This window comes from Phodopus roborovskii, unplaced genomic scaffold (genome assembly GCF_943737965.1).
Source record: "Phodopus roborovskii unplaced genomic scaffold, PHOROB, whole genome shotgun sequence".
Lineage (NCBI taxonomy): Eukaryota > Metazoa > Chordata > Mammalia > Rodentia > Cricetidae > Phodopus > Phodopus roborovskii.
This window is the reverse complement of record NW_026126461.1, coordinates 402,165-473,100: the sequence shown is the minus strand read 5'-3', so window position 1 is coordinate 473,100 and position 70,936 is coordinate 402,165. Positions and strand designations below refer to the sequence as shown.

Sequence of the window (70,936 nt, the reverse complement as noted above, 5' to 3'; positions counted from 1 at the left end):
GACAGGGTTTCTCTGTGTAGCTCTGGCTGTCCTGGAACTCACTCTGTAGACCAGGCTGGCCTTGAACTCAGGGATCTGCCTGCTTCTGTCTCTGGAGAGCTGGGATTAAAGGTATGCACCACCACCCGGCTTTCTTGTTTTGAAACGTTGTCTCACAGTGTAGACAGGGCTGGATGGACCTCAGTATAGATCAGGCTGGCCTCATGTTTTTGTTAATCCTCTATCTTCAGCCTCTCACATCCTGGGATTGTATGAGTCACTGAGCTGCAACAGTCGGTTATTGTGTGTTAAACAGAATACGCAATCCTCAGTTCACATGACTACATGTACTTACTGATAAGGGAAAGTTTTTCCTTATAGTCATTAGGCTTTGGACGGGGCAAATGGTTCAAGAGGACACTGAGATGGCGTGTGGGGGATAAGAAGTTTATTGGAAGACTTAACACATGGATGTGCAGACAGAGAGGCAACAGCAGGGACAGGATCTCCAGGAGTGTCCCCACCAGAGACAGACAGCATGACTGGGTGTCTAAAGAGAAACAGAGCCTGCTCGGTGAGAGTGAGGAAGTTCAGGGCAGCGTGCAGCAGCCAGGCTCGCTGCAACTCACAAATAATGTCTCACGGGTACCCGTCAGTGTCCGTGAGGAGGGCCTAAGCAGGGGCTGGCTTCTAACATCACATTCCCACAATTGTCAATGTCAGTTTAACAAGTAAGGGGATGGGGGATTGGAACCACCATTTACCAACATCCTAACAATAGTTAACTCGCCAAGATAATAGCATGCCTGGAATCGCAGCCCCCAGGAGGCTGAGGCAGGAGAGTTGTGAGTTAAAGGGCAGCCTGGGCTACACCGTGAGACCTTGTCCAAAACCAAATGATGAATGGGGAGGTTGCTGGGTGGCCCTGGCACGATCATATCTTGCATTTTGAGCCTCCTCCCCTCACCCACAGCAACTGGGGTAGAACAACACAGGAGGAAAGAAGGAAAGGGTCAGGGGCTGGAGGGATGGCCCAGTGGTTAAGAGCAGAGGACCCAGGGTCAGTTCCCAGCACTATTCCAGGCAGCTCACAGTTGCCTACAACTCCAAGGGATCCAATGCCATCTTCAGGCCTCTTCCGGTATCTGCACACACGTGCACATACCCTCCTACACACACACACACACACACACACACACACACACACACACACACACACGGAAATATTTTTTAATAGAAAATTCCAGAGTGACAAAAGGTGAGGGGCAGACTGAAGGCTCACTTCAGATAGGCTCAGATGGCAAACTGGAGAGGGCCTGTGGCTATGTGGTTCCTCAGTGCGGTCCTGATACTGATGGCTATGTCAGCTCCAGGGAGGAAGTACCCTGTTTACAGACAACATACACTCAAGAACACAGTAGCTTGGGCTTCAGGCTAGCCGCTCACCCTCAGGTGGTTTGGGACAAAAGGCTATTTGTATTTGTACTTGTAAAGTGTTTTTGAAATGTGTTTTTCATTAAAGGGACCGTGTGTTCCCAGGTGTCTGCGGGCATGAACAAAGAGGGCCATCCCTGCTTTACGAGTGAGAGGAATGGGGCCCTGGGAGGAATCTTGTGGCTCACACAGGCCAAAGGGGCAGAGAGGGGACTCGGATGTTTGAATGCTAGAATGTGTTCTACTTCTCTATCCTTCCAGGTCATTCAGTTAGGACTCTGGCCAGGACGAAATAGGAGCCAGTTCTCAACCTGGGCTAATGCTGTGTCCCTTGGCCAAATGCCAGCCTTGGGGTAGTCACCTTGGAGCAAGGAGCCAGGCAGAAAGGGGAACAGTGAGGAACTCATATGGGGTCCCTTGCTCCTCACCCTGGGCCTAGGGACCTCAAGTCACAGTAGGCGTGACCTCTGTGAAGGTTGTGGCAAGATAAGTGATCTGTGTGCCTCAGTTTATCAGGCTTGAACTTGTCTAGTGGTGGGATCCAGAAAGGCCTTGGCCTGGGACAGGCGAGCAGCAGAGAACAGGAATCAGCCCTGGTATGGTAGTTGTCCCCACAGAAACATAATTCCCTGTCTGGAGAGGTGGCTCAGCTGTTAAGAGCACTTACCATACTTCCAGAAGACCTGAGTTCGGTTCCCTGCACTTGGGGCTGGCAGTTCACAGCTGTTTATAATTCCAGTTCCAGGGGCTCCTGAAGGAGGAAATAAAAGCAATAAACCAATGTTACAAAGGATTTACTAGTAAACTTGCTTAGAAAATATAAATAAAACTGAGCTAAAGGAGCATGCCTTTGCCGCGGGCAGTTTAGACAAGACCAGCATGATTGACAGCCATTGATTAAGCCATGCCACTTACCAGGAAAACCATAATTCTGCCAGGTGGGCAGGATGACCTTGGTGACAGCTGCCCAGGAAAAGACCCCTGTCTGTCTTGGGATGGATGTCCCAAATGTGGTAATAGCTTCACAAAGTTTTCATGGACTAGAACAAAGAATCATAAATCAAGACGTTTTCTACATACAGTGTTTGAAATATCAAGTGGCTGAGTCAGAGAAAGGCCAGGAAATCTTAGCCAGGCCTCTCAGGCTGTCTGATGGCACTCTTGGCCTTTTGGTTGGGCTGTTTGTACATTCCAAAGGATTCACCTAATGGTCACAAAAATGTTAGGTCACACACAGGGGAAGGCAGTAAGTGGCTATTAAGAGGTAGCCTGAGATAATTGGGCTCCACACTTACAGCAGCCCATCCTTTTAGTGGTTTCTCTGCTCTGCAGAAGGCTCGGGAGAAGGTAGAGTGGTTTTTTGTTGTTGTTGTTGTTGTTGTTGTTGTTGCTGTTTATTTGTTGTTCCCCCTGAAATCCTCTCAGTGCTGGGGAGGCTGAGAGAGGAGGGTCATGGGTTCCAGGCCAGTGAGCTACACTTGAGGCTGCTCCCAAATACATACATATCTACATATGTATTGCAGGAGTATTGCGGTTAAATAAGGATCAGGATAAACAAATAGGCCAAATATTGGCTCTTGATATCGTGTGTGTGTGTGTGTGTGTGTGTGTGTGTGTGTGTGTGTGTGTGCGCGCGCCTGCGTGTGCATGTGCATGCTTGGGAGTGAACATGTCCCAGCACATGTATAAAGTTTGTTATGATGTTAAAACAAGAGCAGCAGTGGTTGAAAGCTGACACACAATCAACACTGCCCTTCAGAATTAGGTTTGATAGAAGGAAAGGGTTTCATGGCCATGATTCAGCCTTGAAGTGGGAGGGAGGTCATTAGACAGAAACAATACAACATTTGGAGAATCTAAACATAGTAGGGTCTTGAAGGGAAGGAGAGCCTTTGCTTTAAAGAGTTGAACATGGTGTGCATGCCTTTAATCCCAGCCCAAGGGAGGCAGGAGGATTTCGATTTGGTTAACCTAATTTATATAGTGAGTTCCAGGCCAGCTAAGGCTACATAGTGAGACCCTGTCTCAAAACAAACAAACAAACAAACAAACAAAAAAAAAAAAACAATAAGCCAGGCGGTGGTGGCACACGCCTTTAATCCCAGCACTCGGGAGGCAGAGGCAGGCGGATCTCTGTGAGTTTAAGGCCAGTCTGGTCTACAGAGTGAGTTCCAGGACAGCCAGGGCTACACAGAGAAACCCTGTCTGGAAAAACTAAAAACATATAAAAACAATAATAATAATTAAAAAAAAAAACCTGGACAAGCACATCATTAAGTGACACTGGGGGAGAGTTAAGAGCGCTGCCTGATCTTCCAGAGTGTTGTTCTTTCGTTACAGTTACGGGAATAAAAGCTGGGGAAGGGGTGGGGGAGTGGTCTCGAGCGAGCATAGCAGGTTCCATAGCAGGTTCCATAGCAGGTGAGGGCGACCGAGGCGGAGGGGATAACACGCCAGGCGGATAGAGCTTAAATGGGGAGTTTATTTAGAGAGGGGAGCGAGGGAGAAGGGAAGAGACATAGAGGCACCGGGAACAGAAGGGGGGGGGGAGAAGAGGGCGGTAGCTGGTGGCCAACTGAAAGCAGGAGAGAGCAAAAGAGAGCATAGGTGGGCAGGGGTCTAACTTTTAAAGGGTCCTTTACACCTGCCTGCAGACTAGTACTCATGGAACCCTGGGCTGCCTGCGTGCATTGTGCCAGGTGACAGGGGCAGGCCAGCGTAATGCCTGAATCCTTACACCGAGGACCCATATGACAGATCACAACTGTCTGTAACACCGGTTCCAGGGGTTCCGACTCCCTCTTCTGGACTCCTCAGGCACCACACATGTGATGTACATGCAGGCAAAACACCTATACACATAAAATATAAATAAATCTTTAAAATGAACTAATCCAAAACAAACAAACAACAACAACAACAAAAAAAAAACATGGAGCGGGAATAAAGGGTTGGAAAGATAACTCAGTGGGTTAAGGTGGTGTCCTAGACCATGAAAGCCTAAGCTGGGATCCTTAGAACCCACACGTATGTCTGGAGGGAGAGACAGAGAGAGGGATCATTGGTGGTGGAGGCTGTAGGAGCCTTAGAAAATCCTTCCTGAGGGGTGTCCGGACCAAACCCCCAAGCAGAGGAGAGAGCAGATATTTTACTACCTTTTAGAGGTGGTGAGAAGTCTCCCATGAGACCGTATGTCAAAGAACACGGGGGAAGTCTGGGGCTGAAGGCGCTGTTGTTAGGCCAGGGCACAGGCAGCCTCTAACTTTCTACCCCAGAGAGAGCTGGGGGTGGGGTAGAGAGCACAGGACATGGCCTGATTCCCTCCCTCCCTCTCCCTCCCTCTCTCTCTCTCTCTCTCTCTTTCTCTCTCTCTCTCTCTCTCTCTCTCGCTCTCACTTTTCAAGACAGGGTTTTCCTGTGCAGCTTTAGAGCCTGTCCTGGAACTCGCTCTGTAGACCAGGCTGGCCTCAAACTCACAGAGATCCGCCTGCCTCTGCCTCCCGAGTGCTGGGACTAAAGGTGTGCGTCACCAATGCCTGCCCTGACATTTTTTTTAAACTGAAAAAAAGAAAACAAATAAACACACACTAAACAACCAGCCTCGTCTCCTAGCAGAGCGCAGCCCTGTTTGCGTCAGATCATGAATCCTTCAGAGAAGCAGTAGGCTGCAAAACTGAGCCAGGTCTGGCCTGTGGGTGCACATTGACAGGCCAAGCCAACCCATCCTCCTCCCACCCGCCCTGCAAGGGGGCCTGAAGTCTAAGAGGGCACAGGACTCCACATGGTCCAGCCACATGCCAGTCCTTGCGGATCTGCTCTCTCTGACTGCACAGCCTGGCTGGAGAAGAACCTCCTCCCGCTCAAAGGGTGGCATCTGGGACAGGGTGGAACCTGGAGTCCTCCTGGGGTCTTGGGCCCTGGGAAGTGGGGATTCTTCATTACCAGGCTGGGAGGGAGGAGTATGAGCCTGACTGAGGATCCTTCTGAACTAACAAAGGCCAGTTAAAGCAGCCCATGGGTCTTTGGTTATGGCGCCTCCAAATAAACACTCTTGAGAACTTCCTATGAAGACACGGCTGAGAGGGTCAAGGGCAGCCTTTGGCCTCCGTGTAGATGGTGACTTGGCTCCTGTCCTTCATAGTCTCTTCCCACACCACTCTTCTCTGGGAATGAAGAGGGAAACCTCCGGGCTCTTTTCTTGCCTTGGAGAAAAATATTAAAACTCACTTCCTGCCAGGCATGGTGGTGGGTGAGTACCTTTAATCCCAGCACTAGGGAGGGAGGAAGAGACAGGCAGATCTCTGTGAATTCGAGGCCAGCCTGGTCTACAGAGTGAGTTCCAGGACAGGCTGCAAAGCTACAGAGAAACCCTGTCTCGAAAAATAACAAAAACAAAACAAAACAAAAAAAAAAAACAAACACAAACAAACAAAAAAGACCTCACTTCCTGCCAGTTGTTGTGGCATATGTCTTTAATATCAGCACTGGGAGGCAGATTTCAGGCCAACCTGGTCTACATAGCAAGCTTCAGGCCAGCCAAGGCTACATGGTGAGACCTTGTCTAGAAAAAACAAAACAGAGCAAGCCCCACCCAAACAAACACTTCCTTTGTGATCAGGAAATGTATGAAGACTTTGAGATACATGGTCACATTCATCTAAAACCCAGTTAGGAAATGACTGGGTCCACTTTCAGTTAACCCTCCTCTCAAAGCTAGAGATAGAGCCTGTTGTCACCCAAGTTTTTATACGAGTCCAAGCCGCCTGTGAAATGAAAGAAGCTAAAACTTACCTCATGGCCTCTGAGGGCCTCTGCTTTTTGAAGCCCACTGGAAGACACTAAGCTCCAGCTTTGGGAACTCAAGAGCCTGGGTTCAGTTCCCAACATCCATATGGTGGCTCACAGCTATTCTAACTCCAGTTCCAGAGGATCTGACACCCTCTTCTGGACGGCTTGGGCACTTCCCACACATGGAACACACATGCAAGCAAAACACCCATACACATGAAAAAAAAAAAAAAGTTCCTAAGCAAGCCTGGATCAAGACTATCAGCCTGGATCATATAGCAAGTCCCTGCTGGCTGGTGGTGTCACACACCTTTAATCCCAGCATATGGGAGGCAGAGGCAGGCGGATCTCTGTGAGTCTGAACAGTCTGGTCTACAGAGCGAGTTCCAGGACACCTAGAGCTGTTACACAGAGAAACCCTGTCTCAAACAAGCAAACAAACAAACAAATAAAAAAAGTAATGTTCCTAAGAAAATTAACTTCCTACCCCAGCTCCTGGTAGTACCATGGTAGAAGAGCTAGAAACAACACTCGACAGGGCAGGTCTAGGGAAAAATAGGCAAAGATACACACAGAATTCTCTCTTCTCATCTCACTCCCCTTTCTGTCTCTCTCCCTCCCTCCCCGTCCACCTCTCTCCCCCCACTTCTCTCTTCCTTCATTCTTTCCATGTTGCCACCATAGTTATCCACCACTCTCCAACAGTGGTGTCTTTGATGATACCTTGAGTCCCCAGGCAACCAGGACAGCTGAAGCTTTTCGTGGCTGTTTGGTCTGACATCTGGAGGTAGGATCCCATCAGGTAAGGCAACTGCTTTTCTCCACTCCAGAAGGCCAGGGGCCTTCTGTTGTTTATAATCTAGTAAAGCCACTGAAGATCAGAGAGGCAAAGCAGCCAACCCACCAGAGAGCACTTATCTATACCAAGGCTGGGGAGATCCTGACCTCAACGTGGCTGGAGACTGATTGCCCTGAGATCGAATCCTACATGAGACCCTGAGCTTCTTATATACCTCTCTAGTGCTGGGGTTAAAGGTGTGAGCTCTGTTTCTCTTTTAGACTGAGTCACTCTGTAGTCCTGGGGGCCTTGAACTCACAGAGATTCATCTGCCTCTGTCTCCTGAGCCCTGGGATTAAAGGTGTGTGCCACCACTGCCCAGCTTCTATGGCTATGGCTAGCCTTGCATTCTGATCCTGCAGGCAAGCTTTATTAAATCATAAATAATGTATCGCCACACCCCAGCCCCATGTACCATACCTGACAAGAGTATGGAGACAGGATGTGATTTTTATCTTGGCATAATATAAAAAATTAAGAGAGGAAAAAAAAAAAACGCTAAGCAAATCCCCGTGGACAAGCATGATCCTCAGGCCTGGTTAGGGGCTGGGGTAGGGAATTAGGGGGGTGGGATTTTTATCCCAAAGTCTCACCTGGATTGTAACTGTGAGCACTCATGTATGGCAAGATCCCAAAAGGGGCTTCCAGGACATGCATGCATGAGGTCTGCTGCTGGAAAGATGAGGTGTACTCTTACTGCCCTGGATGAGCAGGTACCAGGAGAGCCTTGTGGGTACCCAGTCAGAGTTCGCCATGTGCCCATGCAGTCCCAGGAATACAAAGATCCTGGTTTTTCTTCTTGCCCCAGGGTGATGTCCCAAATGTCCTCCCACTTCAAGTGGGGTTGAACCTAGTGTACATACTGAGCCCAAGAGAGGTAAGAGGCTCACTCCCTGTCCCTCCAGCTCTGGAGGGGTACAGTTTTTGTTTTTGTGGTGGATTGGCCAGGGCCAAGCTGTCCCAGGGTCTCCATCTTCAGGAGGGGCAGAGGTCTCCTTGGAGGTCTCCTCAGCCAGAGGTCTCCTCAGCCAGAGGTCTCCTCAGCCAGCACTCTCTAACATGTAGTTGTAGAGTCCTTCACTTTTGGGCTTTCCTTTCTGCCCCTGTCTGGGGACTTTGCCCTTTTAGATCCTACTCGATACAGCTCCCAATGGCTTCTGGAACCTTCTGTGAATATTGAGTAGTCCACTGTTTCTCAAGTGTTCAACCTTAAAAGTGGTTTTAAAAAAAACTTGTATGATTTAGGAGCTGGCTGGGCGTTGGTGATGCACAACTTTAGTGCCAGCACTCCGGAGGCAGAGTCAGGTGGATCTACAGCCTGGTCTACAGAGAGAGTTCCAGAACAGTCTCTTCAAAGCAATACAGAGAAACCCTGTCTCAACCCCCCCCAAAAAAATTTGGGGCTGGAGAGATGACTCAGCAGTTAAGAGCACTGACTGCTCTGCCAGAAGACCGGAGTTCAATTCCCAGCACCCATGGCTCGAAGCTGTCTGTAACTCTAGTTCCAGAGGACCCTCACCCAGACATACATTCAGGCAAAACACCAATGTATCTAGAAAACTTTAAGATTTATTAATTTATTTATGTATTTTATGTCTATGAGTGTTTTTCCTTCTTGTACGTGTGTGTACCACGGTGTGTGGGCAGAAGAGGGTGTCTGATGTCTGATACTGTGGAACTGGAATTACAGGTGGTTGTAAGCCACTATGTGGGTGGTGGAAATCAAATTCTGGTCCTCTACAAGACCAACAAGTCCTCTTAACCACTGAGCTACTTCTCCAGCTTCCCTTGCAAGTTCTTTAGGCCGTGGTCCTGCTTATTTCTCACCATGTTACTGAGAGACATGCTAGTTTTGCTGTTTTGCCCACTAGGAAGTTGGGCCTGGAGTGGAAGGGATTTAACTAAGGCAATGTAGCCAGGGTGGTGTGGGAATGAGGACTCCCTCCAGGTCCCCTGCACATCCAGGCCTGCAATCACCATGATGTGGCCCTTCTTTGTCGTCCCTCTTCGGGGGATTGGCTGGGCTTTTGTGAGTGCAGCCAGACCTGGGGGGGTTCAAGCACTGTGGATATCTATGGGCCAGGCATGCACCTTCCTCAAGAGTCCCCAACCCTGAGTTGGCTTAGACCCTCCTGCTCTTACTCTTCACTCTAAGCTGGTGCAGGCCTGGCTTGGTGGAGGAGACAGGCAGAGAAGGATGAGCCATGGGAGGTGCCATGCTTAGGGGCTAACCTGTCACTGCAGCTCCCTGCCCTGCATTTGCTCCACGACAACGAAGCTTCTGAGCTGTCCCAATAACCAGACTGCAGAGCAGACATTCCCTCCTGTCTCATGCCTCAGTTTCCCTGAGCTCACTGTCTTTGTTTTATCTTCATAAGCGTAAGCAGTTAGGTACAGGGCAGGAGTATTAACTTGCTGGTCAGCCAGAGGCTGAGGAGGTGGGTTCTACTTTGACCCTGAGCTGAGGAAGCTGGCCCTGAAGGTCTCGGGAGGGAACGGAGGGGTATAACGGAGGGGTATGAGCTATGCACACACTTTAGCTCCAGGAGCTCTGCCCGTCTTGCCCATGCATCGGCAGTTGGCATTAGTGCTGTCCTTTAGATCTGGGCTTGGTCTAGCTGGATGCCAACCAAGCTCAGGAAATGGATACACACAGCCACAAAATCTGGACAAGCTGTATTCTGGACAGAGCAGTCAGGAGCAGGTGCCACTGGTTCCGATGGATCATCCTGCTCTACATTCTCAAGTTCAGACCCAGGCCAGGCCCTCTGGATGGAGCATGAATGGGGCTACAATCATGGAAACAATTGTCCCTCCCTTTCAGGGCTGCCCTTGTAGCATGTGGCTGCAGGTGTGAGGAAAAGACACGTCCAGTAACAGGAATCTTAATTGGTATGAACCATCATCTCTCTTCTGTAAGGCAGGACCATGACAATCCCCATCCTTTCCGGGTTCTGAACATTTTCGAAAGGTCCACAGGAGGAGACGTGTGTGTGTGTGTGTGTGTGTGTGTGTGTGTGTGTGTGTGTGTGTGTTCTAGAGATGGGAGCAGAGTCAGAAGTGAGCCACGGTGACCTGTTTCTAAGCAGTGTTGAGCCTTGCCCCTTACCTGTCACAGCAGCAGCCTTCCTCTCGCAGTCCTTAGTCCTGGTTGGTCCATCTGCAGCAGAGTGGATAGCTTTCAAAATTCTTTCTCCTAGGACTCTGAGGAACAAGGGCCCGGAGTTTCCCACAATCTTTCTATGCCAGGACTGTTTACAAGTGGAGTTCTTAAGAAGCCAGGCATTGAAGGGGTGGAGTAGAGGGGACCCTGGCAGGGATGAGGAGGCACTAGGAGTCTGAGGGAGCATTGGAGACAGATGTGCAGATGGTAAGTGAGGGGTCTGACACCAGACTAGAGTCTTGTGTGTTCTTTTGGATAAAGAAGCGGGTTCCAGCGAGGCTCAGGAAAAGGACGAGTGTAGGAGGAGGTGCTGGTAGAAGAGAGGGAGATTTCCTTAGAGACCAGTGTCTGGGCACTGGGACTGGAGGCCCCGAATGAGACTCTGTGTACTGGGGACTTGAGGGTGAGAATGTCACGGGAATTAGATTCTTTGGACTACTGACTTTCAGGGCCTGGGAGGGGGCAGAAAGAATTGGGGGACACGAAACAAAGTTACATCAAAGCCAGCACATTTTAGGTTGGTAGGGACAGCATGTCAGACCCAGGTCCCAAGGACTTCGTCTCTCAGGTTCATTTTTCTCATCTGTGAAATGGGATTGTTGTGAATGGCCCGGGAAAAGAAGATGCTCTTGGCTTCGGCTGAGTGGAACAGCTATTAAGGTTTACATGCAGGTAGAGTCCTGGAGAGTGTTCCTAAATTCTGCGAGCTGCGGTGTCAGCATTGCCCCCTGGTGACGATCTTGAGAACAACAGGCAGAGCAGAGCCACCGGGCTGGCAGGGAGAGCGGCCGCTGTCAAGTGGCCTGCAGCTCAGCATCTGTCGGTTGGTAGGAGCCAGGGCGCAGCAGGACCTCTGGAGCAGAAGGCATGGTAGGTGAATGGGATGCAGGCTCTGGCCAGGGTGCTGTGGTCCGACAGGCGCGGCTCCCAGGGTGTGATGGGTTGGAGCACTGTGGGGCACTTGGGGGTCGTGGGGGAGACCTCTCAGCCAACCGGGTTATTTCTGTCATTTTCCTGATTACGGTTGTCTCAGCGCTGTTGGTGGCCACTGCTGACCTCTAGACATGGGGCATCTTTCTTGAACCTGGGCTGTCACCTGCCCATTCCTAGCTCCTCTCTTGGTGAGAGTTCCAAGTAGCAAGAACTCCAGGTTTCTGTGAGTCTGTAGTAGGTACCAAGAATGTCAGATATTTAGACTGGAAACGATTCAGATGACAGAAAACAGAGCCAATTTGGGGTCAAAGCATAGTTTTTAGCCTTTTTACTCCTTCACTTGACCCCTACGGTGGCTTTCTCTCCACATCAAGGTCACCACAGCTCTCTGTATGCTAGGTCTGCCCAATGTTTCTTGTGGATTAAGCATCTGGACCTTCCCCCTGGAGTTGGGAAGTCAGGTCTGCCTTGGGATTTGCTTCAGAGCTCTGGCTCTTCAAGCAATACTGTAGTTGTGCCCACTCTTCTGATAGCCACACTGAGTGGCTCTCCTGAAGTCATTGAAAGCTAGATACCCAAAGGAGATGGCCAAGCCTGTTGTTGGAAGAACCTGTCACTTATTCAAAGGGTTCAGTAGATCATGACTTTCCAAGTAAAAGGACAACCATCATTTAAAAATGATTGCACTTATTTATGTGTGTGTGCATATGTGTGTGAGAGAGAGACAGAGAGACACAGAGAGAGAGCACATGCGTACTTGTGTCCTGGCATGTGTGTAGAGTAGAGGTTAGTGGAAAACGTGTGGGAATCGGTTCTTTACTTCTCCCATGTAGCTCCCGGGGATGAACTCAGCTCATTTACCTGCTAAGCCATCTCACTGGCCCCAATTTTATTTATTTACTTATTTATTTTTTATTTTGTTTTCTTTTTGGGGACAGGGTTTCTCTGTGTAGGTCTGGTTGTTCTGGAACGTGTTCTGTAGATCAGGCTGGCCTCAGACTCACAGAAATCGGCCGCCTCTGCCTCCCGAGTGCTGGGATTAAAGGTGTGCGCCACCAACGCCCCACCTATTTTATCGATTTTAGGGATCACACTTTTAGTACTCTGCGGTTGTAATGCACTCTACAGTAGGCAGCAGGTGTCTGTCCTTCTGTCTCAGAGGCTTGTGAAAATCAGCCTATCCTCTTTGGTGTAATGATTTAGGACAGAGCTGGGATTACTTCGGTGACTTACGGGCATCTTTTCCCTCTATCTCACAGACTCCTCCCTGCTTCAATTGTTCTATCTCTCCTGGAGAGTCCCCAAATGGCTCAAGGAGCCCCATGTTCTGCAATGGCAGTGGGGTCAAGGGAAGCTTTGACCCTGAGGACTTGAACCTGACTGATGAGGCCCTGAGGCTGAAGTACTTGGGGCCACAGCAGATAGAGCTGTTTGTGCCCATCTGTGTCACATACCTGTTGATCTTTGTGGTGGGCACTGTGGGCAACGGGCTGACCTGCACCGTCATCCTTCACTACAAGGCCATGAACACGCCCACCAACTTCTACCTTCTCAGCCTCGCTGTGTCCGATTTGTTGGTGCTCCTGGTGGGCCTGCCCCTGGAGCTTTACGAGATGCAACACAATTACCCGTTCCAGCTGGGCGCAAGTGGCTGCTACTTCCGAACACTGCTCTTTGAGACCGTCTGCCTAGCTTCAGTGCTCAATGTCACAGCCCTGAGTGTGGAGCGCTATGTGGCCGTGGTGCACCCACTCCAAGCCAAGTCTGTGATGACACGGGCCCACGTGCGCCGCATGCTGGGGGCCATCTGGGTCCTTGCTGTGCTCTTCTCTCTGCCTAACACCAGCCTACATGGCCTCCAGCATCTGTATGTGCCCTGCCGGGGTGTGGTGCCTGACTCAGCTGTGTGTACGTTGGTGCGTCCCCGTGTCTTCTACAACTTGGTGGTACAGACCACCACACTGCTCTTCTTCTGCCTGCCCATGGTCACCATCAGTGTGCTGTACCTGCTCATTGGGCTGCGGTTGCGGAGGGAGAGGATGCTGCTCCAAGAGGAGATCGACGGCAGGAAAGCTACAGCCGCCCGGAAGACCTGCAGCAGAAGGCTTCTGCTTCGAGATAGGGGACGGAGACAGGTGACCAAGATGCTATGTAAGTGTCGTTGTTGAGGAAGGAGCTGAACTTCCTTGGGTCTGGGGAGGGAGGTGAGCTTCTGGCTTTTTGTCTTCCTTCCTTCCTTTCTTTTCTTTTTCTTTTTCTTTTTTTTTTTTTCCTTTTTGTCTTTTTCTTTTTCTTTTCTTTTTTCATTTTGGTTTTTCGAGACAGGGTTTCTCTGTGTAGCTTTGGAGACTGTCATGGAACTCGCTCTGTAGACGAGCCTGACCTCGAACTCACAGAGATCTATCCACCTGCCTCTGCCTCCGGAGTGCTGGGGTTAAAGGCTTGCGCCACCAGCATCCGGCTTAGACAGGGTTTCTCTGTGTAGCCCTGGCTGTCCTCGAACTTGCTATGTGACCAGGCTGTCCTGGAGTTTAGAGATTCACCTGCCTCTGCCTCCTGAGTGCTGGGATTAAAGGCGTGCGCCACCATTGCTGGGTTCTCCTGTCCATTTTTTTTTTTTTTTCCCTGTTCACTTTTCAAGCATGGGTGGATAGTGAGCCAGAGAGGCAAACACTAAGCGCGAAGCGGATCAAGGCAGGCCTGTCTTCTCTGTTCTTGCAGTTGCACTGGTTGTGGTGTTTGGCATCTGCTGGGCTCCATTCCATGCTGACCGCCTCATGTGGAGCTTGGTGTCCCACTGGACCGAGGGCCTGGTCCTGGCCTTCCAATTTGTGCACGTTGTATCTGGTGTCTTCTTCTACCTTGGCTCAGCCGCCAACCCAGTGCTCTACAGCCTCATGTCCAGTCGCTTCCGTGAGACCTTCAGGCAAGCCCTGGGCCTGGGAACCCAATGCGGTCGCCGCCACCAACACTGTCATGGCTCCCATAACCTCAGCAGATTGACCACAGGCAGCACCCTGTGTGACTTGGGTTCCCGGAACAGCAGGGCTGGACCCCTGGCTGAGAATAGGGATCCAGGGTTTCAGCGGGAGACAGACCCCTCCTGAGTAAAATCTCAAAGGAGGCTCACCCCGGGCCAGAGGGCCCCAGACAGCCTGGGGAGCTACTGGGACCCATACCGCAGTGACTCCCACCCTGCCCACGTATTTGAGTGTTGAGGGAAACAGCAAGAAGAGGATTGAACCTCGATTGATAAAGACTAGAACCAAGGGCCTGGAAAGCTGACTCAGCAGTTAATGCTTGCTGCTTCCAGAGGACCGGAGTTCAGGTCCCAGCACCCACACGGCAGCTCACAACTGCCTGTAATAGCAGCTCTAGCTCATCTGACACTCTCTTTTGAAAGCTTCAGAAGGCACCCGCATGTACATAACACACACTCATTAAAAACAAACAAACAAACAAAACTTTAAAAAAAAAAAAAAAGCCAGGCACATGCTTGAACACCCCTCCAGATCCCTGAGCCCCAGCTAAATTCTCCCCCACAGAGCCATCACAGCCACCTAGGCCTCAGCAATTATCCCTCTGCGATCTCTTCTTCCTCTCAACTGCATATATGTTTCCACGGGTTTAGCCGTCACTCTGGTGACTTCTGAACATCCGTAGGCTCTGCCATATCTTTTCCCCAGGTCTTCTACTAAATCCACTTGGGACCATCACCTTCCTGGCTTCTTAGTCTACACTGAACTGAAGTCTGAGCCTGTTAGAGCTGCCAGGTGACAGAGGTTCCCAGGAACCCTGGGGACCTGGATCTAACCTCAACCTTTGTCACCAGCTTACTGCCTTGTGGCGAATTGCCCCTCCTTTCCTCGGGTCCCTTGTTTGCCCCTCCAATGAAGGTGCGTTGACATATCAGCCTCACTCGGTGCTACCTTCATCTGTGTGCAAAACCAACCGATCGATGACTTCACATCTGTACCACTCCAAAACCCCGCTTTCCCTCGGACCTTCCCGTGCCCCCGCTCCAAGCTGCCTAGGGCAGGCCCTTCGCTTGCCTTGGAGTGGATAGGGCCGACCTGGGACCAGTACACTCCCCTTGCCTGTTGCCTCTCTCACCTGCGCACAGACTTGACCTGGCCGTCCCAGATGAACAAAGTACTAGGTGCTGTTAGCTGGGGGATCTCTGGAGGAAGAAACACAGACTAACCAAGGACCAGAGTGGCCATGCACAGACAGTGTGTTGGTTGGTCTTTATCACCTTGACACAAACTAGAGTCACCTGGGAAGAGGGAACATGAGTTGAGGAAGTGCATCCATCAGACTGGCCCATGGACATGTATGTGTGACATTTTCACCACTAATGATTGATGTAGCGGGGCCCAGCCCATTGTGGGTGGTACCCCTCCTGGGCGGGTGGTCCTAGGTTGTCTAAGAAAACAAGCTGAGCAAGCTGTCAGGGAGCAAGCCAGTAAGCCCAATGCCCCATGGCCTCTGCTCCAGTTCCTGCCTCCAGGTTCCTGCCTTGGTTCCCGGTGGTGATGGATAGTACACTGAAATAAACCCTTTCCGCTGGGAGGTGGTGGTGCATACCTTTAGTCCCAGCACTCGGGAGGCAGAGGCAGACGGAGTTCGAGACCAGCCTGGCCTACAAGAGCTAGTTCCAGGACAGCCTCCAAGGCCGCAGAGAAACCCTGTCTCAAAAACACCTAAATAAATAAATAAATAAATAATAAACCCTTTCCTCCCCAAGTTGGCTCTGTTCAGTGTTTTATCACAGAAACAAAATGCAAATGAGGACATGCAGTTCTGTTACAGGGTCTAGGTGGTCAGGGACAATACTTGAAGTTTCATGCCATTCTGAATTCCCAGGGACAACCTGTTGCTCAGGAGGGACCCCATTAGTGGATGAAATGTGTTCCCCTACAAGTTACTGGGTCTTGTCCTGAGAGACCTGGTGTCCACAGTTAGGGGCTGGGCTGTACAGTGACTCTGTAGACAACCTGCCAACTGGTGCCCTAGGTCCCCAGCCTGTCCAGTGAAGGAGATGGTATAGGGTTGTTTCAGGAGTCAGTTTTATATTGCTGGGACAAATACCTGACAGAGACACCTGAAAGATGGAAGGGAGTTGGGCATGGTGACAGATAACACCTCGAAAGTGATGATAGGAAGATCGTGAGTTTGAAGCTAGCCTAGGCTACACAATGAGACTACCTACCAAAAAAACAAATAAACAAATAAGATTTCTGTAAGGAGTAAGGTTTGGCCAGGGTTTCAGTCTGTGATCAGCTGGCTGTATTATTTCTACCTGTGGTGAGAGACAAGGGCATGGTGAGGCTAAGTTTCTTACCTTATGGTGCCAGGAAGAAGTAAAACACTTCAGGAAAAAAAAAAAAAAACCCAAAACATTATTTTGTTTTTTCTCCCAGGGCATACCCCCAGCGACCTACTTTCTGTAACTTAGCCTTACCTCTAAAAGTTTCCATCACTCTTCAGTAATACCATTTATGACCCAATCACTTCCTCAGAACTCAACTTCCAAACATAGATGCACTGGGAACCAAGCCTTCCTTCAACACATGAGCCTTGGGGGGGGGGGTTGTAATATTCAAATCATAACAGTTGCAGATCTGTTGTTTACTCAATTATACAAATAATAAATACTCGATGGGCAGTGGTGGTGCATGCCTTTAATCTCAGTACTTGGGATGCAGAGTTAGGTGAATCTCTGGGAGTTCAAGGCCTGCCTGATCTACAAAGCGAATTACATGGCAGCCAGGGCTACACAGAGAAACCCTGTCTTGAAAAACAAAACAAATAATAAACACTGATTGTAGAAAATATGGAAATGCAAATAAGCAAATGTAGAAGAAAAACAGGAAGGGGTGCTTGCCTTGTGAGCGTGGGGATCTGATTTAATCCTCAGGACCTATGATACAATGCCTGGTGTCACAGTTATCTGTGATAGGTGGCATTACTGAGGATAGCATTTGAGGCTGTCCTGCTTTTACAAACACACTCACACACATGCACACACACACACACACACACACACACACACACACATTCCACACACAGACATACACACATATGCATGAACTTACAAAGCACACACACACACCAGCATCCTTTTTTCATTTTGTTTCTTTTTTTTTGAATTTTTGAGATCTGCCTTCCTCTGCTCCTGAGTACTGGGATTAAAGCTGTATGTCACCATGCACTTTCGTCATCAGGGACTGTAGGGAAGGAGGAATAGGAACTTGCTTATTGAGTACAGAATTCCTGCTTTGTGAGATGGAAAGCTCTGGAGGTTGGCTGCACAATTATTATCCTCAATAGTACTTATATTAGTTACTTCTCCCTATTTCTGTGACCTACTGGTTGTTAGAAGTAATATAAGAAAGGAGGCTCATGGTTTCAGTGGCTCTGGCCCATCGTGGTGGGTGTGGCAGAGTTCACGGTGGTAGGAGTGTGCAGCCACAGCTCCTCACACCTGGACAGACCAGGAAGCAGAAGGATGGAAAGGCTGAGGTTCAGTTGGCTTTTCCTCTTTTCCATCTTTATTCAGTCCAGGACCCCCGCCCATGGGACAGCGCTGCCCACAATCAGAATGGGTCATCTCGCTGATATAGTCTAGAACACCCCTGGGCAGAGATGTCCAGAAGTGTGTCTCCTAGGTGATTCCAAATCCAGTCAAATTGACATGAAAATAAACTGCCACGATACTGAGCCATCCATTTAAATGGTTAAGATGGTAAACTTCTTGTGTATATTTTATCACAATTTTTTCCATGACTTTGCTCTACTGTATATATTTTGTCATATTTCCTTCTAAGAGTGTTTTATCTGGCTGTTCTCAAAAACTATAAACAAGTCTGCCCTGCTTTTTCCATAGAAGATGACAGACTATCCAAAGTCGAGGTTGCAACTCATTTGACCCATAGGCTCCACTGTGTCGGGCCTTGGCCAGCCTGAGAAAGCCCCCTGAGTCTCATATAAGCTACAGTGTGGAGAAGTTTCCAGATGCTGGCCCAAGAAGGCCCCACTCCCTCCTGTCCTCTGTGTTTGGAAGAGCTGACCAAACACAGGAAAGAAAAGCCACCCTCCCTGTTGGAGCTGCCACTGCACAGGTTCCGGCTAACCAAAGACAGGATGCACGGGCCCAGGGACAGACAGCAGAGGTTGGGGTGGACATGGAGCAGGTACTCTGAAAGCAGTGGAAGAAAAAGAAACCTCAAGGAGGCGACATACGGGCCATGGAACTGAGAGGAGAGCTGGCTGTAGAAAGGGAGTCTCCTCAGTGCGTGATCCTGGATGTGTGGTGACAGGGTACACACAGCCTGAGCTCCTGTGCACACGTGAGTGGTGTGAGGGCCAGGTCAGTGACTGGAGAGACAAAGGAGCCTGTGATAAGATGACTTTTAGAGCCGAGTGCAAAAGGCTCACCTCTGTCACACGCACTAGGGAGCTTGTGAGTAGACATTAAAACTGTTCCTAGAAATCCAGGCAGTGGTGGCTCACACCTTTAACCCCAGCACTCGGGAGGCAAAGGCAGTTTTAGGTGGTCTCTGTGAGTTCAAGGCCAGCCTGCTCTACAGAGTGAGTTCCACGACAGCTAGGGCTGTTACACAGAGAAATCCTGTCTCAAAAAAACAACCAACCAACCAAAAAAAAAAAAAACCGTTCCCAGAGACCAGCTCTGAATTCCCAGATATCTCTGTTCAGTGACAGAAGGGACAGTGTTTCTGAGGAGTGGAGTCTGTGTGTGTGTGTGTGTGTGTGTGTGTGTGTGTGTGTGTGTGTGTGTGTATAGGGCTGGTCCATGCAGAGAAGCACAGGGCAGGTAAGATGAGGAATAACTTACTCCTGGCTGTGAACTTTCCATGTTGATTGAGAGTGTCCACAGACCGTCAGTGGCCAGGTTCTATATGTCATAGGCCACTGGTGGTCCTAGGTCCTAGAAAATGAAACATCAGCCAGGCTCAGTCCTTGAGAATAAGGCCTAGGATGCAGAAGACAGCAGCAGTGCCTACTTAGGACACTCACAGGGGACAGTCAGAGGCATTGGCCCTGTATTCCTTCTAGAAGGTTCCTCTGCTGCTCCTGTGCATTGTCGGGATAGGAGCTCTGAGTCCCATGGACCCCAGTACCACTCTTAGGTTAGAAGCCAACTTTTCTTTAAGAAAATGACTTATTTGGTATGAGTGCTGTCATAACATCCCTTTCTCATAGAATTTGGTCCATCTGCACACCACTCCTACATTACCATAAATGACAACAAAGGCCATGCAGATGACCTCACTGCCTCCAAGCGCTTCTGCTCTAGAGATTGCTCCTTGGGCCTGTGGCCACCCTGTTATTGTCTTGTAAGTTAGGTAAGTGTTTAGTGGGTACTGAATCTAAAATGTAGACAGGCTCTGTAATTACAGTGCTTGCTGTCCGGAGTTCCGGAGTTCAAATCCATGGAAATGTCACGTGTGTGTGTGTGTGTGTGTGTGTGTGTGTGTGTGTGTGTGTGTGTGTGGTGGCAAGGCTGGAATTCCAGCTTCAGAAGGTGATGGGAGATGTCATCTGCATATGTTTTTCATACTGGTTAATGAATAAAGCACTGTTGGCCAATAGGAAAGGAAGATAGGAGGGACTAGGAGACAAGGAGGAAAGAGGAAGTAGTAAGGAGGAGCCAAAATGGAGAGTCTGGAGAAAGCAGAACCACCAGCCGCCTCTCGCTGGTAAGATCACGTGGAAATACATAGAAATGGGTTAATAATTAACACAGAGCTAGCCGATATGAAACTAGTAACTGGCCAACAGAATTATATCATATACAGAGTCTCTGTGTGTTATTTGGAGCTGGCGCGGCGGCGGGACAAGACTCGGCGGCGGGCGAAAAAAACCTTACTCCTTACAAGAAGGGGCAGATAAGGGACCCCAGAGCAAGCTGGCTAGCATCATTAGGCATATCTTCTAGCTCTGGTGATGGGGGATGTCCTTCTATGTGCTGTGAATATGTTTCTCTTACTGGTTGATGAATAAAGCTGTTTCAGCCAATGGACAGGCAGGATTTAGCCAGGTGGGAAATCCAAACAGGGATAGAGAAAGGCAGTGGGTGGAGTCAGGGAGATGCCAGGTAGCCATCAAGGAAGCAAGAGGCCCAGGCATCAATGGTAAGCCACGACCACGTACAGATACACAGATTAATAGAAATGGGTCAATAATTAAGAGAGAAGTAGCCAATAGGAAGCCAGAGCCATAGGCCAAAGAGTTTATAATTAATATTAGCCTCTGTTTGTTTATGTGGGACTAAAGGGCTGCAGAACCAGGCGGGACGGAAACCTCTGTCTACACTCTGGGTTTGATTGAGACCCTGCCTCAATAAAGAGGATGGAAGGAATGATGGAAGATGCATCCAGGATAATCCTGATATCAGCCTTGAGTGTCTACATGCTCACATGGACGCCACATTGGTGAACAGATGTACACACACCCATGCACATTACATTCACTTGAAAAAGCGGCAGTCCAGGCCACCTTACCTAGGTACAGTTTTCCTCACCCCTAACACACACACACACACCTTAAGGTGAAATGTGAGGCTATGTCTAGGTGTTTTTGCTTTTGAGGTACCTCAGGCTGGCCTCAAACTCTCATTGAAGCCAAGGATGACGATGAGCTCCAGATCTGGTTTCCACTTCTTCAGGACCACAACCTCTGGCTGATTTCTGGGATTTTCACCCAGTTCCAGGTTGTTGTCAAAGCTTATCAAGGATGGTGTAATTTTAAAGTAACAAGGCAATAATGGAAAGGCCGGGGGGGGGGGGGTTGCAACCCTATATGAGCTCCTTGTCTGTTAAATTCCCTTACTCTTAAAACTGTTACCATCTAAGCCGGGTGTAGAGTGCATGCTTTAAGTCCAGCACTCGGGAGGCAGGGACATGAGGATCTCTGCGAGTTCGAGGCCAGGCTGGTCTACAGAGAGAAGTTCAGGACAGCTAGAGCAACATCTCGAAAACAAACAAAAAACAAAACCAAGAAAAAACATGTTACCATTTAAGTCTCGAGGTTATTTTTAGAAAGTTATGATAAAATGTTGAAAAACCAGCCAGCACAATGCGCAGCATCTACAAGTAGGTAGACAGGTCTCAACTACCACAATGGTAGCGGCTTCAGCTACAGGTCTGTAGAGAGGGGCGTGACCGGGATTTAGGCTCCTCCCACCTCAAGCTGCTGGTAAGACCTTGCGGAAAAGCCATGATGGTTCCTCTTCGCTGGAAAATGGCGATGGTAGTAACTCATGCCTAACAGATACATCTAGGAACTTGGAGCAAGCCTGGCTCTCGAGCCGCCAAAGAATAGCAGCGTTTATGGCCATTTACGTTCCTACGGCTCCGTCAGCTCCCAGGTCCCCGACGTGTTCCCCCACCCGGAGCCAAAATCACCTGGATCGTCCCGCGGACCCGAGCCACCTGACCCGGGTCAGGTTGTGCGGCGCCAGCCGGGACTGAAGCCTGGGCCCTGCGCCAGGAGCAGCACATGCAGGCCGGGCGCAGAGGCTCGCATCGTGTGTGTGTGTGTGTGTGTGTGTGTGTGTGTGTGTGTGTGTGTGTGTGTGTGTGTGTGTGTGTGTCTGGACAGAGGCTCGCATCGTGTGTGTGTGTGTGTGTCTGGACTGTGCGGGCCAACTTGGGCAGCAGGGGTTAGGGGTTATGGTTTGTGTGGCCAGTGTTCTTTCTGAGTTGCTGTGGTAATAATGAATGGTTTGTTACTGAGGCTGGAGAGCTGAGGCATTTGAGTTGTGGGTGCTGTTTTTGTGTTGGCATGAAGTCTTTATTCATTTGAATAGTTAGTAGTGATGTTAGGTATTTGGGGACGTTATTTTAAAACACGAGAATTCCTAGATGTTTGCTCGTTTTAGGTTGAGGAAATTCCATTTCTAGGTTGTTGGAAACCAGAAGGCGCTACACTGAACTGCACTGCACCAAGTGTCATGTTTTTATGCCAATTTTTAATGTTTACAGGTGTGAGCAAAGCATTCCTAATAAAAATTAAAAGTAGCTCACGGTGGTAGAGTTGCCCTGGAATTCTGGGTCCCTTTTGTTGCTTCTTAGTTTAGTTAATACAATACTTTTACAAACCAAGGACCATGTTATTGTTATTTAAAAGAAAAACAACAGGGCAGGCAAATGTAAATCTCAGCCACTGCCAGACAGAGGGAGATGGGTAAGAGGAAGGAATAATTCCAGACTGGTGAGGCTGGTCAGCAGCTAGAAAAGTGTTTGCTCCCACAGTCAGGTCCCACATGGCTCAAAGTGAGGGCCAACTCCTGAATGTTTTCCTCTGATCTCCACACATGTGTTGTGGCAAGTGCAATCATACACACACACACACACACACACACACACACACACACACACAAATCCGATTTTAAAAAATGTTCATTATTTTTAATTATGTGTATGTGTGTAGGAGGGCAGCTTCAAAGAAAAAGGTGAGGGGGGAAGAGTTTTGGGGATCAAACTCAGGTCATCAGGCTTAGTGGCAAATGCCTTTACTCACTGAGCCTTTTCCCTGGCTGGCCCCTTGTTGATGAGAGTTTTGAAGTTCCTGAAGAACATTTGGATGTTATCATGACATCAGGAGAGGTTTTATTCTTTTAGGTTGAGAAAGTCTTAAAAAGTTTAATATGGCTGGTTGGTGGTGGCAACACACGTCTTTGATCTCCAGCACTCGGGAGGCAGAGGCAGGAGGAACTTGGTGAGTAGCAGGCAGCCTGGTCTACAGAGTGAGTCCCAGGACAGCCAGGACTACACAGAGAAACTGTCTCAGAAAAACCACTACAAAAGTTAATGTGGACTGGTTAAAGTCAGTCAGTGTTAGCTTGATGGTGGTTCAGCTGTGGGTGGTGTTAAGTCGTTTATTCCAATACTAGAATCTGAAGTGGGGCTTTGTTGAGAGCTCGAGTCTGTGCATGGGGTCACTGGCCAGGAATCGTGCTGGAATCCTACTTGGATTCTGTCACTGAGGTGGAGATAGGAGAGTCGAGAGTTCAAGGTCATCCTAACTACATAGCCAATAGCCCTGGCCGGCCTCACACCATAACACATCCCTCCTCCTTGCCTCAGGAGTTCAGAACTTTGTTCAGAGAGTTAGTTGGGCAATATGGCAGCCGAGTCGTGGTAGGATACTGAAGCAGGTTTTGAATCATTGGGAGGAATTATCTTGTTCATGTCTTCTACTGGGAACCCCATGCCTGAGCTTGGGAGCAGAGATAAGGCCAACTAGGCCTTTTTGACTGATATCACAAGCCAGTTCAATATGCTGAATAGTTCTTGGCAAGGATGTCCATTATAGCTATACAAATGCATGGTTCACTTCGCTCATTCCTGGCAAAACCGTCTTTGTCTTGTCTTTGACAAGGACCCTGTCTGGCCTATTTCTCCTTGCTAAAATTAGTTTCTGAAAATGAAAGTTGTGGCCTGAACGACATTCCCAGAATGAAAGAGCTGATGACTGGATTCCAGGAAAGGTTCTCCAATATCAGGCTTTATGCAAATGAACTGCTATTGTTCAGTTCATCCTTCTCAATGAATATGAAGCCTGTCAGCTTGCAATGGCAAGCTGTGGGACCTCAGTGCAGTAATTTTTTCCTAAAAGGCACCTGAAAAAAATTTTTTTGAAACATGTATGGATATTTTGTCTGCATGTATATCTGTGCACTATGGGTGTTCCTGGCATGCCTGGTGTCCTCAGAGGCCTTGGGACAGGAGTTACGGTTGTGAACTTCCATCTCAGTACCTGGACTTGAATCCAGATCCTCACTGAGAGTAGCTGGTACGCTTAACTGCTTAGCCCTCTCTCCAGCCCTCAAAGGCACTTTTGAGCTTGGACTATGGACAAAGGAGTCTGGAAAAATTGAATATTTAGTCATCGGAGTGAGGCCTGTCTCTAAGATCGACAGACCTGGGCTGGAGAGATGGCTCAGAGGTAAAGACTACTGCTTGTTCTTCCAGAGGTCCTGAGTTCAATTCTCAGCAACCACACGGTGGCTCACAACCATCTGTAACAAAATCTGGTGCCCTCTTCTGGTCTACATGCAGGCACGACACTGTATACATACCAAGTAAATCTTTAAAAAAGGAAAAAAGATTGACAGACCAGTCACAGGTGAGTAATAAGATGAATAAGACAGACAGATGAGTAATAAGGTACAGTTTCACTGCCCTCTGGGCTTCGGTTTCGGTAATCCCATTTTGGATTTACATGTGTCTTTTGAAATGTAGCTGGTTTGTGGCTGGGTGTGGCTGGCCTACAGTCAGGCAGCAGTGAAAGCAGCTTTGGCATCACAGGCAGCCCTAGGGAAGGCACAACAGGGTATCTGTGTGTGAGAGTAGATGAGCATCCTTCCAGGGAAATGGCCCACAGCTGCCAGCCTGGTCCCAGAGAACTCCCAATAGGCTCATCCCTATTGTGGTTTGAATAAGAATGGCTCATGGTCGAATGCCTAGTCGCCAGGGAGTGGAAGTGTTTGAAAGGATCGGGAGGTCTGGCCTTGTCACAGTGTGCTTGTCACTGAGGCTTTGAGGTTTCAGAAGCCAAAGCCAGGCCCAGTCAGTCTCAGTCCCCCACCCCATGTCCTCAGATCAGGATGCAGTCTCAACTGCTTCTCCCTCCCATCTCCCATGCCTGCCAAGCCTGATGCTGCCATGCCCCCCCCCCCAGGACGAGGTGACAGACTAAGCCCCTGAAACTGGAAGCAAGTATCTTAGTTAGGGTTCTGTTGCTGTGAAGAGACACCATGACCATAGCGACTCATAACTGGGGCTGGCTCCTTCACGGCGGGAAGCACTGCAGTGTGCAGGCAGACATGGTGCTGGAGAAGGACCCGAGAGTTCTACACCTTCATCTGCAGGTAGCAGAAAGAAGACTTATACTCACTGGCCAGACTTGAGCTTCTGAGACCTCAAAACCCACCCCCCAGTGACCCATTTCCTCCACCAAGGCCACACCTACCCCAACATGGCCACACCTCCTAATAGTGCCATTTTGTATGGGCCAAGCTTTCAAACCCATGAGTCAGTCTACAGGGGACCATCCAACTCAAACCACCATAGCAAACCTCCAAGTAAGTGTGTCACTTATAAGAGTTGCCAAGGTCATGGAGTCTCTTCACAGCAATAGAACAGAGACCAAGACATCTATAATTCCTGCACTCAGGAGGTTAAGGCAGGAGGATCGCTGTTGGTCCTGGGACAGTCTAGAGGTACAGAGAAGGACCATCTCACACAAAACAATAACAAATATAAAAGCACCAAACAAAACTAGCCTGTGGGGCTGGAGAGATGGCTTAGCAGTTAAGAGACTTGCAGAGGGCTCCAGTTCCTAGCACCTGCACTGGGGTGAGTCATACCTGCCCAAACTCTACTTCCAGGGGTTCTGAGGATACCTGTGTACACATATATGTACACACACAGACATGCATATAAAAATAAATCTTTAAAAAACTAGTTTAATTACCAGAATAATAACTGCCCTAAGGTTCAGCATGGTGGCAAATGCCCACTCCCCTAAAGCATGGGAAGTAAGATTCCAGGCAAAATATTGTCTGATGGATGTTTATTCGGGGAGAACTCACCTACACCAGAAACATGACCACAGCAGGTTCCAGTTCTAAGGATGCCTCTGGAAGCTCTCTGTCTGGGACCAGGAAATAAGACAGTGAGCTGGGGTCCTGGACACCAGACTTAGTCTCTCCAGGTTGCACCCACACCTGTCCCCATGCCCCCAATGGGCGTGGTCAGTGCAACAGGTGCGGGTGGGGTGGACATCTCATTACACTCTCAACAATCAGAATGTGGAGGTAGTGAATCCCAGGACAATCTGGGCTACATAGCAAGACACAGGCTCAAAGAAACAAAACAGAATCGACAAGCAGCTTACTATAGACTCCTCAGAAACAGGAGGAAAAGGAGCCAGTGAGATAGGTCATCAGGGAAAGGCCCTTGCCACCAAGCCTGATGACTTCAGTTCAGCCTGGAACACTTTGCAGTTCATGCTCTCTGCTTTGTGCTCAGGTTAAAGATGTGAGCTTTCAACCTGCTTCTCCTGCTGCCATGCCTGCAATTCGCTGCCAGGCCTTTCCACCATGGAGGACTCATTCCTGGAACCGTAAGCCCAAAATAAAGCCTTCTATAAATTGCCTTGGTCATGGTGTTTTCATCACAGTAACAGAAAAATAATACAGTGACAAAAAAGTTATCATTTGACCTCCACATGAGCCATGGCATATCATGAATATGTGCGTGAAAACACACACACGCACACACACACATACACACACACGCACACAAATGATAAAGTTTAAAAACAACAGCCGGGTGGTGGTGGCAAATGTCTTTAATTCAGCACTCAGGAAGCAGAAGCAGGCAGGTCTCTGTGGGTTTGAGGCCAGCCTGGTCTACAAAGCTACAAAGAGAAACCCTGTCTCCAAAAACAAACAAACAAAAACAGAAGAAAAAAAAAAGATATTGGAAAGAAACTAATCATTTCCTTAACATTTAATTTGCTATTTGTTTTTGAAATAAGGTCTCTATGTAGCTCTGTCTGGCCTGTAACTTAATATGTAGATCAGGCTAGCCTGGACCTCACAAGGGATCTGCCTGCCTCTGCCTCCTGAGTGCTGTGATTAAAGGCATGCACCATGCCCTGCTGTTTCTGTTTTTGTTATGGTTTCTCTGTAACCTTGGAAGCTGTCCTGGAATTAGCTCTGTAGACCAGGCTGTCCTGGAACTCACCAAGATCCACCGGTCTGTTTCCCAAGTGCTGGATTAAAGGTGGGCCCCGCCACTGCCAGGCCGTGCCCTGTAGTTTTATTGAGATAGGGTCTCTTCATTTACACCAGAGTCATCCAGCTTCAGGCTCCCAAGTATTGGTATTTTTTGTGTGTGGCTTTGTATGTCATTAATTTCCACAGGAATTCTGCAAGGCAGATCTGATTCTTTGCATTTTATAGACAAGGGAAGGCTCAGTTTCACCCTTCCAAGGTCACTGTACTAGTGATTGTTTACCTCTCTAGAAGTGGTGGGACCTGGGAGGATGGAGCTGATAAATGAGGCTGACTAAAGTCTCATGCAACAGCCAACTTTATTGGGAGCGTTAGACAGCTTATACTCTGTGGGTTAAGAATTGTTGCATAGGGCTGGAGAGATGGCTGGTGGTTAAGAGCACTGGCTGTCTCTCCTTAGAACTCCAGTTCAACATGGCAGCTCATACCTGTCTGTAACTCCAAGATCTGAAACCCTCACACAGACATGCATGTAAGGCAAAATACCAATGCAAATGAAATAGAAGTAAATTATTTAAAAAAAAAAAAAGAATTGCTACATGAGTAAAGTGTCCAATCATAAGAATAAGCTGTGTGGTGTACAAGCTACACTGAAAAAACGCTTTCCATAGAGGCAATAGCCAGTTGTAATGAACAATCAGAAGTAACTGCTCTTCTACCTGCTATTTCTGGAGGAGTATGAAAACGCATCCTCAAAAACAATTCCGTGTTCGGAGGAAACTGAGGCCCCAAGACTTTTGTCTTGTTTTCTCACAAGCACTCTGGATTCTCCTCACACGACTCCATTCTTGGTCTGTGTTCTGATAGTTATTTTTCTGTTGCTGTGATAAAGACACCATGGTCAAGGCAACGTATAGAAGACTTTATTTTGGGCTTACGGTTCCAGGAATGAGTCCTCCATGGCGGGAAGGCCTTGCAGGAATGGCACCAGCAGAAGAAGACAGAACACCACAGCTTTAACCTAAGCACAAAGCAGAGAGAGGAAACAAGTAGGCAAGACTTTTTAGTCTTTTTTTTTTTTTTTTTTTTTTTTTTAAGATTTATTTATTATGTATAGTGTTCTACCTGCATGTGTGCCTGCAAGCCAGAAGAGGGCACCAGATCTCATTATAGATGATTGTGAACCACCGTGCAGTTTTTAGGAATTGAACTCAGGATCTCTTGGAGAGTAACCTCTGAGCCATCTCTCCAGTCCCCAAGACTTCTCCCTCTCTCTCTCTGACTTTTTACCTTTAGAGCCTATCCTGCCCCTGTATATTTCTTCCAGTAAAGTCAAACATCCTAACCCTCCCCAAACTGTCACCAGCTGCGGACCGAGTGTTCAGATGCCTGAGAATATGGGGTGCATTTCTCATTTAAGCCACCACAATCACACAGTTTGCTTCTATCCCTATGATAAAACCCTGGCCAAAAGCATTGCAGGAAGGAAAGGGTCTATTTGGCTTACATATTACAGTTCACCATGGAGGGAAGTCAAGGTTCAGAGCCAAAGCAGGAACCTGGAGGCAGGAAACTCTCCCCCTATGACATTTATTTGAGGGTTGGTGAGCACATGCCTGCCACAGTACACATGAGGGGGGTCAGAGACAACTTGTGGGAGTCATTTCTCTCCTACGAAGGTTCCAAGAATCAAACTCAAGTTGCCATGCAAGGTGGCGAGCACCTTTACACAACGGGCCTTCTATCTCAGGGGCCCCTGAAGCTTCTATACTTCTCCGTTTCCCTGAAAAGTGGAAACAGTCCCCACCCGTCCCTAGAAAATAACCACTCTGAGGGAGCACAGGGGGCACCCGTGTGGGCCAGAAACCCTCAGTGCTTGACCTCCACATCTGCCTGTTTTCCACAGAGACCTGCTGCCTAGGGTTCAGCCAGCTGCCTACCCACTAAGCTCTTGTCCGTCTCCCAAGTTCCAGTTGGTCTTTCCACCAGAGCCCAGTTCCATTCCCACCCCTACCTGCTAAGTTAGATCTGGGGTTCCCTTCCCTTCCATGTGGGACCCTCCTTTCTTGTGTGGACTGCTCCTCCTGTTACATAGAGTTTTATCCTTCACTTGTGGGAGTCCCTTTCCCACGGAGCTGCTAGAGACAATGTGGTCAGGGAGCTCCCACCTCCCCTCCCAGGGAAGATGGAACCCGGGACAGGAAGGAGAGATGGCCTCAAGTCTCAGTAGTTAGTGCCAGTGACAGGAAATCTTGAAAAGGTGAGATCTGCCACCTCCTAAAACAAAGATACAGGGCATGAGCCTCGATGCTGACACCTGCTGGCCCTCTGAAGCACTGGCCGGCAGTAAGAGGGACCACGGGTTAAGTGGGGAAGTTGCCAAATGACAAATGACTCAGAGTTCCCTCCCTCCTCCTTTTTAATGAAAAATTTGAAAATGTGACGAGGAGCTGGCCCCACAGAGAAGTAAATGGTACAGTGTAGTGAGATACTCACTTTGTCCGCACCTGCGGCACTGACCACGCCCATTGAGTTACCTGGAGGAACTAAGTCTGAGGAAAGGGCTCCGGGAACTCTCTTGCTTGCACTACTAGACAGGAGAGCATCTGGAGGCATCCTTGGGACCAGGAACCTGCTGGTGTTCATCTTTCTATGTTGTAAGTTATTTCTCCCTGAATAAACATCTATTTGGCCTATTTGTTTCTCCTGATCCTTATTAAACCTCAATAATACAGAGCAAAAGAGCTTTACAGAGGGGAAATTGAGGCACAGCCACCTTTAGAGATCAGTATCCGTGATGGGATTACCAAAAGTATCGTCACAAAGATGAGAAAGAGAAATTAAAAGTATAGTTAGTCACATGGCCAGATGTGGTGGTACAGACACACTTTTAATCCCAGAATTTGAGCGGCCTGAGGTAAGCGGATCTCTGTGAGTTCCCCAGACTGTTAATGACAACATAAGTGTTTTTAGTGCTATTTAAACAGTTGACGTTGGGGTAACTTGCACATGAAAAACATTTTTTAAGTGGCTGGAGAGATAGCTCAGTGGTTAAGAGCATTGACTGCTCTACCAGAGGACCCGAGTTCACTTCCCAAGACTCACATGGTAGCTCTCAGCTGTCTGTAAATCCAATTCTGGGGGACCCACACCCTCACCTAGACATACACGAAGGCAGAACACCCATGTATGTAACACTTTTGGAAAACAACTTTTTTAGAATACTGACTTATTTAATTTTATGTGTGTCTGAGCATCTGACACATGCAAGAGCGTCACCTCCACCTGGGTTTCATTTGCAAAAGGAAAACACAGTTCCCCTTTCCTTGTCTAATGGCAGCTGGTTAAGTAAGTGACCCTCTCTGCAAGGAACACCCTGTAGCTACTAATAAGAATTTGGCCCTGCCTTGTGACCATGTGGTGAAATAGCACATTTCTGAAAGCTAGGGGGCTGGAGAGACGGCTCAGCAGTTAAGAGCACTGGCTGCTCTTCAAGAGGTCCTGAGTTCAATTCCCAGCAACCACATGGTGGCTCACAGCCATCTACAGTGGGATCTGATGCCCTCTTCTGTGTAAAGTCATGCATGCAGATGGAACACTCATATACATTTAAAAAAAAAAAAAAAAAAGTCAGGCAGTGGTGTTTCACATGACCAACCTGATCTACAGAGTAAGTTTTAGGACAGCCAGGACTGTTTCACAGAGAAACCCTGTCTTGAAAAGCAAAAAGAAGTGTATAAACAAATAAGCAACCCCCACCCCCATCCCCCAAGCAAGCAAACAAACAAACAAAACAACTCACCCCTCTGGAAGCCAGTGCTCTCAGATGCTGCAATTGCAGACTCCTTGATCTTGGGCTTCCCAGGAGTCAGAGCTGAGAGCTCTAAAGTTGATTATAAATTCCAGTCTACTGTACTGTATTTTGGAATAGAATGTTTGTTTAACTATGTAAAGATGTGTTGCATTTGTTTTTGTTGCAGAATAATTGTTTAACTATGTGAAGATGTGCTGCATTGTTTATTCTGCATTTGTTTAACTCTTTAAAGACCCCTGTTACTTTTGTTTATGCTGCATTTGTTTAACTATGTAAGGATTTGTTGCTGTTTTACCTTGCTAGCCTAAGGCGCCTGACTGGTCTAATAAGAAGCTCAACAGCCAATAGCAAGCCAGAGGAGGGGTAGGTGGGGCTGGCAGGCAGAGAGAAAAGGGGGGCCAGCCAGCTGGAGGCCAGCCAGACACAGGGGAAGCAGAAAAGCAGGAAGGATAGTGCATAGATGAAGTAAACAAGTCTTGGGCCAGCACATAGATTAATAGAAATGGGTTAATTCAAGTTTAAAAAAAAAAAAAAAAAAAAGCTAGCTGGAAACAAGCCTAAACTAAGACTGAGCATTCATAGTTAATAAGAAGTCTCTGCCATTATTTAGGGGCTGGCAGTCAAAGAAAGCCTGCTACATACAGTACTGTCCTAGCAAGTTTAGTGTCACACAGCCTCCTGGCTCTGGGCCAGGGAAGATGCTAACTCTGTCTCGTTTATTGGGGGCATAGAAAGGTAGCTTGAGGGTGGAGAAACGTTTAGGGTGAGAAGCTGAATGTGGAGGGAGGTGTCTGGTGGGCTTCTCAGTCTGGAGCTCTGGAAGAAAGGGGCCACTGTGACAAACTGACTCTTTGTCCTCATGTCTGTGAGCAGTGATGCTTTTAGCCTATTTTGGATATATTTATGAATTTAAAATTTCCAAAGAGCTGGGATAGTCTGGTACCTGCAAAGTTTCACATGTATATTAGGCATTATTGACCCAGATTGACTACACAGTAACACCATTTGACATCAAGCTGTCCATTTTTCTGCTGCCTCACTTGAACAATTGTGTTCATTTTTTTTTTGAGACAAGGTTTCTCTCTGCAGCTTTGAAGCCTGCATGGAACTTGCTCTATAGACCAGGCTGGCCTTAAACTCACAGAAATCCACCTGCCTCTGCCTCTGACTGCTGGAATTAAAGGCGTGTACCACCACCACCTGGCTAAGCACTTGTGTTCTTGTTGTTGTTGTTAATGGATAGAAAAACACTCGTGTTCTTAAGTTCACATTTCCTTTTGTGGTGTTAGGGCCTTGTGTGCACCTACCACTGAGCTATATCCGTAACTATAGTTAGCAAGTAATTTTAACACTATTATGTGCCAGGCAATACTGTAGGCACCGGAAATGCAGCAGACATCAGTTTGTGTTCTCTTAGCTGGCTGGGGAAGGGGAAAATTAACATTAAACTGTCAAGGAAAATAGTAGGTAGGCGATAATACCTAAGAGCATAACTTAGGATCCAAGAGTGAGTCCCCTAGTGGCATTTTATACCATAGGGCTGAGGAAGACCCCATACAGACAGATCAGGCAGAAAAAGAGAAGCCATGTCAATGTTGCTAGGATTCATCCATGTCATTTCACTCTAAGAGGTCACCTGTCCCCTGCCAAGTGCCTTTAGCCCCCTCTGCTTGGAAATATCCAGTCTTGGCTCCCACCACTCATTCTTCCTGTCTCTCCATCTCACACAATTCAAGGCCTGACCCTTGTCACTGGTCTCTCTAAAGACAAAAGCCCCACACCACAGCACAGGTTCCCACCTCATGCCCTGAACAGAGAACACTTAAGTGGAGCTGTCGTGTTCTTCACTGTGTTGGGAAAGACTTAGTAACAAGCATCACGTATTAACTATGTCTAGTATTAACTATTTCTACTTATCTCCAAAGGCCCGTGTTTAGATAGAAAACTCGGGACCCAACAAATACTGCTTGCATTAAAATCTCCCGAGGTTGGGCCAGGCGTGATGGCACATGAGGTAGACAGGTCAAGGCCTAACCTAACAGTGAGCTCCAGGATAGCAAGAGCAAATAGTGAGACCCTGTCTCAACATCCCTGGCAAAATCTCCACAGGTGGTTTTTGAAGCAAGATTATCAGTTGATGGAACCCCAACTCTGTAGAAAGTTAGGTTTTAGATGCCCAGAAAATACCTTAAAATAGAAGTGCTCCAGTATGCTAAGGTTGGGACTAAAGTCCCACACACAAGGCTAATCCACTCACAACTCTGTCCTCCAGGCCATTGAGGAAATCTGTGAGTGGTCACAGGCCGGCAAAAAACTTCACCACACCAGCAAGTCACCTCTGAGCCTGTCCCCATTAGGAATTAAATCTACCGCTCCATGTTAGACGTGAGATGTTTGAGTGTCACACACACACACAGAGTGCTGTTTGAGCATTACACACACACACACACACACACACACACACACACAGAGTGCTGTTGAGCACTGCACACACACACACACAGAGTGCTGTTGAGCACTGCACACACACACACAGAGTGCTGTTTGAGCATTGCACACACACACAACACACAGTGCTGTTTGAGCACTGCACACACACACACACACACACACAGAGTGGTTTGAGCACTGCACACACACACACACGCAGAGTGCTGTTTGAGCACTGCACACACACACACACACACACACACACAGAGTGCTGTTTGAGCACTGCACACACATTCACACAGAGTGTTGTTTGAGCATTGCACACACACACACAGTGCTGTTTGAGCATTGCACACACAGAGTGCTGTTTGAGCACTACACACACACACAGAGTGCTGTTTGAGCATTGCACACACACACACACAGAGTGCTGTTTGAGCACTACACACACACAGTGCTGTTTGAGCATTGCACACACACACACACAGAGTGCTGTTTGAGCCCTGCACACACACACACACACACAGAGTGCTGTTTGAGCACTGCATACACATACACCCACAGAGTGCTGTTTGAGCCCTGCAAACGCAGAGTGCTGTTTGAGCACTGCACACACACACACACACACACAGAGTGCTGTTTGAGCACTGCATACACATACACCCACAGAGTGCTGTTTGAGCCCTGCAAACGCAGAGTGCTGTTTGAGCACTGCACACACACACACACACACAGAGTGCTGTTTGAGCATTGCACACACACACACAGAGTGCTGTTTGAGCATTGCACACACACACAGAGTGCTGTTTGAGCATTGCACACACACACAGAGTGCTGTTTGAGCATTGCACACACACACAGAGTGCTGTTTGAGCATTGCACACACATACACACACAGAGTGCTGTTTGAGCCCTGCACACACACACACACACACAGTGCTGTTTGAGCACTGCACATTCACACAGAGTGCTGTTTGAGCCCTGCACACACACACACACACACAGTGCTGTTTGAGCACTGCACGCACACACAGTGCTGTTTGAGCCCTGCACACACACAGTGCTGTTTGAGTACACACACACACACACACACACACACACAGACACGCAAGTGCCTTTATTAGTTCTCAGGAGAACAGTGGGCCGCAGCACAGCACTATAGTCAAGGGGATGTTCTCGGCTCCACTGAGGGCCGCGAGCAGGCCCAAGTGGGCTCTAGGCCCTCAACTTCCGGTGCTCTGCGGCCCAACAGGAACGCGTGGCGAACACTCTAGGCCCCAGCGAAGTCCACGGTGGGGCGCAGGCTTCGGCGGCGCGGGGGGATCCCGGAACAATCCCGAAGCCACGCGAGCCTAGAGGTCCATGTAGCACCGGAGCACCTGAAGGCATCCGGGCCACGCCGCCACCCCCATGTCCCTCACAAGCCGCGCAGAACTGGCGCGTCCCAGCGCGCAGGCGTGGCGACAGTGAGCCGCTAAGGCACACCGGAGGGACCAGTCAACGTCCGCCTTGCGCAGCAGTAGTCCCGCCCTACGGCGCTGCCGTCAGGCCCCGCCCTCAACAGCCCCGCCCACACGTCATAGCCCCGCCCCACGCCCTCCAGGGTTAAAGGCTCGCGGTTGGCTAGGGGGACGGACGCGCGCTCTGATTGGTGGAGGCGGGGTCACGAGGACACCGTCGTCGCCTTTCCAGAGGCGATTACTGGGCAGGCTCAGTCTTTTGCCTCAGACGCTAGCTGTAGCTGGCAGGCAGTCGTACGTGCTCCAGTGTCTTCAGAGGCCGCCGCTGCCGACGAGTTCGCGTGGGTTCTCCTAGGCTCTTCCGAGCTGCGCACCTCGCCACACGCGCCGTCGTCAGAACCCGCCACCATGGTGAAACTCGCAAAGGTGAGAGGCCTCGCGCGCGCGGACGCGGACAACAAGGCCTGTTTCCTAAGGGGCGCGCGCGCGCGCGTCGCTGAGGGGAGGAGGGCCTGCGCGCAGTCCCGGGCGCGTTCGAGGGCGCCATGCTGAGGGAAGTCTCGCGCGACTAGCGGGAGGTCTCGCGGTGTTTGGCCTCTGACTTGGTGGAGAAGCGGCCGAGGCGGGTTCTGGGAGGTGGGTGTTGCGTGCGCCGGGGCCCGGTGTGTGTGTGTGGAGGGTAGTGAGAGCGAGGGAGCCGACAGTGCAGAAGGGCCGACGGGCCCGCCGTGTGGCGGTGGGGCCGAACTCGTGCCACCGGCGCTGGCAGGGCCCCGCCTCCTGGCGCACGTGCTCCGCTGCGCGGCCCGCCACGTGGGTTGTGGCGCTCGTGGGTTTTGGCGCCGGGGCGTGTGTCGCGCGTCTCGTGATGGGGAAGTCGCGGTGTACCGGTAAGGGGGGCAGCGCGATTGACCTCGGTGGGTTACCTAGCTCTCCCCCGTCCGTCCCGGCCAACACGTGGTGGACGCCTGAGGAAGCGCGTGGTGGCCTGCTTGTTACGTCCACGTGGTCCGCCTCTAGCGTGAGAAGGTCGGAAGTAGTTCTGGAACAGAGGTGCTCCTTCTGAAAAGGGGCTATCAAGGTCCCCCCCAGCACATAATTTAGCGGGTTACCTTAAAGTGGGATTCACAGGAAGGGGCTGGGATATTAATGACTATTAGACGTGTGGATATTTAATAGTGAATTGATTCCAGTTGTCTACGAAAGGGAAAGACAAATTATAGGCAGTTATTTCTCAGCAAAAATTGCCAGGGGATCATCATACCAAGCAAAAATGATGTCTTTTATGCTTATGCCCTTTAACAATATAGACAGTGGGTATTAAGAAATAACACAAAACGGCGACGTGATTTTTGTGTGCACTTGTGTAGGCCGGCAAAACCCACGGTGATTCCAAGAAAATGGCTCCTCCCCCAAAGGAGGTGGAAGAGGATAGTGAAGATGAAGAAATGTCAGAAGATGAAGAAGATGACAGCAGTGGAGAAGAGGTATACAGCTAATCTGGCAGTGGTGCCCTGCCTTGAATCCCAGCAGGAGGCAGGCGTATGGCAGGCGTTCTGAGAGTTCAAAGCCAGCCTGGTCTACAGAGGGAGTTCCTGGACAGCCTAGGCTACACAAGAAACCCTGTCTTAAAAACCGAAAACAGATTTAAGATGCAAAAATAAAACCATTGGGATTGAATGTGTGTTAATCAGAATTAGCGTATTCTAGTATGTAAAAATGGTTGAGGGACAAGTATTTAAGAGATTAACAGTCTATGGGGGTGTCTCCATTTCACTCTTGAGTCCGGTTTCCCCACAAATTTATAGGGTGTTATTTTCAATCCCACAGTTTATTCCAGCTTAATTTTTCATTCAGTCCACAGTCACTTCATTTTGGGGGGGGGCAAAAGGCATTATAACACAAAATTACCTTTTGCTTTTGAATCAGGATCTCCATGTGACCCTGATAGCCTTAGAACTCAATTTATAGATCAGGCTGGCCTCAGATTTTCCTGAATGAAGGTTGAGATTGGTGACAAAATTTATTAAGCTCAGGGCTTTGGATGAGAGTGGGAGTCAGGGTCTCATAGTTCAGGTGGCACTATATTTTACTCCTGTGTGTGTAGGTTTATCATCTGTTATAGGGGCCCAAACTGAGCCCTTTATATGTAAGGCTAACCTTTTAATTATACTCCAAGCAAGATTTATCTATTCAGTATTCCATCAGGTACATTGTGTTTTTGTAGTGATGATCCCTGTCACTAAGCTAAGCTCTAGTCTGTTATAAAGTTATAGAGTCAATTTTTAAAATGTATCTGGTTGGGATTGAATGTTGCTACTTACCAATTTGCCAAATCTGGTACTTTTTAGCACTTTTGTTCATTCATTTAAAGACATGATCATTTAGTTCCAGCATTCAGAAGGCAGGAGTAGGCAAGCTAGCGCTATATAATCATGCTCAGATTTCTTATTTAGAAGAGCTGTATTGTAATTAACAATGTGGTTTGGATAGAACCTTGTCATTTAAATGAAAGTGAAATGCATACTTGATATAACTCTGGTGCTTAAGGCTGATGTTTAGGGTAAAGTTGGAGGCCAATTTCATTTTGAGGGCTTTTTTTTTTTTTTAAGAATTTATTGTGTAGTGTTCTGCCTATGTGTATACCTGCATGCCAGAAGAGGGCACCAGATACCATTATAGATGGTTGTGAGCCACCATGTGGCTGAGAATTAAAACTTAGGACCGCTGGAAGAGCAGCCAATGGGTATAACTTGGGCCAATTTCTCCAGAACCGATGAGGGTTTCTTAAATTTGGGTATTTGTCAGATAAGCACCTATAAGTGTAAGTTATGTGTTCTGGATTCCAGGGTTTTAGATTTATTTTTATGTGTTTGAGTTAGGGTTAGAGTGTATATCTGTATTTGTGTGAGTGTACTAAGTTTGCCTGGTGCCCTTACGTTAGAAGAACACTCCCTGGAATTGTAGTTAGAGCTATCATGTGGATGCTGAGAAATGACCTGTGGTCCTCTACTAAAGTAACAAGAGCTGAGCCATTTCTCCAGCCCTTTGACACCAGGGATATGTGTGTGTGTGTGTAGAGCTAGTGTTGAGCCCAAAGTTAGTATCAGTGTCTTAACATAACATTAGATATAGGGAATATGCTTATTATTTATTTACTTTTAAGGTGGTCATCCCTCAGAAAAAAGGAAAGAAAGCTACCACAACTCCAGCAAAGAAGGTGGTTGTTTCACAAACAAAAAAAGTAGCAATTCCCACACCAGCTAAGAAAGCTGCTGTTACCCCAGGGAAAAAGGCAGCAACAGCCACACCAGCCAAGAAGGCAGTTACACCAGCCAAAGCAGTTGCTACACCTGGAAAGAAGGGAGCCACACAGGCAAAAGCATTGGTAGCAACCCCTGGTAAAAAGGGGGCAGTCACTCCAGCCAAGGGGGCTAAGAATGGTAAGAATGCCAAGAAGGAAGACAGTGATGAGGATGAAGACGATGAGGATGAAGATGACAGTGATGAGGATGAAGACGATGAGGAGGAAGAGGAGGAATTTGAGCCACCAGTAGTGAAGGGAGTGAAACCAGCAAAGGTAGCTGCTGCTGCTGCTCCTGCCTCAGAGGATGAGGATGATGATGATGATGAAGAGGAAGAGGATGATGAGGAGGAGGAAGATGGTAGGTGGATTTCTATTGGTAGGGTCGTTAGAGCTAGGGGTCTTAAACAATACTGCTTATTTTCCCTGACCACTTAATGGTTAGATTAGAAAGTCACATTCTGTGCTCACGGTTCTTTATATAACTTAAACATGTTGTCGGGATTTTGTTTTCTTTCTAAGATTTTTGTGTATGTAGGATTCATGTTATCTGGATTGAGAGCAAATGCCATTGCTTACTGAGCCATGTTTCTTTCAGACTCTGAAGAAGAAGCTATGGAGATCACACCTGCCAAAGGAAAGAAAGCTCCTGCAAAAGTTGTTCCTGTGAAAGCCAAGAATGTGGCTGAAGAGGATGATGATGACGACGAAGAGGAGGATGAAGATGATGAGGACGATGATGATGAAGAAGAGGAGGAAGAGGAGGAAGAGGAAGAAGAGGAAGGTAAGCAAATTCTGAAGGACACTGACTTCAGTAATGTTTAGTGAGTGGAAGTGCTTAAATGTCTACCTACTCATGAATGACACTAAAAATCTTATCCAGAGCCTGTTAAAGCAGCACCTGGAAAACGGAAGAAGGAAATGACCAAACAGAAAGAAGTTCCTGAAGCCAAGAAACAGAAAGTGGAAGGTAATCAATCCTGCAAGATTGGGGACTGTGAGAGGTGATAAAGGTAGCAATAATAGCACAAGTGATGAAAGACAAAGGGACTTAATACTGAAACCTGGTGTTGAGATTCAATATACTGATGTGCTTTAGAGAGGTTTTATGCTGAACTTTATATGTAGTGAGCTTTTTTTAAGTGAACTAAAAGTCCATTTTCTGTGCAGGTTCAGAGTCAACTACACCTTTCAATCTGTTCATTGGAAACCTTAATCCAAACAAGTCTGTTGCTGAATTAAAAGTTGCCATCAGTGAACTTTTTGCTAAAAATGATCTTGCTGTTGTGGATGTCAGAACTGGTACAAATAGGTAATTTTTTCATTGAACATTAAATATGGGTTAGCTTGTGCTTTTAAATTCTCCATGCTCTTAATTAAGCCGGACTGTTGGCAGAGGCAGCCTGGTCTGCAGAGTGAGTTCCAGGACAGGCTTCAAAACAATACAGAGAAGCCCTCGGTCCAAAAAAAAAAAAACCCAAAAAATTTCCATACTCTTAAACATGGAGATATATAATTACTTTAAAGGACAAAGTCATCAAGTCATGGAACTTGCAAATTTGAAATTTCAATATTTGACTTTTTGTATAATGTCAAATAGCAGTAAGCCTAAAATTTTGCCATGTTTGGTCAGGTGGTGGTGGTGCGCACACACCATTGATCCCAGCACTTACAGACAGGTAGGTGGATCTCTGAGTTGGAAGCAGCCTGGTCTACAAAGTTTCAGGACAGGCTTGGAAGCTACGGAGAAAACCTGTGTCAAAGGAAAAAAGAATTTGTCATTTTTGGTCAATAATAATTGGACCTGAATAGTCAGAGTGAATGCTTTTTGTGTTTGGGTCCGTCGTCTGTCCTCCTGTCCTCGTCCCCCCACATGCACACAGGGTTTCTCTCTCTCTCTCTCTATATATATATATATAGAGAGAGAGAGAGAGAGAGAGCTTTAGACCAGGCTGACTCGAACTCACAGCCTGCCTCTGCTTTTCAGTGCTGGGATTAAAGGAGTACACCACCAACGCCCAGCTTATAGTGAATCTTTTTAACTAGAAGGATACTTAGTATTTAGCGAGGCTCTTCCAGCTAGTACTCTCAGTTACATACAGTATAGTAAATAAATCTATGTAGACTTAGTACATAGACTTGATTCTATGAGAGATTAGTATGATTTAGATCACTCTCATGCCTATAATCTTTTTCATCTTCAAGGAAATTTGGTTATGTGGACTTTGAGTCTGCTGAAGACCTAGAGAAGGCCTTGGAGCTCACTGGCTTAAAAGTGTTTGGCAATGAAATTAAACTAGAAAAACCAAAAGGAAGAGATAGTAAAAAAGGTACGTAAAGAAACTTGGTGACTTAGAAGGTAGGCTTTGCCGCTTCTAAACCAATGAGATTTATGAGTGAGGTACACACTGAGATGTCCTGAATTTCACTAGATGACATTCAGGTTGGTGTTAATAGGTGTTTATTATACTCTGCAACCATTTGGAGAGTTGTGGTGCTGGATGGCAGGGTGGATTAATAAGTAAAAGTGCAGAGGTTGATGGCCTGATTGTGATCTCTAGAAGCCACACAAAGTAGGAGAAACTCCAGATTTGTCCTCTGACCACATGTGCATCATGGCTTGCTCTCAATTTGCATTGTGTATATACAATAAAAAGAATTACAGTTAAAATGAATTCTTGATACCCAAAAGATTTTGTGTTTTAGAATTTGGGGTTTTGAAGTATTTTCTATTTTAGTAGTGCTAAAAACTGAACCTAGGCCCCCTCTGCATGTTAGGCAAACACTCTTAACACAGCTATATTGCTCAGTCCCCTTGAACTTGAACATTTGACAAGTTATGAATTCAGTTTGTAGTTTATGCAGTATTTACTGGGTGTAGGTCCATGTTACTGATTGTGGAATAATCTATTTGTGAGCTGGGACCTAAATCAAAATGAACTTGTTTCATATACCTTAATACACATAACTGGGGAACTTTGATGATAATGTTTTTAGTGCTTGCATTTTGACATGCAAGTAACGGCAAGATGTTGCCTTCCGTCTTTGTGCAAAATTTTTTTAGATTCAAATTTTTCATTAGTAATGAGATTAGTAAACAAGGTCTTCTCAAACTATATCAGGCTCCTAATTACTACTCTTTGTACCATTGCTCATTCCTTTATTATATATTAAATGGGTTGAGTGCGGGGTTTTGTTTAAACATGTTTATGTGTAGACTAGTGAGAGTTGCCTAGTGTGAGTGCTAAGAATTGAACTTAAGTCCTTCGTACAAGTGCTCTTCATCTCTCCATCCCTTACCCATTCGTAGCATAGAACCTTTTCCTTTATGGACGCTATTTGCATTATTCTCTTATGACTTGTTAAAAAATTAATTTGTTTTGTTTAATCTAGTTCGAGCTGCAAGAACACTTCTAGCAAAAAATCTTTCTTTTAACATCACTGAGGATGAATTAAAAGAAGTGTTTGAAGATGCCTTGGAAATCAGATTGGTTAGCCAGGATGGGAAGAGTAAAGGGTATGTTTTGTGTTAGCTTTACTAACAAAGAGGTGTTTTGAGTGTCATCTCCCCCTCTCCTACCCTCAACATGGTCTCATGCACTTCATACTGCTAGGTGATAAGTTATTTATGATTTATTAAAGCTTACCTGAGTGTACAGAAAGCAAAGGTAGCAGCCACAAGCTATAGAGCCAGGCAGTGGTGGCACACACATTTTTAATCCCATGACTCAAGACAAGCAGATGGATCTATCTGTTCGTTCAAGGCCACACTGAGCTACACAAGATTCATCAGTCTAAAAGAGAAGCTGCATGCAAAGGTGATCTAAGCTCTTGGGATTATCATATCTTTAATTCCAGCATTTGAGGTGTATAAGATAGCAGCAGATATTCAGTATGAAGAATTAGTCTCTAGCCATGTTGAAGAGAGGCAGCAGTCTAGGATTCGTGGAGCTAGCCGAATCACTCATTCAATCTGAGGTAGAGGTAAGAGCTAATGGCTTGCTGCTTAGCTTATCTGATCCTCAGCTTGAATCTGATAGCGGTCTCTGGGTCTTTATTTTTCATGTTAAATGCTGGGCCTCAAACTTATTTTGTAGCCAGAGACTAAACTGGTCCTATAGTATGTATAGCAGTTGGTTTTGAAGCTTACAGGCTGGTCCACATCCAAATCAATACCTTTTTGCCTCAGGATCCCTGATAACTACCAGGATTGACCTTCCCTGGTGGTTTTTGTTTTTTTTTTTTTTTTGAGAAAAAAATGTGATTCTGGACAGTTTACTATTACTGTGTGGCTCTTTTGACATCCTACGTAGTTGGAAGATAGCCTATAAGGATGATTTCTTAAAGATAAGCTAGTAAGAGCCCTGTAAGTGATTGTTTACCACCTATATTTTAGTCACTGAGTGCACACATGACAAACTATATGAGGTTACATAGTAAATCTGGTACTTGAGTGACACTTGCCTAATGTGTTCCTTCTCATTAAGGGAATAACTGTTTAAACCCATTTACACTCTCCTTATCTATTGCAGGATTGCTTATATTGAATTTAAGTCTGAAGCTGATGCAGAGAAAAACTTGGAAGAAAAGCAGGGGGCAGAAATTGATGGGCGATCTGTTTCACTTTACTATACTGGGGAGAAAGGACAAAGGCAAGAAAGAACTGGAAAGAATAGCACTTGGAGTGGTGAGTTAAAGTTCCACAGTGGGAATTTGGGAGTCAATTGTATCTTTCTACTTCATTGTTAGCCAGAATTCATCTTTGGTTAATATGGCTATATTAATATTCATGAATGAGAGCTATTTGAAATACTTTCTATTGGAACATAGTAGGCAATTACAGCTTTTTTTTAATTGGTATGTATGTTTTCTACTTTAAATGGCTTAAGCTATGTGTTTTTTTGAGACAGGGTTCTTCTGTAGCTTTGGAACCTGTCCTGTAACTCAGATATGGCTGCCTCTGCATCCTGAGTGCTAGGATTAAAGGTGCACACCACCACAGTCTGGCTAATCTATGTATATTTTAGAAATAATATTCTAGGACAATATAGAATAATCATCTAGTTACACTGAAAATGAAAGGAGCAAGGAAGTATGATAGACACTTAGTTGAGCAATACTATGTTTTTTTAATCAGATTTGGTTCTTAGGCTTACGGTTTGGCCTATGGCTGCAATGTCACTGTTTCATTTAACATGAATCTTGTGGGGCGGGAACAGGCTTGTTATGTGGTCCACTTGTCTGAGTGTTTTAATTTACACAGACTTAGATTAACACACATTGCTAATAGTGCGACATCTTTTGCAGGTGAATCAAAAACTTTGGTTTTAAGTAACCTTTCCTACAGTGCAACAGAAGAAACTCTTCAGGAAGTGTTTGAGAAAGCAACTTTTATCAAAGTGCCCCAGAACCAACAGGGCAAATCTAAAGGGTAAAATGACATTTTTGTGTTTCTAGATGTGAACTGGACATAGTCTCAATACATCCCTAGTAAGGATAAACCTATGCAGCTTTATTTTGTTAGCTGGAAAACTGAAGTTTTAGCTATGCAAATGATAGTAAATATTAATAGCATAGGTAATTAGTTACATGCTGGTGTCAAGTGTTTGTAAGCTTTATTTTGAATACTGACTTTTAATCCTCAGGTATGCGTTTATAGAATTTGCTTCATTTGAAGATGCTAAAGAAGCTTTAAACTCCTGTAATAAAATGGAAATTGAGGGCAGAACAATCAGGCTGGAGTTACAAGGACCCAGGGGATCACCTAATGCAAGAAGTCGTAAGTCTATTTGGCATGATTTGGTTGAGGCTGCATGGCAGTTTTTTGTGATTCTGTGTAGGGCTAGCTTTTAACTTGCTGCTGAGTAAGTGACAACTGGACATGATGACTGATTACCTGAGAAATATTGATGAAATCTCAAGCAAATTCCTCTAGATAGTCAAGTTCTGATCCAGCTGTGTCAGCTCAAAGCAGCAACTTTTGGATTTGTCATCTAGATTCTCTTAGGTTGAAGTGCCTAAGTCCAGTGTAGTGTTTACTTTTAATTATTGGCAACTAATAGCTTTTCTGGTAAAACAAGTATTTGAAACATTTTACAAAATCAATATTATAAGAATATTTCAGTTAAATATGGTAGTACATTACTTTAAATCCTAGCCCTCAAGGCAGAACGAATGGATATGAAGCCTAGGCCATCCAAAGCGACATAGTGAAATCCTATAAAACAGGCATTTTTTATTCTCTTCCAGAGCCATCAAAAACCCTGTTTGTCAAGGGTCTATCTGAGGATACCACTGAAGAGACCTTAAAAGAATCATTTGAGGGCTCAGTTCGTGCAAGAATAGTCACTGACCGGGAAACTGGGTCCTCTAAAGGGTAAGACATGTTGCTTTTCTAGATCTATTGTGCATGGACAGCTTGGCTCTGCAGTGTCTTCTCATTGAGCTCCTTTCTGTCATCTGGTGGCAGATTATGGATTCGCACGAGAAGAAGAGAGAGTTCACAGAACTAGCACTTAACCTTCTGTTTTTACAGAGGTTTAGTTTCGCTATTGTGTGAGACATTCTGAGATCTATTTTACCACATTTGGCTCTGTATTGACTATACAATAAGAATTCACCATGTGAATGACTTGATTATTGTGTACGTATATGTTTGCTTTAAAGTGTTTTTTTTATTTTTTATTTTAGGTTTGGTTTTGTAGACTTCAATAGTGAGGAAGATGCCAAAGCTGCCAAGGAGGCCATGGAAGATGGAGAAATTGATGGGAACAAAGTTACTTTGGACTGGGCCAAACCTAAGGGTGAAGGTGGCTTTGGTGGCCGAGGTGGAGGAAGAGGAGGTTTCGGGGGCCGAGGTGGTGGCAGAGGAGGAAGAGGAGGCGGATTTGGTGGCAGAGGCCGGGGAGGCTTTGGAGGTAAGCTGGAACCTCTTTGTTTTTCCTAAGTGTCCTAACGATCCTGTTTGAGAGGTCAGTTCCCAGTACTGTACCACCCATTCATGATGTTTTTTATTTCTGTAGGTCGAGGAGGCTTCCGAGGTGGCCGAGGAGGAGGAGGTGGTGGAGACTTCAAGCCACAAGGAAAGAAGACGAAGTTTGAATAATTCCTTCCCAATCTTTCCCACTTAATTTTAAAGAAAGGACTCTGGGGTTTTACACTGTTACCTGTTATATGACAGAGCCTTTTAAGGACATTTCAACAGATTTTTTTTCTTACAAATAGTTTTTTGGGGTTTTTGTTTTTTTTTTTTTTTTTCCGTTGGGGGTTGTAAAAGAATGTTTATCATGTTTTTTTTTTGCTTCAGTGACTTTAGGACAAATTAATTAAAAGTCCTAAACTCTGGTGCCAGACTTTGTACTTCCTAAAGGTTCCTTTTGGAATGATGTTTAAGAGCTCGGCAAGACCAACTCTACTGTTCAGACAGATTCCACCCTGTGGGAATTCGAGATGTGTTTCTACTGCTTTCAAGAATCCTGACTACATACAAATGTGGAGATTAGTTGGGGTTGAGGGTCCACAACTGTTACATTATGTTTCTGACCTTAAGTTTTGTTGAAGATGTTGCATTTCCACCTGAGGTGATTGTACTGGATAGTGGCACCATGGATCAGTACTAAAATGGCATTAAAGGTAAAGCCATACAAGAAGGGTCTAGTGGTTGTAAGTGGCAGCTAGTATAGATCCTGCATAGAGGGAACAGTGGCCTTTTTGATGTGACCTAACAGGAAGTTTGTGCTCTGTCCAATATGTTAGGAGTATAGTGTAGGCCCTTTGCCTGCGTAGTTGAAAGGTATACAGCTTTTCTTGATGATCCATCAGGGATGTGCTATCACGCCCATCATTTTTATTTTTTCTGGCTGTATTTTAGTACCCTGCTCCTACCAGTTGGCTTTCAGAAAAAGCTAACCAGAGCTATTTGGCTTGAAGAAACTCTGTAGGGTGGCCTTGACTGTTTGCTAGTTCAGAGGAAGCAGTTGATGGCTTATAGCTGAAAGTACTTCAAGGAAACAAGCAAATCTGTACAGAGCAAATTTTAGGACAGCCTGGGATATATACACACAAACCCTTTACTCAAAAAATCAAAAGAACAAAAAAGGAATGGTCCAATTCCAGTGCTCTGGGCAGGTATGTTTATTGTGGAGTGAGGATGTAGAAACATCCTATAGGGTCATCGAAAGTCTGGGTTGCAGTTGGGATGCCTACCCACATTTTAAATTGGACTTGGAGCCATTTTGGAAAAGGAGTAAGCTCCCTTTAGGAAATGGTTCATTGCTATTTCTCATTCTTCCAGCAGGTGGCAATATAAGTACACATGAACACTGAGGGAGGAGGGAAACCTGGCAGATGAATTCCAAACAACCATCATTTTCATCTGTTTTTACCATATTACCCTAGGCGTGGCTTGTTTCCTACCTAAGGCTATTAGTGTGCTAGTGACTCAGGGTTGCCAAGTCTACTAGTTTACCTGCCTGAACTTCACTCTAGGCTGAGGTAGAAAGGGAAGCAAAAAGCAACCCAGCCTCACACACACCCCACCACTGCCTATTCTCTGTAGCTATTTTTCCTGTATGTGTACTTACTGTACACCTGGTACCCACAAAGGACAGATCGCCCTGGAACTCATGTGTTTGGACATTTCTGGAACAGTTATTTCTACAGCTTTAGAATTAGCATCTGTTCTTAAAGGTTTCTCTACCTTTGGTTGTCTGACTTGTCTGCCTCTGCTGAGAGCTAGAATTAACGGAGTAATTTATCTGTAGTGTTTAGTGGCAGCAGGAGATTTTATGTATGTGGTCAAAATAATTTACCTAGTACTTTTCACTTTGTTTTTGAAACAGTCTATTGCTTTTCTAGATGGAATACTGGCTAGCTTGAGTTTGTTCTGGCAATAGGATGTGAGGATTAGAGATGCAACGCCCTTCGCTGGGTTTTTAGCTGGGTTCCAGTGTTCCTGGTCAAGTACTCACTGATAATCTCCAAGGCCACCATCTTGGTCCTCAGGGTAGGATGCTGGGATAAAAAGCATGTGCCACTTTGCCCAACTCCATGATATACATTTTTTTAATGTCAGAAAGATAAGGCTGTGGTGGCACAAGCCTTTCAACCTAGCACTCAGGATACAGAATGAAGTAGGTAGAGTTTTTGTGAGTTTGAGGTCTGCCTGGTCTACAAAAATGGAGTTCCATAGCAAGGGGTCTGTTAAACAGAAGCCCTGTCTCAACGGAAAAAAAGGAAAGTTTTGTTTTTTAATCCTTTCAGTAAACCAACTTTGTTTTGTTTTGAATGGGGTATTACCATGTTGCAGGTGTTTACAACCACACTTAGTCCTTTAAGTTCTTATCAAATAATGCCTGTTAGTCCTGTTCATTCTCTACTTCTGCACTTACATGTTTAATATAGCTTGGTACTGTCATTGAAGCTAGTTCTTTGAACATTGATTTTGATACTTTTTAATTGACCTTTTTTTTAGTCACTGGGTATTTGGCCTGTATGTGTGTCTTAACTCTGCATGCAGTGCTACGAGGCTAGAAGAGGGTGGTCACCAGTATTGAAGTTAAAAATGATTGTGAGAGATCACGTGGGTGCTGGGAATCAAACTTGGATTCCTAACAGCTGAACCATAGCCCCTGGAGTGTCCTTGTCTTTTCTAGACTTTTAATGGCTCCCAGTTCACAAAGCCTCCATTTTGTGATTTGACATCTTTATCTTATCCTGCAAATTCCTAAACATCTACAGTGGGAAGAGAAAGGGGAGGGAGAGCTCATAATTTATGTGCATTGGTGTTTGACTGGCATGTGTGTCTTTGTGTGAGGCAGTCAGATCCACTGAGTAAACAGTTGTGAGCTACCTGTGGGTGCTAGAATTGAACCCAGGTCCTTTGGCTCTTAACTGCAGAGCTGTCCCCTTATTTGTAATTTTAACATGAATTGTGATTGAACACTTTTCAGAATATACATGTCTAAACTGAACACTAACACTACAGACCATCTTGATTATGCTAGGGCTTAGGTTTAATCTTGCTAGCTCGTGTACATTTTGTTTTGGCATTTTGCTTTTAGTCCTTAGACCTAAGCTGTGCCCCTTCAAATGTTCACCTTTCAGTGAAAAGCATGAACTGAATATCAAGCAAGCCTCCATCTGGGCAGAACTTGAGTTCTCTAGCATCAACGAGCTACTGAATTTTTTTCATTTATTTTTGAGGCAAGGTTTCTCTGTAGCTCTTAAGAAATGCAGTCTATAAACCAAATGGCTTTGAACTCCCAGAGGCCCACCTGTCTCTGCCTCACAAGTGTAGAGATTAAAGGTGACTAGCTACTGAAATCTAGCCAGCTCCTTAAAAGTTTCAGATGTGCTTTTTGTAAGTAGAAGGGGCACAGTGATTGAGCACAGCTTTTCATGGCAGAGTACCCCAGTTTAATTCATAGCTATCTAAACTATAGTCCTAGGAGAGCCAGGGCTCTTTTCTGATTCTTGGGCTCTTTATGAGCGTGGTGCATAGACATAAATGCTAATAAAACACCCATATACATAAGTTGCATAAATTGATGAAAAAATTAAGTTGAACCAATTTCCCCCCCAAGACAGGGTTTCTCTGTGGCTTTGGAGGCTGTCCTGGAACTAGCTTTTGTAGAATAGGCTGGTCTCAAACTCACTGAGATCCACCTGCCTCCCAACTGCTGCCAGCCTGGAAGCAATTTTTAATGATTTATTTTATATGCATGCATGTCATTGTCAAATCCCCTGCAGCTAGACAGTTGTGAACTGCTATGTGGGTACTGGTAATTAGATCTAATGTCCTTTGAGCCATCTCTTCAACCCCTGGAAGCAATTTTTATGTAAAATTTACTACTTTCTCTGTTGTGTTTCTCATGTTCATGGTTTCTACACAAACGTCCAGACTCATTCTCCATTATTACCCAGAAGTCAGGCCAGTTGTAAAAAGTCAGGCTAATAAACACTGACATTGGAGATAATGTGCCCCAGTTATATCTCTAGCACCTTAAAAGTTTATCTTTATTGTACTTAGGATTAGACCAAGACTTCAGCTTGTACATGACATGATTATAGTTTTTTGAGCCAGAGAGATGGCTCAGAGGTTAAGAGCACTGTTGCATTTCCAGAGGTTCTGAGTTCAATTCTCAATCACAACCATCTGTAATGAGATCTGCTGTGCTGACCTCTTCCTGCAGGAGTACAGGCAGGCAGAACAGTGTATACATAATAAATTTTTACTGAGCCAGGGTCTCAGTGTAGCTAGCCTTGAACTTCCAGAGATCCACCTTCCTCTGCCTTCTGAGTTCTGGGAATAAAAAGTTGTGCACAACCACACCTAGCAGATAGTTTTCCCTTTTGATGACTTAAATGTAAAGAGTCTATTTGCAATTGGTCTCTGTGATAGGTAATTTCATTTATAAACTTGGTTGGATTTATACATGTCTAGGGCATGTTGCTGTGACAAAATACTTGGCCAAAGCAATTGATAGAGAAGGAGTAATTCATAACAGTCCATCATGACAGGAACATCAAGGTGGCAAGAGCTTGAATTGAAGCAGTTGGTTAGGTTGCATCTATAGATAGTAAAAAGTGATAGATGCTTATGCATAACTAGCTTTTCTCCTTTCTATGCAGACCAGAACACTAACCTAGGGAGTGGTGCACCTGCTTTAAGAGTGGATCTACTATTAACCTGGTCACAGCCAGGGTCTAACCTGGTCTAGATAATTTTTCATAGATAGACCTGGAATCTTGTCTCCTAGCTGATTCCAGATCTAGTTCACCATCTGTGAGCATTTTCAGAGGATTAGTTGAACTAGGAAGACCCACTTTAAATGTGTGGCATCCCCATGGGCTAGGGTTTTTTATATATATATATTTGGTCGTGAGCCTAGCCTTTAATGACTGAGCCATCTGTCCAGCCCAAGGGTCTTTTTATTTTATAAACAGTTGTGAACTGCAGTGGGTGCTGGAAATTGAACCCAGGTCCTCTGGAAGAGCAGCCAGTTCTTTTGACCTCTGAGCCATCTCTCCAGCCCCTGGGCTAGGGTATTAAATGGACAAAAAGAAAAGGGAGAAGAAAGCCAACAGAGTGCCTTGCATGGGTTCTGCTCTGCTCCCTGATCTACTCCAATGTTGAGCAATCAGCCTTAAACTCCAGCTGCTGTGAATGACTCCATGAGTTAAAATAAATCTCTCTCCCTAAGTTACAACTTGTATATTGTCATAGTGACAAGTAGCTAACAAAATCAGAGTTACTGTGTTTCTTATTTTAAAGCCATTTAATATATTCATCCTGTGAATATAAAGTTCATCTTTAGCTGGTCATAGTTTAGATGCATATATGGGGCAGGAGGAGGATAATCAGCTTCTGTGCCCTCAAGATTCAGATACAAGAGAGGTTGTAAAAGTTTCTGTGTGTTGGCACATTTATTTCTTTGCAAAGAAACTGATAGAGAATCCTGTGTATCTGTTCTAGCCTAACACATTTTCTAGTGTTCCCATCTCGGTTTTCTCCCATATCAAAGAAAGCTTGCAGATTTTCTAGGGGCATCATAAATGGTAACTTTCTGGATCTTGAATAGCAAAACATTTTATTTGTCTGGTTAAAAACATCTATAAAAGAGGGACCAGTGAGTTCACTGGGTAAAGTTGCTTGTTGCCAAGCTGACAGCCTGGATTTGATCTCTGGAGCACGTGTAAAAATAGGAGAGAACCAACCCCATAGACTTTTAAGCAGGTACCTGCACATGCTTATCACACATATTAATTACAAGTGTTTAAATAATACATATCTACAAGGAAAGCCATGAGAAAAATAAAAACCTCTAAGTGTTTCTAGACCTGGGATTTTTTTTTTTTTTTTTTTTTTTTTTTTTTTTTCTCCTTCCAGGAAAAATAACTTGTTGCTGACAGTTTTGAGAAAATACTTCAGGATGTGCTGAAACCCAGAAAGAAACTTTCATATGGACAGTTTCCCCCATCAAGGTTTATGAATACAACTGTGACTTTGTGTCTGATAAAATTGGTGGCTTCTATCAATGGTGACAAAACTCAGAGAAGACAGGAAGTCCTTTGTGAAAGCACAGAGGGGCTGGGCGTGTAGCTTGATAAGGCCTTGGGTTAAATCCTCAGTGTGTCACACAGCATTGAGTGATGACATAAGAACTTCCTTTTAAACAAAAATGGTAAAAATTACAGCTTGGAAGAGACAATGAAGCTTCTCTTTCCAAGAAAAATTTTGTTCAACAAATCTTTAATTTCCCAGACACTCTTGACCCTTGTAGATTGCGAAGGTGCTACAAAGGATGTTCTTCCGAGAGTGGAAGCTCTTTGGACACCAGCAAAAGCAGGGCAGGCTGTTGACACAGCTCAGTTGGTAGAATGCTTCCCTAATGCCCACAAGGCCAGGTTCCTGGGTTCCATTGCCAAAACCACAATAAAACCAAGTGTGGTAGTGCCCACCTATAATCAGGAGTGGAGACAGGATTGAAAGCTCCAAGGTAATGCCTACAGTGAGGGTGTATGAGTCATTCAGCAATGTGCTCCCCAGCAAAGCCAAAAGCCAGCTCACCTTAGCCTCTTCTATAGCACATCACTGGAAGAAACTGCTGCTGGTGTTTTCTTTTGCTTTAATAAAAAAAAAAAAAAAAACACTCCATAGTTTACTTCATGTCTGCGCTCTGTCCCCTGTCATGTCATTTAGCCTGCCACACTGGTCATCAGTGTTTGAGGACATTTCAGTAAACACTGGAACAGCAAACCAAGGGGCCCATCTTTTTTCTTTTTTTCCTCTGTGTGTGTGTGGGGGGGGGGGCAAGGTTTGCTTTGAATTCTTACCCCTGCCCCTGTCTCCCAGGCATGGGAATTAAAGTTGTGCACCACTGGATCTGACCTGGACTTAAAAAATGAATTTCTCCCAAATCCAAGGCTTCTCATATGCTCTGTAAGCATTCTACCACTGAACTCTATCTGAAGGACTGAGCTTTACTTATACAAAACCTTGCAAACTAGGAATGGTGATGCAAGCCTGTTATCTTAAAGCTTGGGAGGTTGAAGCAGGAGGATCATGAGTTCGAACAATCTTGGGCTACAAAGTGAGACCCTTCTTAAAAACAGACTAAAATGGCTCAGTGGAAAAATGTTTGCTGCTCAAGACAGAAGACTTAGAGCCAGGCACAGTGGTGCAGGCCTTTAATCCCCAGTACTCAAGAAGCAGAAGCAGGTGGACAAGGATAACCTGGTCTCCAGAGTGAGTTCCAGGATAGCCAAAGATACAGAGAGAAAATCTGTCTGGGGCAGGGGTGGGTGGTGGGTGGGAGTGGAGGAATGGGGGGGTGGGAGTGGGGGAATGGGGGGGTGGGAGGCTGGGGGAGGGACGGGACATGACTACGACAAAAGACTCCAAGGAGCCCATGGTAGAAAAGAACTAACTCCAAAAGTTGTCCTCTGACCTCCACATATATGTGTGTGCCCTCATTCCCACATCTCACACATACGAGTTAAGTTTAAAATACAAATGTATAAACTTGCTTTTATGAATTTATTTTACTGTTTGTGGCTCTGGCCTGGAAGTAGATCTGAGTGGCCTTGAACCTGCAGTAGATGCTCCTTTCTCTGCCTCTCTAGTCCTGGGGTTTCAGACATGTGCTACCAAGCCTGGCTAAATATGTATATCTTCAAATGTATTTCTGAGCATGATCTTTTCAGGCTTGCTGGCTTCATTCTAACAGCCACAAGCATTTTTTTTTCCAGCAAAGGAAGCACCATGGCTTTTGTGTCCTGTTGTGTTCCTGACTGAAAGTGAAACTGGATAGGAGGTAATCAAAGTTTCCTTCTTCAATGGGGCTACTGTAGTGTAATATGAAAACATCTGCAATTTCTTTCAAGAACCTTATTGGCCTTTTGGCATGTTAGTCTACCCAGGCAATAGTTTCCAACTCTGCCGTGGGTTATCCTCAATGATCACAGAAGCCTAAATGGTTGAAAGGCCTCAGGGACTGATGAAGACATTCTGAATAAGAAATTCTGGTCCTGGGCTGGGGAGATGGCCTGGTAAAGTCCTTGCCGTAATGAGTGTAGACCTGAATTCAGATCCCCAGCACACAAAATAGCCAGATGTGGTGATGGCCCATGCCAATAATCCCAGGCCTGGGAAGACAGAGACAGGAGGATTCCTAGGCCTTGCTGGCCAGGCTAGTCTTGCTACTTGGTGAGCTCCAGGTTCAGAGAGAGACCGTGTGTCAAAAATCAGAGTCTGCTGGTCAGTGCTGTCAAGTGCCTTTAATCCCAGCACTCAGGAGGCAGAGGCAGGAGAATCTCTGTGAGTTAGAGACCAGCCTGGGCTACAGAGCAAGTTAAGGCCAGGATAGGTTCCAAAGCTATACAGAGAAACTCTGTTTTGAAAAACCTACCCACTCCCAAAATCAGGTACAGTGGTTAAGGAAGGCCCCTTGATGCAACCTGTGTCCCTCATGTTCATACATGCACATACTCAAGTGTTGTGGATTAGTGCTCTAAAATGTGTTACTTTTTATGCTATAGAATATTTATTTTTTAAGATAAATTATGTATACAGTGTTCTGCCTGCATGTACGCCTGCATGCCAGAAGAGGGCACCAGATCTCATTACAACTGGTTTGCTCCACCATGTGGTTTCTGGGAATTGAACTCAGGACCTCTGGAAGAGTAGCCAGTGCTCTTAACCACTGAACCATCTCTTCAGCCCCTGGAATATTTATTTAATGATGCAAAGATGTGTTGCATTCTTTTGTTTTGTCTTGTTTTTTTGTTTTTGTTTGAACTAGACCCCACTCTATAGACCAGGCTGGCCTTGAACTCACAAAGATTTGCCTGCCTCTATCTCCTAAGTGCTGGGAATAAGGGTGTGTACCACCACCAACCAGTGTGTTGCATTCTTTTATGTTGCATATGTTTAATTCCATGAAGCTGTGTTACTTTGCCTGTCTAAAACATCTAATTGGTCCAATAAAGAGATGAACAGCCAATAGCGAGGTAGGAGAAAGAATAGGTGGGGCTGGCAGGAAGAGAGAATCAAAGGAGATCAAGCAAGAGAGAGAAGGAGCAAAAGAAGGAGAGGAGGTGGGACCGCCCCCCAGCCCCCCAGCTAGCCATGGAGTGTGAAAGTAAGATACACAGAAGTAAGAAAAGGAAAAAGCCCAGAGGCAAAAGGCAGATGGGATAATTTAAGAGAAGCTGGCTAGAAATAAGCCAAGCTAAGGCCAGGCATTCATAAGTAATAATAAGACTCCATGTGTCTTGTTTGGGAGGTAGGTAGCAGGCCCCCAAAAGAGCCAAAAGAGTAAAGAGTAAAAAACAAACAGCTCCACTCAGGCAAGAAATTCTGGCTCTAAAACTGGGTTTGGTGATGCAGGCAGGCCTATGAGCTCAGCTCCTTAGCAGGCTGAGGCAGGAAAATCACACGCTTATTGTGGGACTACAGCGTGAGTTAAAAGCCAGCCTGGGCAACTTTGTGAGACTCTGGTTCAAGAACATTTTTAAAAGGTTTAGGAATATAGCTCACCAATGAGGTCCTAAGGTCATCCCCAATACCTGTGTTAAGAGGGTGTAAGGGGAGATTCCATGCTAGCACAAGGCAAGAGCTATATTGGGATCCTAGGTCTCCTGAGCAAGAACACACTATAGCATCAATTGGAGCAAGCAAATTCTAGTGGGCTGGCAGAGAGGCTCAACCTGAAGGAGCACCACTGAAGGAGCATCAAGTGCAGACATGGTCCAGAAACCAGGGGCTGGGTACTCTAGGCCAGTGGTTCTCAACCTTCCTAATGCTGCAACCGTTTAATATGGTTCCTCGTGTTATTATAAAAGTATTCTCATTGCTATGTCATAACTGATTTTGATACTGTTTAGAATTTTAATGTACTTTTGGAGCTAAAGGTTTGTCAGTGGGGTCATGACACTGTTATAGGCTGCATCTCTGGGAATAGCTACAATTACTAGGGTTGCAAGGCAGTAAGTAGTCTTGGTTGCCTTCAAAGCAGACCCAGGGCTGTGTCTACCTGGAGCCCAAGCCCTGGTTTCTACTCCTGCAAGTGCCGAACCTGTGCTCTCTAGACCCCAGCTCTCTGCCTTTTTCTAGACCCTTGGAGTTTCAGCAGTGGAACTTTCCCTATCCTTGGGTCTGGGATGGGAATCCTGTCTGTTCCATGCCCAGAGTACCCACTACTTCCCACTCCCTGGACCTTTTTCTTAACATTGCATTATTCCCTGACTTCACTGAGCTCCCATCACCCTTAAGCCATTTCAAGAAACCCTTGGATATCAAGAGGAAGTGGCACTGTGAACAGAAACAAAACAGGCACAGCACATTCCTGAATCTACAGAGGGCCTGTGTCTGCGTAAGGTCAGGGTCTGATCCCATGAGTCCCATGCTGGCAATTTCCTGCCTTGTGAACATGGAGCTTTGCAGTTTGCACTGTGAGGTCACTGCTCTCTATGACCTCGTCTTGTCATTTGGGTCACACAGGAATTGTTCTGTGTATTTCTGAGACAAGTAGTGGAATTGTGATGCTTGGGTCTCTGGTGAACTGACAACTTGGCAACATCCTTATTTGCATCAGGACCAAGAGGGTTTGACTGCTTGTTCATCTGAGCCCTCATGGCTTTCCCTGGTGACTGGGAAGCTGGATGCACACTCTTACAGGTATTAGGAATTTCCTTTTAGCTTTTTGTTTAGATTTCATTTGGCATAGATATTTATGTTTTTTAACATAAAATCATTTGGACAGTTAATTTGCTGTAACCATCTCTGTGGCTTGTCATTTTTACTGATTTTGGCGGGAGGGGGGCATCAGAGGAGGGTGGTAGTGAGAAAAATAAGAAAAATAACATATTTCTGCATGTGAACTTCAGCTCCTACAGAATGTCGCACTCCCCATTTGGAATCCTCAGACTCCATAATCACACAAGCCAACAACTTGTAATAAACATTACAATAATATATTGAGTCTAGGGGCTGTAGGTATATTTCACTGGCAAAGCGCTTGTCCAAGGCCCCAGGTCCTGATCCCCAGTTCTCTCTCTCTCTCTCTCTCTCTCTCTCTCTCTCTCTCTCTCTCTCTCTCTCTCACACACACACACACACACACACACACACACACACACACAAAGATTCAGTGAGACAGAAAAGGGCCAGGGACTTCTTATCCTGTTACAGCCTTCAAGGGATTTTTTTTTTTTTTCATCTTTTTTCAAGACAGGATTTCTCTGTGTAGTCCTGGCTGTCCTGGAACTCATTTGTAGACCAGGCTGGCTTCAAACTCAGAGATCCACCTATCTCTGCCTCCCCAGTGCTGGGATTAAAGCCTTATACCAACACTGCCCAGCAGGGCTCCTTCTCTTAAGGTTCCACCGTGGCTTCTCAGCACCAGGGGCTGGGGAGTCAAGCCTTCAGCATGCTCCAGCCTTTGGGGGAACATTCTAGGTTGAAAGCCCACACATAAACAGTCTTCATTAGCCACAGGCTTCATATTTGCAAATTTACCTACTTGCTAAAATTTGTAACTGAGGAACCAGTACTTGAGCTGGAGAGATGGCTCAGTGGTTAAGAGCACTGGTTGTCCTAGGATCTAGGTCCAGTTCCCAGGATCTACATGTTGGCTCACAACTGCCTATTAACTCCAGTTCTAGAAGTTCTGATATCCTCTTCTGGCCTCCATGGGTACCTGCACATACATAGCATATATACAGATAAGCAAAGTAACATAAGATACATAAATAAAAATAAATTTGCCCGCCTGGCATGGTGGCACATGACTTCCATTTCAGAACTCAGAAGGTAGAGGCAGGTAGATTTTTTTTTTAAATGAGTTTGGGGTCAGACTGGTCTACATTGCACATTTCCAGCCAGGGCTACACAGTGAACCTAAAAGTTAATTATATTGGTCATTTATAGTGTAAGCATTGCAACTCATATGGAAAGGGATCCCGGCAGTCAGGAGTCAAGGAATAACTCAAGGTCACTATAAACATAGCGGCTTACAGCCCTGCTCCAGGGAAAGCTTTACCCAGAAACAGCTCAGCTCCAGCTGGGGGGGGGGCTTCCCCAGTGAAGTTGTTACAGTTCTTCTCAGGTCCCCCCAGAATGTAACAACTGTGTTTGCAAGGGGAAGGATTCCCCAGGAAAACTGTAACAGTTCTCGGCCTCAGCGAATTCTCTGCTCTGTTCTACTCTGGCCAAAAAAAAAAAGGTCTCACCCAAACTTCATTCAAGATATTTATTGGGAGGGAAGAATCCAAGAGAGTGGCTGTCCCCACCATGGTGGAAAAAGGCAGCTCCCAGTTGACCAGGCACAGGGCTTATATAGAGCTTTATAGGGGTGGAGTTTTTCCAGGGTAAAGATTTTCAAGTGGGAATTGGTTGGATTTCAATCCCTGAGCTTCTCCAAGCCCAGAGATTGGCTGGCTTTCCTGCTCAGGAATTGGTTGGTTTTTATGCTGTGTTGGTCAGGGGTAGAGTATGTTCTTTTACACTCTGGTTCCAGGGCCAAAGTGTGTTTCTCTGGCTCTGGTTTCAGGGCTGGGGTATGTTTCTTTGCTGGGCCTTTCCCCCTATATATACACGTTAGACTGGCAAAATCTTTGATCCATAGACAGTGGTTTTCTACTTTTTATTTGCATTCTCATATTATAAATACTCATCTTTTTCAAATTCTAGTCCCCCCTTATTTGCAGGCTGTACCGTTTATTGATGGTTTCCCTGCTGAATGTGGTCTCCACAGGCAATTCTTGAGAGCTGGCTTGTGTTCCTGATGCAAGAAGGTTGTAGCATGCCTTTCAGGGGGCATTCAGCTGAGTTATGGTGCTGCTGAGAAACTCAATGCTAAGGAACCAATAATGCATACTAAGTATGGTGTCTTTATTTTTACCCCTCTAGCCCCAGCATGGTGTCTTTAAACAGCAGCACAGATAAATTGGGTGTGATGGTGCACACCTGTAATTCTGTCACTCGAGAGGGAGGCAGAAGAATGGCCTGGGCTGCATAGTGAGACTCATAGGCCAGTGTGCTACAGAAGCACCCTTACACACAGATTGTCTAGGCATTCCCCAATCCAGTCAAGCTGACACTCAGAATCAACCATCCAGATATATTGGGTTCTCAGTTTAGCTTGGAAAGAGGGACCTCTGGGATACTGGGACTCCACACTTCACTCATATGACCCCGACTCTCTAGGTATTTGTATAGGAAGAGACAGTCTACAGATTATAGATTTGAAGAAGAATTAGAGGGTGTGGGAAAGGAAAAGTCAGGGAAATTCTGAGAGAGAGAACCGTGGGGAGAGATTACTGATAATCACAGTCAGCTGTGGTTGTAAAGCAGATGACCACTAGGGGGAAACCTGGAGCTATAGGGAACCTTCTGCAAAGATCTCAACTGCTCACTAGCTGCCCAAACACCAAGGACAGATGCCAGCAAGGATTTTCTTTGCAAATGTATGTATGGCTGCAGATGGTTGCTTCCATTTCTCTCTTCCAAATCTAGTAATGGCGCTTCCATTTATGGTCAGGGTTAGGGTTGGGTTAGGGTTAGAAGGAGGCAGAGAGTCAAACCTAAGGCCTTGAACAAGTGTGTGCCACCATGCCCAGCTTATGTGGCTTATGCATAGCTTCAGGCATGCTACACCAATGCTCCCATAACTGAGGTTCATCTTCAGCACTCTTTTGTAATTTTGCATGATGGACATGTAATTAAGTAAAAAGCAAATGAGCAGGGCTGGAAACACCTCACAATGGTACTATACTTGCCCAGCATGCCCAGGGTCTCTCTCTCTCTCTCTCTCACACACACACACACACACACACACACACACACACACACACACACACACATGAGAGAGAGAGAGAGAGAGAGAGAGAGAGAGAGAGAGGCAAATGACCCTGAAAAAAAACAAATTGGATTTTCCAAAGAGGCAGAGTGGAGCCAGACAGCAGACCCTCAAAGTGCAGCATTAACCGGCTTTGGCAGACGGTTCTCTGGCTGGAGCCTACGGACTTAGAGGTTAGTTTTGTTTTGTTTTTTCCCCACTCAGTGACTCCTAACAGCCCTGGAGACCAAAAGGTAGTCCACAGAACTATGAAAACCTGGGAAGGGTTTGAGAATGGAGTCCTAACCAAGGGATAAGACAATTCCTGCCAACTTGGATGATGGTGTTTACTTCTCAGCACCTAGAATCATGGGAGCAGAGGAATGAAGCAAATGCTGGCCTGGGAAGATGGCTCTGTGGCTTGGCGGGTAAAAGTAGCCACTGAGTAAAGAGCTTGACCAGCCAGGTCCAGTCCTCAGAACCCACGTGGAGAGGGGGAAAGGGTAATCTGTAATCTCAGAACCTAGTGTGAGATGGGAGAACTGCCCAGAAGCTGGGGTCCCAGTCAGCCTACAGTACACAGTGCAGAGACAGAAACAGCTAGAGAGACAGTGCCTTAAAAACCTGGGAATTGCCAGGGGTGGCCCACCTTTAATCCCAGCGCTCTAGAGGGAGGTGGACCTCTTTGAATTTGAGGCTGGTCTGGTCTACAGAGCTAATTCCAGAACAGCCAGGGCCACACAGAGAAACGTTGTTTCCAAAAACTAAGAGCAACCTCTCAGCTTGTTTATTTGTTTGTCCTCTGATCTCCATATATGCACTATACATGCCCCCCCAAAAAACCAAGAAGCACTAAATTAATTACTACTGAAATGACTACAAATGATGATGACGACAATGTCATGGTGGTGCAATCCTTCAGTCCCAGCACTCAGGAGGCATAAGCAGGGGGATCTCTTTGAATCTGAGTTCAGTCTGGTCTACAGAGCAAGGTCAAAGCCACACAGAGTTACATGGTAAGACCCTGTCTCTGAAAGAGAGACATAGAGAAGCCAGACTGGAGAAATAGCTGCTCTTCCAGAGGACCCAGGTTTGATTCCCGGCACCCACATGGTTCACAACCTGGTTCACAGCCTTCTGCAATTGCAGCCCCAGGGGATCTGTGCCCTCTCTGGGCTCTGTCAGCATGGGGCGCTGACCTGGTAACACACACACCTTTAAATCCCAGCACCTGGAAGGCAAAGTTATGTGGATCTCTGTGGATTTGAGGCCAGTCAGGGTTGAGCCCTTGTCTCAGAATTAATTACCTAATTAACTCTTCAGAACGGACTACTCATCACACACAGACAAACATCGCCTTACCTATGGGACCTTACTCTTCTGGGTTACTTGGCTTACTTGGCTTCAGCAAGCTTTTCTCAGAAATTGGCTGATCTTTCTCAGGCTATCAAATAACTTTCTTAATTATTTTTGCTTTCCCATCTTCTTTTGTACATTTTTAAACATCTTCAGCCCTCGGGGAATTTTAGCTTTCATCTTTTTCATACCCAGAGGCCTGGTTTCCTCTGTGCCAAGTTGCTCATCTTGGCCTGTGATCAAAGGTCACAGGAGTGAGAAGCTTTTTCCAGCTGAAAGGGCAGGGGATCCCCAGCTGCGGTCTCAGCCCTGGGAGCCTTGTCCTTGTCCTTGTCCTTCTCACTTCCAATTGTCCCGTTTTTTACTCCCTCTCCAGATTGTCCTGACTTCACCTCTCCTATGTGCTGTACTGCCCCAAGCTCCAGAAGCCCAAAAAGTTGAGATGTGAATATATTTCTGATTTGGCACCTTGTTTTTTGTGACTTTCTCCCTTGCTTCATGCAGAGAACACACATGCATAAGCATCTATGTATGGACCCTATTCTGTGATCCCAGAATTGTTATTGTGACTTATTCTTTATCGGCATTTACTTTGTTATATACTCGTTTTATTATTTTTCATATAATCACCTATCTTAGAGTCATTCCGAGCATGAACTTGTCCACGAATCTTTGGTTCTTTGTTATGTGTGACAGTCCTGATGCTCCCAGGCTGGTTCCTGAGCTGTTAAGTAGCATGAATCTGACTGTGTATGGCTTTACTGGATCAATGTAACTGCTGGCTTACATTGGCTTACCCTGGCAGTGGATTTTGAATCTCACAAGGGCTAGTGTTTCAGTCTCTCCTTCTGATATCATGAACACTATGACTAAGGCAGTTTATGGAAGGGAGAGTTTATTTAGCCCATGTCCTAAGAGGATAGGAGTCCATCATGGCAGAGAAGCCTATACCCAAGCAGCAGACATGGCAGCAGGAGAAGGAGAGAGGGAGACTCAGAGAGAGACACAGAACCTGTGTGCTAGAGGAGGAGTGGAGGGGTGAGGCAATAAAGCCTCAAAACCCACCCCAATGATGCATCAAGGCTGTACTTCTTAAGTGTCCCCAGACAGTGCCACCAACTGGGGACCAAGTGTTTAAATAGTGCCTGCACCTGCAAAGGATGTTTCACACTCAATTTACACTCAATCACCATAATAAACAATAATAACCATCAGCTTTCCATTTCTTCAAATGTTCATTTCTATTTATTTATTTATTTATTTTTCTGGACAGGGTTTCTCTGTGTAGTTTTGGAGCCTGTCCTGACATTCTATCTGTAGAGACCAGGCTGGCCTCGAACTCACAGAGATCTGCCTGCCTCTGCCTCCCAAGTGCTGGGATTAAAGACGTGTGCCACCGACACCAGGCTAATTATGGCTTTGTGGTGTGTGTGTGTGCTCATGTGTGGTGTACAAGCAGTGTCCATGTTTGACTATGCAGGTATGCTCAGCACAGGTCATGTGTGGATGTCAGAGGTTGAAATCAGGATGTCTTCCTCAGTCACTTCACCTTGTATTTTGAGACAGGGTCTCTCATAGAACCTTGCTTTTGCTAGATAAACAACACCTACTTCTTCCCAAAATCATCTCTACCATTCCTGAGGGTAGAGGACCACACACCCCAGTGGCTATTTTATAACAAGGAATTTGTGGAGATAAAACTAAAGTAGGATGAAATCTCCAATACCGAGGAAACCCATTTAGATGAGGATGTGCAGATTGGGACTCTGGTTCCTCTTGGTCCATCCAATGAACTATCATCAAAACTTAAAACAACAGTCATCTGAAAATTCCAGTGGCTGAAAACTTCTAACAAAAGCTGATGGATTACAGAGTTTAGACTTTCGAGCTATATAACCCAGAGCCTGTATGTACAACTTTTTTTGGGGAGCAAGTGGAATTTGTGTGTAAACATGCTCATGGACCGTTTCAAAAGCCATCTACAAAAGCACTGAAAGCAGTGCTTCTATGGGGTTTGAAGAGGTAACTTGAGGCAAGACCCATGGAGTAATTTTTAAAAAGATTTATTTGTTTATTACGTATATAGTGTTCTATTCTGCCTGCATGTGTCCCTGCAGGCCAGAAGAGGGCACCAGATCTCATTATACATGGTTGCCAGTCCCATGTGGTTGCAGGGAATTGAACTCAAGATCCCTGGAAGAGCTGCCCTTGCTCTTAACCTCTGAGTCATCTCTGCAGTCCCCGAATATTTTTTGTAAAAATCTTAAAAAGAGGATCTCTTTTATAGATTCCCAAGTCCCATGTTAATGTGACCTGCCAATTATTAACAATGTGGGACTGTTCCTCCAGATGACCTGGGTTCAATTCCTAGCACCCACATGGCAGCTCACAACTGTGTAACTCTAGTTCCAGGACACCTGACACCCTCATGCAGGCCAAACACCAAAGCATGTAAAACAAAAACAAACCAGAAAACAATGTGTTAGACAATCAAGAGGAGATAGCGTCCTCCATCTAATGAGTAAGACCTCTACGAATTTAAAGAGTAAATTTAACTTTGCACTTTATGCCCTGATGGGATTAGTTTTGTGCTATATGTTGGGCTTCTTTTAATTTTTTTTTCTCCCATGAAGGAATATCATTGATATTAAGTTATCCCTGCTATTAGGGAAAAATAAAAAGCATTTTCCATAAAGGGACCTTAATATTAAGTTATTCTTGCTCAGATGAAAAAAAAGAAAGAAAGGAAGGAAGGAAAGAAGAAAGGAAGGAAGAAACATTTAAACTAAGCAAACAAGAAGTTCTGGGCAGGCTGTGTAGCTCCTGCAGCAGCCCGGAAGCCCCGCCCATCATTCCATGGAATTCAGGTTCCAGCTCTGAACTGGTGGGTGTTGACAGACAGCTTGCAGCCAGAGCTCTGAGTTTCAGCTGACGTTTATTCCTTTTTCTCTATCGGAAAGAACCTTTCTCTTCTATTTCTCCTGGGAAGAGGCCTTTTCTCCCTTTATTTTCTGCCTCTTGAGCCTTCCTGTTTGTAGGCCTTCTTAAACACTTTCTCTTCTACTGGGAAAATCTGTTTTTCTTGATGAAACACTTCCCTTTTTTATTCCGGAAAGGGCCTTTTCCCTTTATTCTTTGTTTCAGGAACCATTCTATTTGTAGCTGTAATATTTGCAATGGTTGCACAGTTAATGCTTTTTCCTTTTAATAAGCATTTTAGCAACTGGACTTTTTGCTGTTTCTCAGATGAGGAATTTAAATCCCCCACGTCCCTGCCAAATCCTGAAGTTATGCCTACATCTGAGCATACTTTACCTCAGGTCCTGGAATCTGGACCCCTCTTTCCTCTAAGTTCATGATGTTAGGCACCAAATGGTGGGTGTTCTGCATTGCCAGGATGATCAAAAAAAAAAAAAAATAAGGCACTCCAACATGAATTTTAGGACCTCTGGCAGCAGGGAGAAACAGTTTCTATGAACTGAACCTCGAACAGCAGAGTAAAGGTGTATATATTGATCACTAACACAAAAGTTGTTTCTTGGGTAAAACAAGTTCTGAATACCACATGTATGTTTTTGTGAAGGAAAACATCACGCCACTTTAGTCCTTGTTGGGCACTGTTTGCAGTGCTCGGTGCCCAGTAATCCAAGATATCCAGGTGTGCTGAGACCATCATGTGGCCAGACTCGTGCAAAGGCTGTAGAGCCTCTTCAGAAGGATAGTTCTGTCAATGACAGAAAACAATCACTGTTTTCCATAATGGTTTCTTCAAGGTCAAAGTACTTCTAGAAAACAACTGTTCATTCTGAAGCTTACCTTAGATACAGTGAAGAACTATTTTAATGTTTAAACTTGATACAACGATTCTACTAGATTTCCACTACAGAGCTTAGCATTATTAAAATGCCAATTCTCAGGCTAGTGACATGACTCAGTAGGTAAAGAGCTTTCCGCCAAACCTTACAACCTGGATTCAATCCCTGGACCCACAATAGGAGACAACTGACGCCTCTAAGTTGTCCTCTGACTTCCACTTGCACACTATGGCAGGAATGTGCATGCACATGTGTGTCCTTGAACTCTTCCCCCCAAGATAAATGAATAAATGTTATAAGAAAAACGCAACCTGATACTTAAGTGGCAAGGGTAATGTGGTAGTCTCTCTGGTCCACAGAGAGTGATGCTTTTTCTTCCCAAGGAAGTTCATGAAAACTGGGATTTCTTTTTTAAAATTATCTATCTATCTATCTATCTATCTATCTATCTATCTATCTATGTATCTATCCACCCCCCCACACACATACACCAAGTGCATGCAGGAACCTGTGGAAGTCAAAAGGGGGCATCAGATCCCCTGCAGACAGTGCTGAGCCACCATATGGATGCTGGGAATCAAACTCAGGCCTTCTGCAAGAGCAGTCAAAGCTCTTAATCCCCGAGGTGCCTCTCCAGCTCCATCCACAACGGTTCCTTCATTATATTAAGCCAGTGTTGCTTTGTTTCATTTGCTTGTTTTTTGAAACTGGCTTTCACTGTGTATCTCTGGCTGTCTTGGAACTTGATTTGTAGCTCAGGTTGGTCTTGAATTCAAAGACCGGGCTGCCTCTGCCTCCCAAGTGCTGGGATTAAAGGCGTGCGCCACCAACACCTTGTTCCAGTATTGCTTCTTCTAAGTTCACCTGTTTGTGCATCTCTACGCTGTCAGATGTCACGCTGTGCTAACACCAATCAGTCCTCATGCCCTTCCCCATGTCCCATTCCAGACACACCGTTGGCAAACGACTCTAGGAATTTATACTCTACTAGGCCCCAGAGGAGGCACACTCAGCATTCTCACATCCTGTTGTACTGGGTACAACATAGTTTTGGAAGGAGAAAAAAAGATAAAGATCTTGACAGTTCCTGGCTTATCAATGTACTATTTTTATTAATTTCATTAACAGTGGATGCTAATGGAGCCCTGAACTGAGTTATAGAATTAATTTGTTACTGTAGGATTAGTGACCTAAAACAAGAGCCTTAGGTGGCGACAAGAAAGTCAACATGCTGATAAGAACATCTGTAGGCGTCTATGAGCAGCGGAACCCTTGACAAGGAAGTCAACATAGGATAAAAACACCTGCCGCCATTATCTGTCCTGAACCTGCAGGATACAGATCTATAGCGGGAACGTTCAGTTCCCTTTCTGCCCTATAAAACCCTCACAGCCACTGTGTGCGGGCGCAGGGACTACTTTCTCGCGGAGAGACTGCTGCGCTTCGTTGTTCGTAAAGGACAGCCTGCCTCTGTTGCGACAGCCTCCTCTTTTACCTCCCGTCACCTCCATCAATTCTGATCTAACAGTTACAAGGTTATACTTTCTAACTGATCTAACAGTTACACTTTCTCCTGGGAATGTCCCTTGATCTCCGAGATCACTCGAAAGAAGTCTCCAGCCCACTGGAGCGTCACATTGCAGTACAGATTACAGGGTGGCCTCCCACATTCCAGCATGTTCTTGGAATGGTGCTTTGTATGATCGCTCTGAAGTGGACACAGTTCTGTGGTGATCTCATGACACATTTGTGGAATTAAAAGATTAGTCTTACCGCTATCAGTAGAGAATTCAATTTCATTTTGTTTTAGTCAACAAAGAATAGAGTTTTAGGCCAATATTATAAACAGATTATAGCCCCTTGTTTATGCAAAAGAAACAACATAACTGCCAAGGTTAGCAAGACATGATACTCTTTACATTGTCTTCTACTGGTTTGTGAACTGTCATTAAAAATACACACACACATCATAAACACTCACACACACAATCATACACACACACACACTCACACACACATACCATAAACACTCACATACACAATCACACACACACATACACACTCACACACACTCTCACATACACACACTATACACATCCACACATCCACACTGTCTCTCACACATACATACACACACATACACACACACACACTCACAAATTATTTAATTAAAAAAAAAAATCCATCCATGGTCTGGAGAGATGGCTGAGAGATTAAGAGCACTGGCTGCTCTTCCAGAGGTCCCCAGTTCAGTTCCCAGCAACCACATGGTGGCTCACAGCCATCTGTAATGATATCTGGTGACTTCTGGCGTGCAGGTGTATGTGGAGCAGAACACTGTATACATAATAAATAAATCTTAAAAAAAAAAAAAAAGAAAGAAAGAAACTGAACAGACAGGCCTTGCTGGATTCCTCCTTCTAGCCTGCCTCCATCACCGGAGAACACTTCTGCATTGTGCACCTATGCAATGGTGTACCATTGTAGTCCCAGCATTCAGCAGCAGAGGCAGGTGGGTCTTTGTGAGGTCTAGGCTAGCCTGGATACTTGAACTCCTGTTTAGGTCATTTATGGAGTTGTCAAACAAATGTATGCTGATATAAAGCTACACAATGAAATGGAGTTCGGGAATTAGTTCGAATATATCTATTGCTGTTTTTGTTATTTGTTTAGATATATTGCTAAGTAGTCCTGGCTGGCCTGGTATTTGTAGCCCAGTGTAGCCCAGTCTGGCTTTACACTCATGGCAATCCTCCTGCTTCAGCCTCTGTTGGCTGGGATTACAGACATATGCCATCATGTCTGGCTGGAGGACCTGGGAGCCTCATGCATGCTAGGCAGGTTCTCGTCTACCCATCTGCACTCCCAGCCTCTCAACTGATTTTTGAAATTCCCTTTTATTTATGTATTATTGTGTACATACTGCAGGAATTTGCATGCCATGGTGTAAGTGTGGCGGTCAGAGAACAACTTTGCACTGTTGGTCCTCTCCTTCCATCATTTTGTGAGTTCTGGGCCTGGAATTCATCTTGTTGGGTCTGACTTGGGAATACATATACCCTCTGGGTGTGGTCTACTGGCCACAGGCTTTTTTTTTTTTACTCTTTGAGACAGGGTTTCTTGTCCCAACTGGCTTTGAACTCCCTATTTAGCTAAGAATGACCTTGAATTCCATACTCTTCTGCCTCTACCTCCTGAGTGCTGGGCTAATGAGCACACATAACCACATCTGGCCCTCAGCTGATTGTTGTAGTTGTTACATTTTATTTATTTGTGTGTGTGTGAGTGCGTGCGTGTGTGCGTGTGTACATGAATGAATACCCACATGCCATAGGATATGTGTAGAGACCAGAAAACAACTTGGGAAAGTCTGTTCTCTCCTACCACATGGGTTCCAGGGGTTAAACTCAGGTCATCAGGCTAGGTGGCAATTGCCTTTACTGACTTAGCCCTCGCAATGGCCTCAGATGACTTTTGATAAAGATAAATAGCACCAGAGGAGGCTGCACAGTCATTCAGCAGGACCAAACCAGGGATGCCTCTGCAGAACTGGAAATGGCATTTATGGGTTTCAGTAGTGGAGAAGTAGTAACCGTAAGAGACCAGAGTGTGCAAGTGAAAGCTTCCTTTGAAGAAACCAAACCTGTGAGCGTTGTATGGCTGTCACCCCTGTGCCAGGCCCTCTGCCCTCCCCATGCCACTGCCCACCCAGCTGCTTTCTCTACTAGGGCTTGATTGACAGTTTTCTGGGATTTTAAATAAAGAGACTCCTTGTACTTTTTGAGAGGGTCTTCGTCACATGATCAAATTGCTTATTAATGCACAAAAGAAAGTTGCTTTATTCCTTGAGTTCTCTGCAAAAGTGCTATCTGGTCCTTTTAAACATCAAGCCATCTCTTGTCCCTTGGATGTGGGTTTTTGTTTTGGGGTTTTTTTTTGTTTGTTTTTTGTTTTTTGTTTTTTTGTTGGGGGGGTACAGTCTCTAGTCCAGGCTGGTCTAGAACTCCCTATGTAGTCAATGATGGCTTTAAATTCTCCTTTATCTACCTTCCAAGGCTTGTACGGTGCTGAGAATTGAACCCAGAGTTTCCTGTTTGCTAGGCAAACACTCCACCAACTGAGCATCATCAGCCCTGCTCCTGAGGTCACAGCAGTGAGGGCCATGTCCAATGGAATCATCTTTCCCACAGCTGGAGTCTAGCTGCTTCAGAGAAGACACCTGTACCTGGCATGGGGTCAGTCAGCGGGGACCGTAAGGAAGGGAGTGAGAATTAGGGGACAAGAGACAGAGAGACCAAGTCTCGTTTAATGGATATAACCACAGGGTTTAAGCAGTGGAGAAATGAGGGACTGGGCCAAAGGGAGGCTGTGAGGGAGGCAGAATGTCCTTCCAAGCAGGATGCAGATGTTCTGCTATAAGATAAGTTGCTATATAAGTCTGCAGCTGGGACTCTTCCAGAGTCAGGCTGCGTCATATGCTTAACAGGAGAGCAGTCATAGGGGAATGGAAAATCTCCAGTGTGTTAGTAGGAAAGATGGCTGTTAAGATGCTAACTTTGCCCACATGACACTTTAAAACGGATGTGGTGGCGCACACCTTTGATCCCAGCACATGGGAGGCAGATGCAGGCAGATCTCTGTGAGTTCAAGGCCAGTCTGTTCAACAAGGTGAGTTCCAGGACAGCCAGAGCTATTACACAGAGAAACCCTGACTTGAAAAACAAAACAAAAAGTTCTTATATGTTTGACCCGGTTTAGAGTTGGGCTTCTGTTTAGCAATGCCTACAACCTGAGCAGAAGAAAGATGTGTGCTAAAATGGAAAGATTCACCATCACCACCACCCCTACCTTCCCACCCAAACAATTACTGCAGAGAACACTTTCCAGCTGGGAGACAGGACTGTTCTCAGCCGCAGAGGTGGTGTGTGTGTGTGTGTGTGTGTGTGTAAGTAGATTGGGTTGGGATATAGACTCAACCTCAGCATAGTGCATCAATGGGGGGACCTTCTAAGGTTCAGGGGCCCTTAGTGACAGTGGGTTATGGGCTGTGGGTGAACAGCCATCATCTGGGCTCAAGGACAGTGACAGGAACAATTTGCCCATGAGTGAAGGCTAGCCTTGGTGGGTGCTGAGTAAAGTTCTCTAAACTGCCATTTGTTTATTTATTCATTATGTATACAGTATTTTGCCTGCATGTAAGTCTGCAGGGCTGAAGAGGGCATTAGAGATGGTTGTGAGCCACCTTGTGGTTACTAGGAATTGAACTCAGGTCCTCTGGAAGAGCAGCCAGTGTTCTTAACAGCTGAGCCATCTCTCCAGTCCCCCAGTCCCTGAGCTGGCTTTTATTAATTGATAAGAATAAGAATTTCAATCATTGTGCTGGCGTTGGTGGTGCATGCCTTTAATCCCAGAAATCTGGAGGCAGAGGCAAGTGGGTCTCTGGGTTCAAGGCCAGCCTGGTTTACACAGCAAGAATTTCAATCATTGTACAAAGGCTGGAGATGCTGCAGGTCTAGAGTCTGACTGCAATTTATTTAGTGCTATTTTTAGCTCCTTTCACAGCCGTTTATTGACATCTTGTATAAGTGAGTTAACATCCGATCACCATTAGAGAAGGCTTAGAATCAGTGGATCTGAAAGTGTGTGGGCTTCCAGCCTTGTCTATTTCTAGAAAAGCTTCCTGAAATTGCTAACTTACTGAAACATAGAATATAGTGAATCTGTATTCCTGTCCCAGGCTCATTCAGATTTGGATCCATAATAAACTAGCTCTTACTCACTCCCCTTAGAAGTCAAAATTGTAGGGTTTTTGTTGTTGTTTTTGTGATAGGGGTTCTCTGTGTCCTGGAGCTCACTCTGTAGACCAGGCTGGCTTCAAACCCACAGAGATCCGCCTGCCTCTGCCTCCCAAGTGCTGGGATTAAAGGTGTGCAATTGCAAAGGAGATGAGCCCCAGGTTGGGGGTGGGTGCCCAGAGGTCTTTCTAAAAAGAAAGAGCTGATTCTGCCCCTTTGGGGGGATGGTATTGATTAGTAGGAATTGGGGACAAGCAATAAATTAAATACCCAGGATAAGGAGATTGGGGGTAATTAGCATTTTATACTTAGTGAGAGTCAAGGGCAGTTAGCTACACTCTCACCTGGCTTGGGATTATAACAAATTTAAGAACTAAGTTAGAACAAGTCCTTGGTTCCCTCTTACCCCCCCCCCCCAATGAATCCTTATCATTCTTTTCCATGGCAGCCATAGACTACATCAAGTTGTTTTTTGAGAAGCTGAAAGATTTTTAAAGCCCCCAAAGTCCCTGAAAACTCTTCTAATCTGTCTCTGGCAACTTGATATTTGTTCTGATCTGTCCTTACTCCAGGGAACACCCAGCTTTGCTTTTGGAATCCATCTTGTTTATCTTTATAAGTACTTAAAAATCTATCCACATTTTCATAGGAGGTATGATTCAAATAATTTTCCATTTTAATCTGCCTTCATTACAACAACACAGTAGTTTAAAATATATTTCCATTACTATTTAATTTTGTGTGTGTGTGTGTGTATAGGTGTGGTGTGTGTGTGTCTGTATAGGTGTATGTGCCTGAGGTTAGAGGCATCCCCTGGAGGTGGAGTTACAGGTAGTTGTGAGCTGCCTGATTCAGATGCTGGGACCGGAACTCAGAATAAACAATCTTTATTCTGGACCACTGAGCCATCTCTGCAGCCTCACAGTAATTTTATTAGTTGTTTATTCTCATTTGTTAAAGTTGGTATATGTCTGGACATTGCAATGATTTTTATGCATTATTATTATTATTATCATTATTATTGTTGTTGAGATAGGGTTTCTTTGTGTAGCCCTGGCTATCCTGGCTATCACTTTGTAGACCGGGCTGACCTCCAACTCATACAAAGCCACCTGCCTGGGAGCTGGGACCAAAGGCACGCACCATCACTTCTGGCTCAATTATTTTTTTTATTTTAGTTGCACATATGTGTATGTGTCCCTGTACGTGAGATGC

At 45.9% G+C, this 70,936-nt stretch overlaps 2 protein-coding genes and 3 non-coding genes across 5 annotated transcripts; all 5 read left to right on the top strand.

Annotated features, from left to right (window-relative positions):
• Positions 1-12,413: 12,413 nt before the first annotated feature.
• On the top strand, positions 12,414-14,547 carry Nmur1 (neuromedin U receptor 1). The gene is made up of 2 exons (XM_051190678.1): positions 12,414-13,286; positions 13,857-14,547. The coding sequence occupies exons 1-2, from the start codon at positions 12,458-12,460 to the stop codon at positions 14,240-14,242; spliced, it is 1,215 nt and encodes a 404-aa protein (XP_051046635.1). The 5' UTR covers positions 12,414-12,457; the 3' UTR covers positions 14,243-14,547.
• A 20,300-nt stretch (positions 14,548-34,847) lies between these two features.
• Ncl (nucleolin) lies at positions 34,848-45,260 on the top strand. The gene is made up of 14 exons (XM_051190708.1): positions 34,848-35,037; positions 35,982-36,098; positions 37,778-38,276; positions 38,514-38,699; positions 38,799-38,885; positions 39,086-39,227; positions 40,121-40,245; positions 41,309-41,432; positions 42,448-42,602; positions 43,223-43,346; positions 43,561-43,694; positions 44,165-44,291; positions 44,606-44,832; positions 44,938-45,260. The coding sequence occupies exons 1-14, from the start codon at positions 35,020-35,022 to the stop codon at positions 45,018-45,020; spliced, it is 2,148 nt and encodes a 715-aa protein (XP_051046665.1). The 5' UTR covers positions 34,848-35,019; the 3' UTR covers positions 45,021-45,260.
• LOC127226805 (small nucleolar RNA SNORD82) lies at positions 38,940-39,009 on the top strand. Its single transcript, XR_007834931.1, has one exon. It is a non-coding gene; the product is annotated as a small nucleolar RNA SNORD82 (small nucleolar RNA).
• LOC127226806 (small nucleolar RNA SNORD20) lies at positions 43,792-43,870 on the top strand. Its single transcript, XR_007834932.1, has one exon. It is a non-coding gene; the product is annotated as a small nucleolar RNA SNORD20 (small nucleolar RNA).
• LOC127226803 (small nucleolar RNA SNORA75) lies at positions 44,347-44,481 on the top strand. Its single transcript, XR_007834930.1, has one exon. It is a non-coding gene; the product is annotated as a small nucleolar RNA SNORA75 (small nucleolar RNA).
• Positions 45,261-70,936: the final 25,676 nt, after the last annotated feature.

What these genes read in the sequence shown, in the direction of transcription:
- Nmur1 (XM_051190678.1), top strand. Translation starts at nt 12,458, where the DNA reads ATGTTCTGCAATGGCAGTGGGGTCAAGGGAAGCTTTGACCCTGAGGAC. An exon ending in ACAGGTGACCAAGATGCTAT is followed by an intron (nt 13,287 to 13,856) that starts GTAAGTGTCGTT and finishes CTGTTCTTGCAG; the next exon opens with TTGCACTGGTTGTGGTGTTT.
- Ncl (XM_051190708.1), top strand. An exon ending in CAACAGGGCAAATCTAAAGG is followed by an intron (nt 43,347 to 43,560) that starts GTAAAATGACAT and finishes TTTAATCCTCAG; the next exon opens with GTATGCGTTTATAGAATTTG. An exon ending in GAAACTGGGTCCTCTAAAGG is followed by an intron (nt 44,292 to 44,605) that starts GTAAGACATGTT and finishes TTTTTATTTTAG; the next exon opens with GTTTGGTTTTGTAGACTTCA.